The sequence below is a fragment of the Dipodomys merriami genome, unplaced genomic scaffold (genome assembly GCF_024711535.1).
Source record: "Dipodomys merriami isolate MVZ:Mamm:240054 unplaced genomic scaffold, mDipMer1.0.p SCAF_24, whole genome shotgun sequence".
NCBI classification, from domain to species: Eukaryota; Metazoa; Chordata; class Mammalia; order Rodentia; family Heteromyidae; genus Dipodomys; species Dipodomys merriami.
The window spans coordinates 18188009-18260097 of record NW_027203826.1 but is presented as its reverse complement, the minus strand read 5'-3'; the positions used below and the strand labels follow the sequence as shown (position 1 = coordinate 18260097).

The window sequence follows — 72089 nt, the reverse complement described above, 5'->3', positions numbered from 1 at the left end:
TGATTTTCTTTTCCAAGGATTCCTATCTGCACAATTTTGAGCTGCTTATTCAAATGAGTTCATAAACATGTACTTCTGATAGCAACTTTTTAATGTTTGAGTTTGGTTAAATGCTTGGATGATCAGAAGATACATTCCCAGGTCCCTGATATAACTGCTAGCTCCCCCTAAATGAGCATGAACTATGGTTTTTCCAAGAATAAATTATTTCATTCTCAGAGTAACCCACTGTCTTAGCTACTCTGTCCCCATTACGCAACTGGGGAAAACTGAGGCTCAGTGGTCATATAAGCTAAGATGACACCACTAATTATGGGTTGGAGAGTAAACGTCAGATGTGTTCCAAGCATCTCTTTCCAATCCATGGGAGAAACAAAGAGAGGCTACAGCCCTGACCTGACCCTTGCCAAGAGCCTTGCCTTGCAGGGAAACAGGGTAGAATGTTCTGTCCCCCATTGATTCCTATCAGCCCCCTACCTGGAAACCTAAGTAGTGAGCAAAGGAGCCTTGGGCACAGGTGCATGGGACAGTACATGGAGGAGCATAATGATCCTAGCACCTAGAAAGGAGTTATAGTACCTCCTCCTACCTTCTACACTCCTTTTACCCTCCCTCCCTCCCTTCCTTCCTCCCTTCCTTCCTTCCTTCCTTCCTGCCTTCCTTCCTTCCTTTCTTCCTTCCTTCCTCCTTTCCTCCCTTCCTCCCTTCTTCCTTCCCTCTTATTACTGGTATTGCCCTTTAGCTACAGTTTCTACCTTTCCTCTTTTTTTCAGCCGGCCGTGAGGCTTGAACTCTGGGCCTGGGTGCTATCCCTAAGCTCTTCAGCTCAAGGCTAGTACTCTACCACTTTGAGCCACAATGGCACTTCTGGTTTTCTGGTGGTTAATTGGAGATGAGTCTCACGGAGTGGAAGTTATTGAGAAATCTAAAAGTAAGGGGCTGGCTATGGGGAGATGAACAGAGGCAAGAGTCAGGGCTGTAATCTAAATGAGGGATGCAGCCAAAAAATTCAAGAGTAAGCAAACACTTGCATATCTTACCATGTACTGCTTAGGTGCTGGAACAGGCGTAAGATGTGCCATGGCCTATGGCCTAATGATGGGTTCTGGAGACTGGAGACTTAGTATTTGAGGGGGGTGGAAGGGTCTCGTTAGTATTGTGGTTATCTGAGATCAAACTTCTGACTTCTGATTGTTTTTGAGTGCTGATATTTTTCAAAACAATTTAAAAATATTTTTTAAAAAAAGCAGGAAGAAGGCTCTGAGGAGGGTTGAGTTTATAGTGAGAATTGTGGGCAAGGAGCAGAATGTAAGGCTTGAAAAACATGCTGTTTGACCAGAAAAGAAGCTCCTGCACATGTATGGCCAAGGAAAACAGGGCTGCTGAAGAGAGTGGGGCCATTAAAAAGAAGTCAAATATTTTACGTTGGGACAACAAGAAAGGTACCTTAATGCGTCTTAAAAATTGACCAGATATCACCTATCTCAGGCTCAACTATATAATTTTTAAGCTTCACTTGAAATACTTTGCTTTGGCAGAGGGCTCTAGGGTAACCTAGCAACCAGACTTTGGTTTGAGCTGGTTACAGACTTTGATGTCATTCTTGGAATGCTAGTTTTGATAGTATATAGAAAGCATGAGTTATGACATCATAAAGGCTTCCACCAGGATTTCAAAGGCAGACCTAAGAGGCCAGACAAGAGGCCAGAGTCTTCCTAGGCAGCAACTAAGAAAATACACGAAACTCAAAAACACAGTGAAAACACCAGGAAGTTAAGGATGCCAGGAAACTGTAGAATTTGTGTTGATGAGACCCACAGGCATTTCATGGATCTGGCCCAAGCAACAGGAAATGTAGGCTGCGAGTGACAAAGCCACAGAACGCTGCTACTCTCACCCTATGCTGCTTACTCCATAGCAATATGTTCCTACAAGATTTAATGCTTTCCCTGCCTCTCTTCTGTATGCTTTTGTCCCTCTCTCCCTACTGAACCTTGGTTTTCCCTACTTGGAATGGGAATATACTATATCTTAAAATCATGTAACTTGTGTGTGTGTGTGTGTGTGTGTGTGTGTGTGTGTGTGTGTGTGTGTGTGTGTGTGTGTGTGTGTGTGCAGGTATTCAAGCTTGAACTCAGCCTCCAAGTTCAAGTCTAAAGGGCTCTCAGAAGGCTGAGATCTGAGGACAGAAGTCAGAAATCAGCCAGGACAGATAAGTCTGTAAGACTCCTATCTCCAATTAACGAGCCAGAGCTTATATTCTTGCTTGCCTTTCTTGCTCAAGACTGGTGCTCTACCAATTGAGCCAAACCCATGGGTGATGAGTAAGGCACACGTCTGGAAAAGTGTGTGAGGATGTTTCTACAGAGGATTAACTAAGGCACAAGAACCATCTGAACGTGGGTGGTGCCATCCTGTAGGCTAGAGGCCCATGTAGAATAAAGGGGGAACAAGGAGAAAACTGAGTAGAGCAGGATTCTGTCTCTCTGCATCCTAGTCACCAAGCGGGTGAACTGCTCTGCTCTGCCCTACCCTTCTGCGATGGACTAAAACCAAGAGCCAAAATAAATATTTCTCAATTAAATATTTTCATCTGGTTTTTTGCTGTATAGATGCAAAGAATAATGAAGTCGCTCTGATTAATGTGTTTACTCTCTGTCTGCAGTATGTATTATAGTCTTAGGACTGGCTGTCCCCACCTGGCCTTGATAAAATGATTGATTATAGAAAACATCCTTGTGGACTCCAGTTCAGTTCATCTCTTTGTTTTCCTTGTGTTTCAATAACTGAGTTTTGCTGGCTTGGCGTGTGTGTGTGTGTGTGTGTGTGTGTGTGTGTGTGTGTGTGTGTGTGTGTGTGTGTGTGTCTGTACAGGCTTGAACTCAGGGCCTAAGAGCGCTCTCTCTCTCTCTCTCTCTCTCTCTCTCTCAAGAGTAGCACTCTACCACTTGAGCCACTTGGCTCTTTTTGCTAGTTAATTGGAGATCAGAGTCTCATGAACTTTCCTGCCTAGGCTGGCCTTGAACAGTGATCCTCAAAACTCAGCCACCTGAGTAGCTAGGATTACACGGGTAATTCACCATCAACACTTGACAAAATTTTGGTTTCCTTTAGACTTAGAATGTTATGCTCTCAGGTCTTACATTTCCAGGCTCATGTCCTTCATATGGTACTTACCACTTCTCTGTTGGGTTTTTGTTACAGTATCTCTTTGATATTTCTTCTAGATGATGGCTACTTGAGAACAGGGTCTATACATATTCTCTAATGACTTGCATCTGCTTAGGCACTTACATATTAATGAATGGGTATATATATAATATATCATATATATTATATATATGGTAATAGTTAACTTCCCTGGGATATTTCTATTTCTTCAAAACAAGATAATACCAATTGCTTTAAGAATCCAAGTGAGTTTATACAAGGTAAGGATCAAGGTTTATGCTTTCTATCTGAAAACCTTACTGAAACCTCTGATATTTAATTGGCTGCTGAAGATTGTAGAAACATGCCCAGGCTGCTGTGGCTTATACCTGTAAATGTAGCTACTCAGGAGGCTGAGATCTGAGGAAAGAGGTTAGAAGTCAGCCAGGACAGATAAGTCTGTGAGACTCTTTTTTTTTTTGTCGGTCGTGGGGCTTGAACTCTGGGCCTGGGAGCTGTCCCTCAGCTCTTCAGCTCAAGGCGAGCGCTCTACCACTTGAGCTACAGCGCCACTTCCGGTTTTCTGGTGGTTTATTGGAGATAGGAGTCTCACGGTCTCTCCTGCCCGGGCTGGCTTTGAACCGCGATCCTCAGATCTCAGCCTCCTGAGTAGCTAGGATTACAGGCGTGAGCCACCAGCGCCCGGCTTCTGTGAGACTCTTATCTCCAATTAACCAGCCAAAAGCCAGAAGTGGCTCAAGTGGTAGAATGGCAGCTTTAAGTGAAAAGCCAAGCAAGAGTGTGAGGTTCCAAGTTCAAGTCCCAGTTCTGGTACTTTGCAGGAGAACATGAAGTTTTCTCAGAAAGATCTTTTTCCTGGACCATAGCTAGATTTTTTTGGTAATGTGACTTATTTCAGAAGTGTGTTACTTTGCTTAACTTTAATATGAAAATATTCTTCTGCTTTCAGTATGAAGATTGCAGTTGGCATTCCTCCAAGCGTTTAGATTTTAATGAGATGTGGTCACCGCTTATAACATTACTATCAGCAAAATCTCAAAAATGGCAAGAGAAACTAGGCATTTATTTTTGCCCTGAATTTACAGACTACATGAGTTGGCCTGAATTTCTGGTCCGTACTGCATGCAGTGTAGATCTGCAAACCACAGCGGTTTAGGGGACATGGCTCAAGTGGTAGACCAACTCTCTAGCAAGCATCAGGTCCTGATTTCAAATTCCAGTATAGACAGGAACAAATAAATAAAACCTGTAAAGCACAGCAACCGTTATGATTAGTTCTGGCTGAGCATTCATTCCTTACAATGCATCCCAAGTATTTTGGCTAACATTAAAGTATGTTGCGCATCCACCTGCAGCAGGTGTTGTACAGAATGATAAAAGGCTCAATTTAAAGGGAATTCAAAGGCCTTAGAGCTGCCTTTCACATCTCAAATTGCTCTTTCTAGAGAGACCTGATGATGTACAAAGAAGATAGAGAAACCTTGGTTAGCCAATCGTAAAGGCTCACATCATATTTTGTTACGTGTGTGATTCATTTGATTACTTTCTTCAAGGACATAACAGGGTGTTTGTAATAAGGGCTTTTAGATCATTTTAATCTTTAGTCTTTCTTCCTACCATATTATGGAAATTGTCTCTGTGTCATATAGATCAGGACTCCAAAGCTATTCTAGGGGTGGCAAAGAGAAAAATGAATGTGAAAAGAATCACCCAAGGGAAGACAGGCATGGTGGCTCAGGCCTGTTATCCTCCTAACTATTCAGAAGACAGATGTCAAGAAGATTGCCTCCCAAAATAAAGTTGAGAAAGCAAGAGCTTTCTCAATCAACAAAGTTAGCTATGATGTCACATGTCTCTTATCCTAGCCACACAGGATGCATAAATAAAAAGTTCAATGTCCAAGTTGGCCAGGGGATAAATGTGAGCCCCTATCTTAAAAGTAACAAAAGCAAAATGAGCTGGAGGCATGGCTCAGTTAGTAGACTCTTGAATTTAAATCATGGTACTGTCAGGAAAAGAAAAGAAACAAGAAAGGAAGGAAGGAAGGAAGGAAGGAAGGAAGGAAGGAAGGAAGGAAGGAAGGAAGGAAGGAAGGAAGGAAGGAAGGAAGGAAGGAAGGGAGGGAGGGAGGGAGGGAGGGAGGGAGGGAGGGAGGGAGGGAGGAAGGAAGGGCTGAGAATGTGGCTTAGTGGTAGAGTGCTTGCCTAGCATGAGTAAAGCCTTGGGTTCAATTCCTCAGTACCACATAAACAGAAAAAGCTGGAAGGGGGACTGTGGCTCAAGTGGTAGAGTGCTAGCCTTGAGCAAAAGAAGCTCAGGGACAGTGCCCAGGCCCTGAGTTCAAGCCCCAGGACTGACAAAAAGAAAAGAAAAGAAAAAAGGACTACTTAAGGTACTTCTTTACAAATTATTGAGTCAGCCCACTGACTCTGTATATCGGACTGAGGCTGGCAGACACATCATATATATATATATATATATATATATATATATATATATATATATATATATATATATATATATGCTTATCTAGAACCCTTTTTATTAGCTCTGTGACCAAACTTTGAGGGAAAATATGGAAAGGCTAGAGAGAAAGATTACAAGGGGTTTATCCCAACAACCAGGCCTAGCAGAAATGTAAGTAGGTAGTTCCTAGGAAAGCAGGGCCCTGACTACTTATGGCTCACCATCATATCACTGCACCTGCACCTATGTGTTAGGATGCAAATGCCATAGACTGGTCTTGCCAGGCAGTTGTGAGATTTAGGGGAGAAGTTCCCCTCTTATAGCTGGGTCTGTGGAGCACCAAGATGCTTGGTGAGTCGATGAATTCATTCTGCAATGGCTGAGGGATGGCCACGAGGGCATCTCTGTTCAACAAGAGCAGAAGGCAGCTGTATACATAAGTGAAAACTTCCTAGTGGTCACATTACAAAGAAGAAAGAATTGGGTGGAATTAATCCTGTATTTAACTCAATCGATCGTTTCTTTCAACATATAATCAATGCAACATGATTGGATATTTTGGTAGTAAAACTTAGAAATGTTCATCTGTTTTATACATTTCCATTCAGACTAGTGACATTTCAAAGGGCTTCTGGCCCTTTGGCTTCTGGAAGTTACTCTCCTACAACATAGAAAATATGGTCTGCTGCCTGCTTTGACATCATCCACTTAGCTATGTACAGTCTAAGTATAGTTTTCATGTGTTTAAATTATCCAAAACATCAAAAGAATAATGCTTTATGATAAGTAACAATTGCATGAAATTTAAATTTCAGGTCAGTCAAATTTCATTGAAATATGGTCCTGCTGTTCAGGTCCATTTCTGTATAACACAGGCTAGAATAATTATAGCAAAGGCAGTATCCACAGCCATCCAACAAAGTATAATGATATCTGCTTTGCCCATTACACAAAAAGGGTATAGGCACCAGCTCCAGACATCCATAGAGAGGAAGAGGATGAGGTGACTCTGGAGGGCTGACTTCCTCTGTCATGTGCCTATAACTAAAGTTTGATTAATGCATAGCAAGGATGGCATAGTTAACATGAACTACAGAGATGCGGGGGGGGGGGGTACAGGAGTAGGGACTCAGCAACTGTGGAATACTGTTGGGATACCACAACAAAAGGAAAGGTAGGCAGGCCAAAATAAGAACTTGGGCAAACACGGGTGTCCTAGGTGGAAGGGCACCAGAAGAGAGCCCAAGCAGGAAGTGACACCCACCCACAGGGTATTGACTTACAAGTCTGACCCTTAACCAAATCCAAGGTCCTTGCTTTGGTCTTAAGTAAAATGAGTGTGAATAACAGCAGCTACCTGTCCTCACTTGCCACTGTTGTGGTCTTTCAAGACCTGTCTTACCTAGTTGAGAACATGTTTCAAGCTCTTTCCATTTTCTTTCAACCTATTCCCTTGACCTGTGTCTCTCTGACCCCCAACCCACAACGATCTCTTGGATCGCTGTGTGCTGTTTTATTGCTCAGTTAATTTTTCTGTCACTCTGTGACTACCTGATGGGCAGTGGAGCCCAGGCCGGGCCATCAGGGAATCTTTCCAGGACTTTAATTACCTAGGATTTAGTTTCATCAAAGGCTTGTTTTCATCTCTCACCCCATTGTCCTGGCCCACCCCTTCCAGTTCCTGTTAGATACCTTAGGGAAAAATAAAGATAACGCTAATTAATTTCTCTCACTCAAACAATTTGGAAAATACAATCAAGCGGGGCGCGGGGGTCCTTTGACCGCTTTTATCTAGTTCCTTGTGATTTATAAGTTCCTGACGGTATCTCTTCAATGTGGCAGCATTTCCCCTGTATTATTCCATGTCTCTTTCTGTTCTGAACCCTATTGAGCCAATCATTTGTCTATTCAACGCCCCCTTTTAGCCTTTCACCCAGATTTTCCTAATGTTAACATCCTACCTTACCAGGTACCTTTGCTGAGACTAAGAAGCCAATATTCATCCATTAATATTGACTAAACTTGACACCTTATTCTGATTCTAGTTTCCTGACCCAGGAAGCAATCTAGGATAACACATTGCATTCACAACAATTATTTTAAGTTAACACAACCAACATTACCAATCGACCAACTAATGAGTCCATGGTCAAAAGTGAAATGAAAGGTCTGAAAGATGTTGATTTTTCTCCTAATGATTATTTTTACAAATGTATTGATCAATTATTAGGCATTCTAAATTCTTTTTTTCTTTTCTTTTCTCTCTCTTTCTTTCTCAGTCTCCTGATTAGCTAGGATTACAGGTGTGAGCCATGAACACCCAGTCATAAATTCTTTATAAAAATAATGTCTCAAGGTAAAATGCACACAGCCAAAATTTATCATCTAAACTATTTTTTTTGTTGTTTGTTTGTTTGTTTTTTTTTTTTGGTCAGTCATGGGGCTTGAACTCTGGGCCTGGGCACTGAGCTCAATGCTAGCGCTCTACCACTTGAGCCACAGCGCCACATCCAGCTTTTTCTGCTTATGTTGTGCTGAGGAATTGAACCCAGGGCCTCATGCATGCAAGGTAAGCGCTCTACTACTTAGCCACCTTCCCAGCCCAATCTCAACTATTTTTTAAAAAGCAGGCTAATACTATTAAGTACACATGTAATGCTGTACAGCTGTTACTATCATCCATCTCCTAAACTCTTTACATCTTATAAAACTGTAACTCTGTCCTCATTAAACCAATAACTTCCAATTTCTTGCAACTAACATTTCATTTTCTCTGTCTGCGTCTATGATTTTGACTATTCTAACTATGTCATATAAGTGGAATCATACAGAACTTATATTTTCATGACGAGCCTAAAAGCTTTTCAAGTTTTTTCCCATGAATTTCTTTTTATTTTTTAATTTTTAATTTTTTTTGTCAGTTGTGGGGCCTGAACTTGGGCCTGGGCGCTGTCCCTCAGCTCTTCAGCTCAAGGCTAGCACTCTACCATTTGAGCCACAGCACCACTTCAGCTTTTTCTGCTTATGTGGTGCTGAGGAATCGAACCCAGGGCCTCATGCATGCAAGGCAAGCTCTCTACCATTGAGCCACCTTCCCAGCCCCATAAATTTCATTTTCATAAAAAATGCACACATACACATGCATACTTTTCCAGTCATCTATCAGTGGATGTTTGGGTTACTTTAAATTTTTACCCATTATGACTATTGATGCTTATGAAAATGAATAAATTTCTCTTCCCCAGTCCCTGTTTTCAGTGTTGAGGTATATACTCAAAAACAGGATTGACATATCATATGGTAATTCTGTTTTTAATTGTTTGAAGAATTTCACAGCTGTTGTAGTCTGTGTGTGTGCATACATGCACATGTTAATAATAGAGCTTGAATTCAAAGCCTCTCTTGCTTAGCTTTGTTCACTCAAAGCTAATGCTCTACCACTTGAGCCACACCTCCTCTTTCAACTTTTTGCTGGTTAATTGGGGATAAGAGTCTCATGAGATTTTTCTGCCCAGGCTGGCCTTGAACCTCAATCTTCAGACCTCAGTCTCCTGAGTAGCTGGGATTACAGGTATGAGCTACGAGCACCTAGCAAATGTACCACCCCCATACCCCATTCTTCACAATGACATACCAGGACTTTTATTTCTCTATCTTCTTACCAGTCCTTTTCTTTTTTGTTTTCTTGATAAGAGCCTTCCTAATGGCATAAGATCATAGCTCATTATAGGGTCCTCTACTGCCTCCCAATACTGGTACCGAGGACCAAGCCTTTAACCCAAAGACTTTGAGGGATATCCAGATCATTTCCAGACTTTGTGTTTCAGATGGGGGAAACCTGGATGTACAAAGGCCCCGAAGCAGCTCAACCTATTTTAAGAACCACAGAAAAGACCTGCGTGTCTAGAACCAGAGGAAGACAAGGAGAGACTGTGATGTGCTGCTAGAGAGAAAAGACAGGAAGATGCCTTCGAGCCTTACAGGGACGGAGGAAACGCAAACACTGGGTGGCAAAGACTTTCCAGACAGAGGGAAGAGTCTGTATAGAGGCCTAGAGGTGCAAAAGCAGTTGGCAGTTTAAGAACTTGGCCTATGGGATGGAGGCTGCAATGTTAGTATAGTCTGTATACCTACAGGCCTTAGGCATTCCCAACTAGAGTCTAAAACATACCTTTCAAATAGGCTCACCCTGTCTAATGTGTTCTTGGATCATTTGGACAGTGGTTATCCCAAGCATTCTAGTCAGCTGCTGTGGGAACATCTCAGAGGCGTGCTGGAGACAGCAGATCAGGCAGTCTGCAGAGCCGGGTGGAAGCAATCTCTGCAGTTCCTACCATGGAAATCGAAATTCAGATCGGAGAACAGCAAGGTCAGCTGACCAGCAGGAGACAGGCAAGTGGCCAAGTGTTCGTGTTTGGATGACAAGACAAGAAAGAATAAAATGCAAGAGGAAAACAAGAACTGTCTCTTCAAACAGTTGGGGAACACCCTCTGCTTCCCTTCATTTCCCAGCTGGGGAGGGGCGGCTGCCCCTGACAAGAGGTCAGGGGGAAGCATTCAATCCCGGATGCCCTGCCTGCTTCCAGGAGACATGTTGGGGTGCTTGCCACAGGGCCGGATGCTGGAAACAGGAGACATAGTGGATGCGGTGCCCAGTTCTTGCCAATGTCAGGGCCTGCCCTAAAGAATAGACGTCAGCGAACAGAAAGCCATTCAGACTCTGCTGCAGCAGGGTTCCCATGGTAACCAACGGTTTTCCCCCCAGCAGCTGCACATTCCCACTTTTTTTCCTCTAAGAAACTTTCCATTTGGGCCCAGCCTACATTTTGGATAAAGTGCAGGTTTGGTGAGAGGTCTTGGGAATGGTGGAAACTGAAGGATGTTCAGAAGTAGGATGAAGAAGCCTGGTTGTAATGCTATCTGGGAATTAAAAGCCAGTGGACCCCAATATAAATACGCAATCAGGATGTGGAGTTCGTATTGGATATTGTTTGATTTTGTTGGTGGTGGTAGTAGTTGTGGGGCTTGAACTCAGGGCCTGGGCACTGTCCCTGAGCTTTTCTGCTCAAGGCTAGTGCTTTATCACTTTGAACTATAGCTCCATTTCTGGTTTTCTGGTAGTTAATTGGAGAGAACAGTCTCATGGACTTTCCTGGCCAGACAGGCTTTGAACTGTGATCTCCAGATCTCAGCCTCCTGAGTAGCTAGGATTACAGCCATGAGCCACTAGAGCCTGGCTTGATTTTTCTTAAATTAGTTGTACAATGGGGTTTCAATTCCACAAATCAGACTACTAGTACAACGCATCTTGATCAATGTCACCCTACCATTATTCTCTGCCATCTTTCCCAATCTCATCCATACCCTCAAACAGAATTCAATGTTTACATAATGTATATTGAAGAAAGCTGTATTTGCTTACACATCCTCCCTCCATTTACCTGTCTCCCTTCTTCTTGCCCTCCCCCCATTGACAAAACATGTTTCAGCATCCTGAATTCATTCTGTTAAATGGTTTGTTCCTTGTTCACAGGTGTTACCTTTGGAGTCCTCCCTTGATCATTTGATTTTTGAGCTCATCTCTCCTTCCAGTCCTGGCATTTACCCAAGCTTAATAGCCAAAGCCACTAGTCACTTCTCCCTTCTGGTCCTTCCTAGTTATCATTCTGACCTGCTAGAAGGCAAGCACCGTTAGCCATCCTGTTCCCAAGGCCCAAATCCCAGCTGGCGCAGGTCCCCTGCCCTGTCAGCAGCTGACAGATTAAAGGAAAAGAAAAGACACTCTGGGAATGCTAAAGAATGTGGACCCTGGATTCCCTGTCCCCAACGCGAAGATCCCCAGTCATTAAGTCTTCAGCGGAGATCCTAAATCTGCATTTTCACCAGCGCTGTAGTTTATATAAGTTTTACTGGATGTTCTGGACAAGCTGTTCTCAGGGGTCACCTCCAGTGGAATGTAGTCAAGTCCACAGGGTACGCAGCAACGAGGTGGCTGGGATTCAAGCATAAACAGTAGATGGTTGGGAGAGTCTTTCCTGACCCCAAGGATGTGTGCTCCTCAGGTTTCTCAGAGCTGCCAAGTGCCCTTCGGCTTCTCACAGCTACCATGACAACGTTCCAAAGCAGGAAGGTCCTGCTCTCCTCCTAGGAAAGCCTGCGCTCCAGTTCCCCCTCCAGGGCAGCTCTGGGAACTCTAAGAAAAATGGAGTTCACTCAGTATTGACTCGCAGTAGGTTCATCGGTTATCATTTCTCATTCAAACCCAAATAAGACCCAGGGAAAGTTTCTTGAAATAAATCAGAAAAGAAACCGAAATAACCAAAACCAAAAAGCTGGGAGAAAAGTCTATCTTGTTGGCAAAGATAAGTGTTTGTGTTGACCCTGCTTTCCCCTCTGGCGTGGGTTATTGGAAGTGAGATTATATTTGTACATAAGGAATAGTCTTTACTCTCAACCTCATCTCATCTTGGCTATCCTAGTTAATGGCAAAGAATGTCAGGACATTTGTGAAGAATATGTTGATTCTTAAATGAATAGAGAGTTATACGTAGTAGCCCCTACCTGTGATCCTAGTACTTAGGAGGCAGAGAGAGGAGGAATGTGAGTTCAAGGTCAGTCTAGGCTATATAACAAAATCTAGTCACAGAGAGAGCGTGTGTAAAGGAGAGGAAAAAAAGAAAAGGAAGGAAGGAAGGAAGGGAGGGAGGGAGGGAGGGAGGGAGGGAGGGAGGGAGGGAGGGAGGGAGAGAAAGAAAAAATGAAAAGAAAAACAGAAAAAGAGATGAAGAAAAGAAATTTTTTTAAAAAAGAAATTGGGCAAAAGGACTCAATGAGAGGAATGCGGGAATTGCGTAGATCTCAACTGTAAAGACCAGTATAAATGACTATTTCTGGGGAAAGTGGGCTGCCACCACATAATAAATATATATGAATGTAGTGAGGTCCCTGAATGGACCACTATCAACTGTTCAAGACTGTTGTCCAAAAACTACTTTTACATGACCCTGTGTAGGTTCCCATGTCTGGTTTAGGGAAGGGTGACAATCTTGTCCTATTGCTTTGCATCCATCCTAATTTCTACCTTGGTGCTAGTCTTTTAAATAGACATTCAAAGTTAGCTGGTGAACTTGTCCTATGGCTGATCTTTTAAGCTCAAAGCTAGCATTCTCTCCCTTGAACCAAAACTCCATTTCTGGCTTTTTGGTGGTTAATCGGAGATAAGAGTCTTAAAAAAATTTCCTACCTCATCTGACTTCGAACCTTAATCAGCAGATCTCAACTTCCCAAGTAGCTAGGGAATACAGGCATGAGCTACAGGTGCTCAGCTTTAATTTGTGAATTTTATCAAAGAATTTTAATGGTTTTCATGTCTCAACGAGCTCTGTTTAAGCTGGCCTTACTTCATATTGTCCCCACAGAGAGGTGACAAAGACATCAGCCATGTTTCCTCAGTGGATCACCATGAATTGGCTATTTTTAAAAACTCTCCAGAGAGGCTCACTGGTAAAGGCCTTTGGAAGCAGTTGCAAGACTGAGCTGATCACCAGCCAATCACTACCTCAACTTCTGGGTTCAAGAGTTGAGTGAGGGGCAGGGAAATGAGTCCAGTTCCATCTGAGCTAGACCTTTGGCTCTGCATCTACTTGCTGTGTGACATCATATAAGTCATCTACCCTGTCTTCATCTATCAACAGGGATCCCAGTAGACCCTTCCATTGGGTTACTGTGAGGATTAAGTGAGGGAAGTGCAGGAAAGAGCCCAGCCCAACCAATGTGAGTGTGATTGTGTTATTGATTAGCCACCGGAAGTGGTCAGGCTCATAGCACCCCCATACATACTGAGATGGGTCCCAGTCCTGGGAGCATAAAGCATTGTCATGTCTTTTCCTCACCCAAAAGTGTCCCTTAGTCCTCAGAAACTGAAACACGAGAGCCCTTTGTTCAATTTCACTTCCAGTCTCATTTCTAACAATTCACTCTCTACAGATATGAAGATGGTCTTTCTGACCATCTCAGTCATCTTGTACCTGGGTAGTGAGGGAGAGATGAACAATATGTAGCAAAATGGCTGCCCTACTGGGCACTGGTACCTCATGTCTATAATCCCAGTTATTTAGGAGGTTGGGATCTGAGGATTATGATTTGAAGCCGGCCAGGGCAGGAAAGTCTGTGAGACTCTTATTTCCAATTAACCACTAAAAGGCCAGTGGTGGAGGTATGGCTCAAGTGGCAGAGTACTAGCCTTGAACAAAAAAGCTCAGGGACAGAGCCTAGGCCCTGAATATAAGCCCATGGACTGCCCCCACCCCAAAATTAATATGGAAAGCTTTATGCTCTGTACAATAAAAGTCTGTACATCATGGAAAAGGGTGTCCATGTGATGGGTGAAGTTTCTGCCCTCTCTCTGCACAAGCTGCTCTACTCCAGCTCTACTGAAGGATGGTGGTGCTTTGCAGCCAATGGGTACATTCACAGTACACCTTTTCAGTGAATTTCAGCACTGTGTGGAATCTGTTCTGCTTTTCCAATTTGTTTCCTCTGTCTCAATGTCCCAAGGCCTGCTCTTCTTGAGGGGTCCAAAGGGAGTTGGAAGGAACCACAGGAAAGGAAGGTGGCTGAATTCTGGGGCAGTTTCCAGGGTAGCCCACAACTGCTTTCTTAAGAGATACATGGGGTCTCAGAGCCAATGGGTTTATACGAATGACGAATAGCTTTTCTCTCCAGCTCCTAAATAAACAATACATACAATGGAGTGAATGGAATAAAACTCCAAATTAATATTTCAGTAGCTTTCCATTTCTTATTGGAAACAAGTTATTGCTGTGTAGCCCAAGCTGGCATTAAATTTCAGATCCTCTTCCTTTGCCTCCCAAGTGCTGACTATAGGCATGTACCACAACATCTAGTTCCGATCAATTTGAATGCAATCCACATTACTATGGGTACTTTACATTGTGACACCATGTTAGTATTTAAATTGATGAATTCATACAATCAAAGCAAAAACTGACATTTTCTCAAACATGCCCCTATTGTGTGCGATATTTTATCTTCTCTTTTCTACTTAAAATGTATATCTACTATGTCTCCACCTATACATTGAAAAATACTACAATGTACCTGATGCCCAGATTAAAACCTCCGGTAAAGCCAGGAGCCAGTGGCTCACACCTGTAATCCTCACTACTTAGAAGGCTGAGATCTGAAGGAACTTAGAAGGCTGAGATCTGAAGGATCTTGATTGAAAGCCAGCATTGGTAGAAAAGACTGAGAGCCTATGTCTCCAATTAATCAGCAAAATGTCAGTATGGCTCAAGTGGTAGCAAACAAGTTAAGTAAGTACCAAGCCCTGAGTTCAAACTTCAGTACTGGCCCCAAACAAAAACAAAACCCTAAGGTGAGCCTCTTTCTTCAGGTAAGTCAATTTCTCTTCCATCTCAGAGGCAAAGCCTGATGTGGCAACTTAGGAACAAACTGGGAACCATGTGGCCAGACATGGCAGGTGTGAGGGGAGAAGTTGGGATCCCTCCCTGCCTCAGAAGGATCACTGAACTCAGAAGTCAGCGAAGTTCATCCTTCTCTGATGCTACTCTGAAGAATTATAAAATGTGATCTGATGTAGGCAATTAGGCAAAAGGCAGTTACAGGAAACTCTAGGGTTCTGATAAACTTTCAGGAAGGAGTCCATTGAGTTTCCAAGAAAGAAAGTGAAAAAGGAATGTTTTAGCACACATGTGGTGTAAGTGCTTTTCAGAGCCCCCTCACATCCAATAATCCATCCTGCAGTGAATTCCATTTTTCTTCCTATGTTATCTAGGCAGTTGGAGAACAAAGCATGTTCTGCTTTCCCTGTTTGTGGCCAGAAGGCTGAAGGAAGATGCCCCTGGGTGTGCAGCGGGCAGTGCCTATAGCTGCTGGCGGTCAAACCTAGATGAAGGGAAATTGACAATCACTAGATCATCTGGGAAAGCACATGGTGACAAGAGAAAAAAAGTACCTATTGTTTCTGACAAATCATGTTGAACTAATTACATTTTCCAGGGTTCAGAATTGACTTTCAGAACAAAATGATACCCATCCAGGCAGACTCTAAGACATCCTCTAACATGGTCTAGATAACCAGACACACATCTGGTTATCCATCTCACTCAGATACATGGTTTCCAGAATAAATTATGGAAATTACCATTAGTGGAATCCATAGAATGCCAAACAGCTCACTTTGATTAAAATGCTAGAACTTAAGACCAGAACAAAGTTTAAAACTCATGTTTGCCGAATTCCTTTAATGCATCATCCCAAGTTACCTGGGGACAATCTTTACTTCCAAGCCCACCTACTAAAAAAACAACTCCAGCTCATGTTTTCCATTTTCCATTCCAATAAACAGATTGTCCTTACCACCACAGAGTTCAACAGTTCACATCTTGCGTGGTTTTTCCATGTGGTAAATCCTCTAAGTGCATTGCAACTTCTCTCTTGAGCTTTTTCTCCTTCATCACGAGGGACTGTATGCAAACTGCCTGATTGCAAAGTCTCTTGTGTAAGTTCAGTCAGCGAGAGAATGAAATTAAGGAAGTTGTCTCCTAGTGTCCTCATAAAACAGTTTTACCAGGAAGGGTAAAGTATATATTTCTGAAGATAAATGTGATCCTGTGATCCTGTGATTAGTGTTGTGTGTTAGTTATACTTGAGTTTTCTTTTGGTTTTTGGGCTGACAGTGGGGGCTTGAAATCAGGTCCTGGGTACAGTCCATTAGCTTTTTTGATCAAGGCTGGCACTTGAGCCACAGCTCCAATTCTGGCTTTTTAGTGGTGAATTGGAGATAAGAGTCTCATGGGCTTTTCTGTCTAGGCTGGCTTTAAACTCTGATCCTCAGACCTCAGCCTCATGACTAGGAGCATGAGCCACAAATGCCCGAACTGATCATAATATTTGAAACTGCCCAAAACAGAAAACTGTCCTAGAACAGCCTTAAGTCATATGAATCTATTGCATTACAAACTTGAAGTCCACGGAGAGCTAAGGTTCAGGGAGCACATGGTTCAGTGCTATTCATGTTCAAGGACATAGATTATTTCTATTCTTGTCTTCTGCTATTCTCACAGCTCTTCATGGAAAGGCTGGTTCTTCTCAATGTCACAGTGGCTCCCCCTGATAGACTATACAATTTTTCCCAGCAAGGAATAAAAGTAGTCACACCCAAAGCCCTCTTCTCTGTCTGGTTGAGTCAGAGTAGGTCAAATATCCATCACTGGCCCAATCACAGGTTTTAGAAGACTTCCTAACTAGATTGTGCTTTGTAGTCATGGTGGCTGTTCTGCTAATTATAGGATGTTTTCACAGATCCCAGACTTCATAACACATCACCATCACCACCAGTCATGCCAAGTAAAAACGCCCATTGAATTCCATGGAAGGCATTTGAATCCATGTAAAAGTTCAGCCAAATAATATTCTATAATTCCATTCCTGCAAAATTTTTCAAAAATTGGGAGTTTAATGAATTTGTGGGACTCTTTATTTCTTCATTTGAAGAATACATTGTATAGATAAACAGATATGGTATGACACAGATATACGTGATGTATAGATAGATATGTGTATAAAATTTTATGTGTTGTATAATATACGTGTATTCATGTATGCAAAAGCTAATGCCTTTCAGGATTTCTGTTGCCACTATAGAATGAAAAGGGTGAGCAACTGAGTTTCAAGGCTTCCAAAGGCCTTGCTGATTGATTGATTGATTGGTTAATTGATTGATGGATTTAAATCGTGGAAAGAATCTCCTCTATCTTGTATCCCAGAAACCAAGTCTGACAGCATTTCTTTATTGAATGTTATAGAGTTAGAAATGCAGTCCAAAACCCCGAGATGGTCAGTTATAACATAATTTACGTGTATGAATTTATCCACTTTGTTATTGTTGATAAGAATCATGATGTTTCTATTTGAATATTAACTCCCTACCATTCTAAAAATCATTTTTTTTGTCCGTAGTGGGGCCTGAACTCTGGGCATGGGCGCTGTCCCTTAGCTCTTCAGCTCAAGGCGAGCGCTCTACCACTTGAGCCACAGTGCCCACTTCCGGCTTTTTCTGTGTATGTGGTGCTGAGGAATCAAACTCAGGGCTTCATGCATGTAAAGTACGCCACCTTCTTGGCTCTAAAAATCACTTTTATGTACCTCTCTGAAATTTTGTTGAATTAAGGGGAGTGAATCCATCTCATAAGCTATTATATGTACAGAAATGGAGTTTATAGGGACCTGAATGAAAACTTTAACAGGCCATACAAACTGAATGGAATTCAAGGGCTAAAAACACAATGGTCACGAAGTAGTGATCACAAAGCCTTATACACAAGGCATAGGCATTCCTGCAAGGCTGTTTCTCAGGAAGCGAGCAGTATGACAATGAGATGGGGCAGACACTCTTACAGGTGCACTATGAACTGCAGGGTGTGGGGGCAAAGATGACCTTGAGTCTAAACTCCACTAAAAGGTCAGAGAAAAGATTTAAAAAATAAGCGCATTATACACAGATCTTTAAGGGAAAAAAAAACATGTGACAGGTAAAAAGTATAGGAATTGAGAAAATAAGATGAGATGTGTGTTCATGTCTGTCTGTATGTCTGTGTGTGTCTGTATGTCTGTGTGTCTGTGTTTTACAGGGAAAAGTTAAGGTATTTTCACAATAGGAAATTTGTGGTTAATATAAAAAGAAAAAAACTAAGAGTGAGAATGGGTAGATTGCCAAAGAGCTGAGGCAGTAAGTTTGTTTTTAAAATTTACTCTGTCTAGTGGTTCTATGTGCATTTTAAAATGTATTTATTAAAGTAGAACTTGAATACTGTTTATTGATAAGTATTATTATCTGCCTGTATAATGCAATTCCTCCATAAAGCATTGTTTGAGTGATTAAAGCTAGAAAGAAGAGGGATGGAGGGAGGGCCACATCATTTATCCAATCCCAGCACTTCTGTGGAGAAAAGGAAACATTGCTAGCAGCTCCCTGGGACAAGAGGTGAAGTGGAAGGTTCCCAGGAAAGTTGGAGTTCAGAGGTGGCATCCCTACCAGATAACGTAGGTCTGGCTTTATAGAATAACCCAGGAGTCAAGATCATTTCTATGCTGCAGGGCCAGCCTGTCACCCTTCCAACATTTGAAGGCAGACCAACAGATGATCTCAAGAGGCATCCACAAACTGAGTGGCCAGATCCAAGGCAGTGGTCCTGACCCCTCTGCCAGACACCCACCCTTAGTTGAATTTTGTGTTCTCTTGGGCTTCTTAACTGTCCTCTTGACACTGCTAAACTGCAACACCGAGATTGGATTCTTTGTCTCATTGTTGAAGAATGAATCTACAGACAAAGAAGGAGAAGCAAAATGGCAATGATTATTATAGAAAAAGGTAAGCAGAGCTCCCTCTAAGAAGGGGTGGTGAGGGAGGGTACCACCTAGGGATAGTAGGTATCTCTAGGAAAGAGCTACATGACTCTAGAGATCACTGGACAGCCCACAGCCACACAAGTTCCCTAGGCCCAATTAGCGGCTCCACCTTCTTGTGTGTAGTTCCTCCCACTCGGTACCTAATCCTGTGCACATGTGTGGAGTCCAGTCTGCTGCTTACGTGAAAGTCTTCTCCAGGCAATGGGCCAAGATGTGCTTACAAGATGCTTGAAAACACAGCTACTCAAATTCCATGGTGAGGATTGCAGACCAGCTATGGGATGGGCTGGGAACCTTTTCTCTCACTTTCTAGCCAGGCTCTTCAAACTCTTAGTACTTTTATTAAAGCATTTATTAACACAACATTAGCATAGTGATTTCAAAGCAAATGAAAATCCAGGAAAAATTATGTGCAAGCATATCAAACCAAACTTTTATATCTCTGGATTAACAAGTAAAAAGTGGAATTCCAGTTCAAACTTGGCAAAGAGCAAACAATTCACCAGAAAAGAAATACAGCCACCCAGGCCTATTAAAAATGTTTAGCTGGGAAGGTGGCTCAGTGGTAGAGCGCTTGCCTTGCATGCATGAGGCCCTGGCTTCGATTCCTCAGCACCACATAAGCAAAAAGAAAAAAGCCAGAAGTGGCGCTGTGGCTCAAGTGGTAGAGCACTAGCCTTGAGCTGAGGAGCTGAGGGACAGCGCCCAGGCCCAGAGTTCAGACCCCATGACCAGACCCCTCCCCCCAAAAAATGTTTAGCCTCATTAACAACAAAGAGCTTTCTTCCGATTCTGATCCTTTGAAGCTCTGTTTAAGGCACCGACTGTTAGTATGTAATACAGTTCAATAAGTAGGTGTGGAGCACTAACCGTTGTCCAAGCTCTAGTCTGGGTTTAGGGATATCAAATCAGACATTACAGGCCTATGACAGCTGTACAGATGGGAGCTTCTTGGTCCACTAAGACAGGTCCATCTTTTCTCTAAGAGTTGGTAATTTATAAAAAGGATAAACCTGTTAAAGCCTCAGGTGATCATAAGACAAAACATAACCAATTCACCTGCCTACAGGATATCATAGCTCAAAACATAATACAAGGCCAAGTGCCAGTGGCTCATGCCTATAATCCTAGCTACTCAGGAGGCTAAGTTCTGAGATAGTGGTTCAAAGCCAGCCCAGGCAGGATAGTAAGTAGGATTCTTGTCTCCAATTAACCAGCAAAAAGCCAGAAGCAGAGCTGTAGCTCAGGTGGTAGAGTACCAACCTTGAGCAAAAAAGCTAAGGGATGGCCCAAGCCCTGAGTTTAAGCTCCAGTATCAGTGTGTGACATGCACACGCACACACACACACACACACACACACACACACACACACACCATGATTTCCATTCCCTGTCATGCCACTGACTGAGATCTCTGACTCCACTGCCAAGCATTGCAAAAAAGTGTTATCCCTGCCTAGCACTAACCTAAGAATAGATACAGCAATATTCAAAATGTGAAGCACAGTTTCTACTGAATGCATTAGTACTTAAAACTTTTTGAGGGGGACAGTTGTGGGCCTTAAACTCAGAGCCTAGGCACTGTCCTTGAGCTTTTTTTGCTCAAGGCTAGTGTTCCACCACTTTAAGACACAGAGCCACTTCCAGTTTTCTGTTGGCTAATTGGAGATAAAAGTCTCACAAATTTTCCTGCCCAAACTGGCTTTGAACCATGATCCTCAGGTCTCAGCCTCCTGAGGAGCTAGGATTACAGGCATGAAACACTGGCACCTGGCTTTAAACATTATTATGAAGTTAAAAAAATGAAATTGAACCATCCTAAGTTGGAGATTATTTATATTTGCTTCTAGAACTCCTTCTTCCCACCCAGCTACTTCTGTCATTTTCTCCTCTTCCAGTGTCACCCAGCAAGCCACATATTCGTGTCACTGTGAAGATTCCCTGATGGCAAGTGGCCCTGAGAAAAGTCTGGGGCGCAGAATGAGTCCATGTTCACATCAGGCAAACTCTACTTAAAGGCTCTGCTCATTCACTGGTGACTGGAGTGCCTTGTGTCTGAAGCAAACCAATGGGCGAGATTAGCTTTGCTCCCAAACTTGCCAGCTCTGATCCCATCTCCTCACCCAATCTAAGACCATCAAACCCAGACAGGAAAATACAAGGCTGATGTAAAACTTAGGGGACCTCCTTTATCTTAACAATGTATCTTTGAGGAAGACAGTGCTCTTTCTACTTTCTTATAATCTTCTCGAGAGTTAAAATAGGAAGACTCATCTATGTATGATTGCCCCCATTTTGTAGGTGAAAGAATTAGAGAAATGAAGCCACCTGTCCACAATCCCAGTACTAGAAAATATGCAAGTCAGAATTTGGGTCCTTGGCAGTTTAGCCCCTAACAATGCTTCTTTGTCAATTAAAAAAAAAAAAAAAGAGTTGAAGTCACTAAGAACTAAGAAGTTGGACTGAAAGCTATAACTGGTAGGGCCAGATGGCAAGCTGGTAAGAGGTTACTGTTTGGGGACCTGGACCCTGAAACTACTACTGCTAAAAAGAGACCACAAACAGGATCCACAGGATGCATCTTCCATTCATATGTCTGACATGCCTTCCTTGGCTGACATGGCTTTGTGAAACTTTGTGGAACAGTCTCTATTCCCCAGTGCTGTGCATGCACTGGCTTTTCAGAGTCATGACTAATAGAACCCAGACCCCAAGTCATTTGTTCCTCAAACACCTGAGACTTCTAAAAGCAGGCTTCCCACATCCTTTGCATTTCACTCCCAACACTGATCAATTGCCTTCTGTTCATCCCAGAATTCTACAGATTCTAGGCTCCCGCCTATCTACTCCATGGGGACGTGAATCCTCTTATGAAAGAGGATGGACCTTTTTTAAGATTTGGCTCTGAGTGATTTTGGATTTCTACATGATGACCCAAAGGCCACAGCTTTTCTGTTGATTGGCAAGTATTTCTTTGTTTGCCTTGATTATTGTCTCTTGTTCAAGTGAATTTATTACTGCAGTTTAAACCAAGTACTTATCAATAAGCTACTTGCTATTCCAAAAAAAAAAAATCCTACAATAGACAAAATTAGCCTATAAAGAGAGAACGCAGATGAGTGATTTCTTGGGGCCTAAAATGGGGATAGGTTGCTGTAATAAGAAAATGCCAGGAAACATTTGGAGTGATTTAGATGTGTAGTATCTTGTTACCTGAGTGTATTCATTTGTGAAAATGTGCTTGATTCCACTCAATAAATAAAAGCATCATTATATATAAATCATATCTCAATAAAGACCAAGGGGATAATATATCACCTCTCTTTGTGAAGGCTAATTTGTCTTCATAGTTTCTTCCTGGCTAGCAACAAAGGCTCCGGTAGCCATTAGGTCCTAGTTCCTCTTTTCATCTTTTCCTCAATTGAGGTAAAGAATAGCTCTATGAAATCTATGTTTAAAAGAGGTTCATTGAAGCATTATTCATAACAGCTAAAATGTAGAAGCAACATAAGTATTATCCATCAGCAGATTAATGGATTAAGAAATGCGATATGGGGGCTGGGAAGATGGCTCAGTGGTAGAGTGCTTGCCTAGCATGCATGAGGCTGGAAGTGGCGCTGTGGCGCAAGTGGTAAGAGCGCTCGCCTTGAGCTGAAGTGCTGAGAGACAAGAGCCCAGGCCCAGAGTTCAAGCCCTACGACCGACCAAAAACAAACAAACAAAACAAGAAATGTGATATGTATAAACAATGGAATAATACACAGCCATAAAAAGGATGAGATTCAATAATTTTTGACAACACGGAGAGAACTAGAGATCATTATGCTAAATAAATAAGCCATGCACAGAAAGACTGTTGCTACATGATCTCACTCCTATAAGGAATCTAAACAGTTGAGCTCATAGAATGGTGGTTACTAGCAGCTGGGAGGAGAGTAATAGGGACATGTTGGGAAAAGCTTATGAAGTTTCCGTTAGACACAATCAGTACATTCTATTGCATGGTGTGATAGCTATAATTAACAATAATGCACTGAATACTTAACAATTGCTAAGAAAATAGATCTAATGTGTTCTCTCACACAGAAACAAAATGAAAAGCATGTGACAGACATACCAATTAGTTTGCATTAATTGTTTCATTATATATGATATATCTATATAGGTGTACACATTTGATATATATTTGATCTACTTTACCAAAACATTACACTATATGTTAAATATATAAAGTTTTGCCAATCATTCCTTAACCAAACTAGGAAAAAGAGGATAGCTCTTCTACAACTCTAAAGTACTATAGGGAACTCAACCAGATACACGTAACCTCAAAACCATCCCAGCAGGGGCTTCCCCCAAACGTTGAACTATCCTTCCCAATACACCCATTTTCTTAGTGCGAATACTGCTACGCTGTCCTCACTTGAAGAAATGCTTGACCAAGAAAAGAACTGAGTTTCATTCAGCATGATCACAGATTTGGAAGGAATCTGATAGACTATTTCAGTCTCGTTTGCTCTGCTTTCTCCAAGCTGGGCTCTGTTTCAATCCGACAATGGAAAATCATCTCTGAAGGGCCATGTACTGTGTCTTGAGCTAATTATACTAATAGTTCTCATTTATTCAGAGCTTACTATGTTCTAGGGGCTGTGCCAAGTACTTTGTGTGAATTGTATATAAATCAGTCATCATAACAATTGTGCAAGAAGGATCTATTGTCATCTTTAGTCTATGGAGTATAAGTTGAAGGTCAATATATTTAAGTCATTTCCCCAAGGACACAAGGTTGTACAACTGCAGAGCTCAATAACCCATTGTTATATACTGGTGATCCCAGTTTTCAACACAGTGGGATGATGATAAAGAAGCTTGAAACAAGCCACATGGGACAGGGCACAAGCCCACTGAGAAAGTCTGGAAAGACCAACCATCTTTTCTCTTACCTCAAAACCTGGGTCTTTGTCATTAACAAGATGCTTTCAGGATGCTGGGCTCTATGGCTCACCAAGTCCCTGGTTCCTGGTGTAGAGAAGACACACGAATGAGATGCTTTTGTACAGTTCTTAGAGCAGGAGGCAAGAATATGGCATGTATGCACTCACTCACTCAACATTCATTTTAACATTACAAAGCCATTCTGAGCCAAGTCATTAATGATGCTGGTGATGATGTGGGTTTAGATCATATTCTCAAAAGATCATATTCTAGTAATTACTTCCTAACTTCCCTGTCATTGGCCAAATTTCCAGTTTTCACTTCCCAATCTGCAACCAGCCTGTCTCTGAAATGACTTTCCTGGTACGGGGATGGATCTCTTGAGATAGTGGGATACGGGGAGTGTAATCGCTGTGAGCACTGCGGGCTGACCAAACAGTCATTCAGGAAAGTCGTCCCTTTCCTGTTATCCTGGGGGATAACATCTCAGTGAGATGTAAGGAAATGGCAAAATAATAGGTTGGGATTTGTCCCAGGGACCCTGCATAAATTGTCCCTATACAGCCCTTGTGCTATTTAATAGAAAAAAAATGGGTGGAGCAGATCTCTTACACAATTTCCAAACTGAATTGAGTTCAAGTCTATAAAGTAGATTCGAGGTTACATCATAAATAATGGTATGGGAACACAGATCTCTGAGCCAAAGAAACATGAACAGCCAGTTCCTAAAAGCCCTGGTGTGCACAAACACGTAAGCTATATAACTGAATTGCTGCATTTCCCGGAAGAGGAAGAGATACTGGAAAGCAGAGAGTTGGCTCAGACTTGGGATGATGGTGAGTCACTGACACACACTTGGATGGTTTTCAGTGTGAGTTGGACACATAGTAGGCACACACTGTGGATGGTTTTCAGCTGACCTACTTGGTGATACATGATTGTTACACAGGGGACACAGTACTCCTACATTCAGAATGACGCCAGGCTTAGAAAAGGCATTGCAAATTGCTTTTCTTTCTTTTTTTCATCATATTTGTTGTAAATATTTTATTCAGTCTTTGATTAAACAACTAAAAATAACCTGACTTAATTGGAAGGGTGTGTGTGATTCCATGTAAAGCAAAAGTAAGCCACAGGAGCAAATTTGTTTTTAATAAACAAAACATGTTTTAGAGACTGTTGCTCTCTCTTATTTGACTATTAAAAAGATATCCCATAGTCCCTTCTGGGGGGACACAATAAAACCATAGCTTTACTAAAATAAGTGAATACGTGAGCTTTTCTTGTACTCAGAGCACGTGGTATAGTAAAGGCATCTTGGAATAAAGAGTATCACCTGTTAGCCAAGCACCAGTGGCTCATGCCTGTAATCCTAGCTGTTTAGGAAGTTGAAATCTAAGAATCACTGTTGAAAGCCAACTCAGGTAGGAAAAATCTGTGAGTCTGTTAATCTCCAATTAACTACTACTAAAAAAATTAAAATTAAGAAAAACAAAAAATAAAAAAGCTAAATGTGGAGCTGTGGTTCAAGTGGCAGAGCACTAGCCTTGAGCAAAAATGTTCAGGGACAGTGCCAAGGCCCAGAGTTTAATTAAGCTCTAGGACCAGCACCCCCACAGGACCAAAAAAAAAAAAAAAGAGTAACACCTATTTTCTAAAAGCTACAGCTTACTGTGGGTGTGTTGAGTGTTGGGGGCAGGTAGAGAGGCTGTGGAGAGGGCAAGGGTGTTTTTTTTTTTTAATATACTTTTTAATAGTCAGCATTGAACTCACTGAAGCAGTAAAGCTCCCTCCTAGAGAGGCTCCCGATCACCATGTTCTACATAGCTGCCCATGGTTTAAATCCCTTAAAAAGAAATCTTAGGGGCTGGGAAGGTGGCTCAGTGGTAGAGTGCTTGCCTTGCATCCCTGAGGCCCTGGGTTCGATTCCCCAGCACCACATAAGCAAAAAGAAACAAGCTGGAAGTGGCGCTGTGGCTCAAGTGGTAGAGTGCTAGCCTTGAGCTGAAGAGCTGAGGGACAGCACCCAGGCCCAGAGTTCAAGCCCCACGACTGGACCCAAACAAACAAACAAACAAAAAAAAGAAATCTTAAACCACTACAAGTAGACATGCATCTATTTTTCTCTCCTAGTTAGTAGAATAATGTTTGCCCATGCTTTCTTTTGTGGAATCGGTGGGGTGACTTCAAGAAATTGATCTCAACACATCACTGAAAATGAACTTTTCACTGCTAAGGTCTCCCATACCTGCGTTTCCTTGTTGTAAAGTCTGTTACCAATGGGAGCTGCAGCTAGCCAGTAATGTTCCCTCTGCTACTTTGGGCTCAGGGTGTCTCAGTGGTAGCTTGACAAGAGTATACTACAGAAATTGGTAAGTGCTATGAATCAGGGTTTTACTTTTCTTTTTCTCTTTTTCAGAACCAGTTGTTATGCATTTTTGAGCACACCACTGACATATAAAGCACCCTCAATGTATGCAGGCATGCTGTATCTTATTGTGTTTTGCCTTTTGTGTGTTTCACAGATACTGCAGTATCTACAGATTGAAGGCAAGGCAGCATGGAACAAGTCTATTGGTGTCATTTTCCAAAAGCGTAAATGACTGTTTTTGTTTTCAGCAGTAAAATATTTTATTTTAGGTATGTACATTTCTGTATAAATAACAGTTATACAGTACAGCACAGATATCATACAATTGTATACATAACTTCTTGTTGTTCATTATAGTAGGAGCAAAGAATTCCATCTTGCCCTTGTGCTCGGCTTTCTTGCTCACTCAGTTGACACTCTATCACTTGAGTTTTTCTTCCAGTCTGGCTTTTTGCTGGTTGATTGAAAACAAAATCTTGAGGCTTTTTCTGCCAGGGTTAGCTTCAAACCCAAGATCCTCCAGATCCCAGCCTCCTGAATAGATAGGAGTACAGTTGTGAGCTACTAATACTAAGGTTAAACCTAACTTTTATATGCTGTAAATAACCAAGAAAGTCATGTGGCTCATATTGTGGTTTTTGTTTTATTGCAAGGGTATGGAGTTAAGATTACAGTATGTCTGGGGTGTGTTGTATTTTGGGGTGGGTCAGTAGTCAGACATACTGTTTGATACTACTGCTTAGAGTCGCTTCAGTATCAGGTGCTGGGGTGTCCTACAGTATTGAATAATCTGAACCACAAAAATCCAATTAGATTTACTTCTGTTAGGAAATACCTGTGTGTCGCTTTGCTGAAACACAAGGTGTTTCTCCTCTCTTATTCACTATGTATCACTAGAACCTAGCAGCACATAAGAGGTGCTCAATGAATATCTGTTAAGTAAATAAATAAAATTTTTCTGAAGCTAAAACCCATAGGCTTCCTGGTGGATAATACCAGGCTTTCTCAATCATTAGTATTGTGAATTTTTCACTGGGAAAACAAGCTAATCTCTTAATAATTCCTTCTGCATTCTCATAGCAATTGCAAATACCTATACTACAGAATGACAAGTATCAGTATTAGAATCATTTTTATTGTATATAGTGTATGTATCCACTCTTCTACATCAATGGGAGTTGCTAGAAACCAGAATACTTTTGTTCTGCTGTTACATCTGTTTCCTTTACTAAAAGTTATAGTAATTCGTCTCTTTAGTGCTTATTTTACTGAATGAATGAGCAAGGAGATCTAGGACTTTTGCTAATCCATCAAGTCCCTGATGGATTTGTTACTTACAAAGGACTTGCATGCCTGCCATGCTGAGCAAGCATATAAGCCTTTTGCAAGTAACGGGTGTCACAGACAAAGCCATGCTCAAGTCTTTCTCCCTCCTGTGACCTGGCCCTAAGGCGAGTTCAGTCTTAGTGCATGTTTATTGAAGGAGCTGGGCTGTTTTTGTTTTGTTTTGTTTCTCTGAAAAGCCCGGGAAGGACTTCAGCAGAACTCAAAGAAGGAAAATCTGAATTTCCTCCTAAACCATCCCCTGGTTTCTGCCTTCTACATGCATGTAATCACCTCTGATCCTCAACGTGGTACCAGGCATCTCTCAAATCCTTTAAAAGGTTTGAGCAGGAGGCCAGCTGAAGGCTTTAATTCTGATGGAAGCCACAGTGTAAGTGAGGTGAGAGAGGCTGACCATGGCCTTTGGCTATCCTCTCTTGTGATTCATAAATAACCTGAATACCCCTGGTGTAACAAACTTTGGGAAGTTCTGCCCAACTGATGGGCAGATCTTTCCCAGGGTATATTGAGATGGCAATGTGCAAGAAGCATATTGACCATAATGATCAAATTTAATACCTGTCACCACTGGAGGAAGTAATGTAGAAACCCTAGATCTGAGTAAAACATGTGCAGAACATACTTTGGTGGTTTTCTGGGACGTTCCATTTCTGGTGCACTCACAGGATTTAAGCTGCTGACGTGAGCATCAAGGCCACCACACTGCAACCAACTGTGAAATAAACAGCAAGCTAGGGTGTGAGATCCAGCATACCCTGACCAACTTTCTGTGGAAATTCCTAAGGGACCCAAGGTTGCATAAAATTCAATGGGAAAAGACAGCACAACACCCTCTTAAAGACTCTTTCCCCACCATAGGTTCTGTAATCTTTCAACTTGCCAATTGCTGCTTGCAAAATCAAAGCAGCCATGGGGACGCTTCACGGAGAGATGTTTTTATTGATATGTGGCTTGTGGGACAGCTTCTCCAGGGATAGATGGAGGTCACAGGATTGTGTGTTCCAGAACTTCCTGTTTGGCTGATCAGCCAAGACTCTAGGCAACATTCTCCCAATCAGTAAAGGTCAAAACTAAGGATGATTCTTCAGACTATGGCTATCTATCTGTCTGTCTGTCTGTCTGTCTGTCTGCCTGCCTGCCTGCCTGCCTGTCTGTCTGTCTGTCTGCCTGCCTGCCTGTCTATGTGCGTGTGAGGTGTAGTTGTTGATTTAGGGGAGCCCTTTGCATGAGGACAAAGGGAATACTGCTGCCTCCTAGTGGGAGAGACAGGAAAATGGAGCAAAATATAACCATTTAGAATAGACTGGAGGAATTGAGGATGATTTTTGACTCTACATTAAAACACAACGTCTACTCACCTTGAATTTTAGGAAACTGTATCTATCTAAGGTACCCACATCTCTCTTTATACAACTTCCCTTGGGAGCCCATGCAAACTTAAAACAACGTATTTGTGGCACTTTCCAATACATTTCCTTTATGTTTCCTATGCATTTGGGGTCATTCCAAACATCTGCCTGAAATCCCAGAGGATGGCAAAGAAATACTAGCAGAACTTTTGCTTTCAGGATATCTATGTATAATTCAGTTAGGACAGAACAGTTGGCGCCTTAAACCAATCAGGAGCAAGCAAGTCTCTGTAGCTCGGCGACTGTCAAGAATATAATGCACAGGACTGTTCTACCCACAGGAGCAAGTCCAACCTCCTTAATTTGGCATTTGAAGATCTTCTTAGTCTAGTTTCCCATTCCCACTCTGTTTAGCCACATTTCTTGTTCCTTATTGTTATTTCAGCCATGACTGGATGAGGTTAAGGGTAGGTTCCTCAGGGAGCCAATCTCAAAAGCTATCTAACACATGGCTTGAAAAACAAGCAAGAAAGTGTAGAGGATAAACTTGTTAGGAAGAGGTGTGCTTCTTGATAAACTACTAAGCGTAGGAAGAGCTATCCTTCATGCCCATGCCTGTCTCAGTAAAACATTTCTCAATGCTTTCTAAGAGGAATGGATCCACCTAACTATAAAACTTTCCTTGAATGAGCCAAGGAATTGGTTTTCTTAGGACAATTGAGAACACAGGCATGTGACTATGAGAGTCCTCCAGTGTAACACCCAGCTTGTCCTTCAACCACAATCAGAGAAGATGAGTTGAAAGCAACCTCTAATTATGAGCCCACCTACAGTGGGCTGGTTGTGGCCCATTGAACCACCTGTTGGATTTCTGATGTTCTCTCACACCTCTGTGCGCTTCACAGGTTTCCGCAGGATCAACTCACTGGTAATCTCCAATGTCAATCTCAAATTTACCCCAAAACTCAACAGAAGTTCTTCATAAAATCTACCATGCTTTGGCCTGGGATGACCTGTGTTAGGTACCAACTTCTGGGTTCCGTTATGGGCCATGAATATCTTACTGCAGACTTGCATTATATAAACTGTTGGTACCTTTGACCCCTTTCCTACGCAGGTTGTTAAGGGGCAGAGGGGAGGTCCTTCAAGAAACAATAAAGGACACAACCCCAACAAGGAGAGGCAAGACATTCCTCCACATGTTGGATACAAATCACTCTATCTTCTGTTTCTTTGTCCTTTCCAGAAAGCCAAACAGATGGGAATATGAGATAAATCTGCTCTAGCAATTGTGAGCAGACATTTTGGTTAATTGTACCTCTGAAACCAAGGCTTCTCAGAAATTCAGAGAAGATTCTGCCTCCCCCAAATCCCTTGAGAAGTTCTTAAACAGCAATGTCTTGTTCACAGTGTTCACAGCTTGAGGTGAGAACAGCAAGACTTTAGTCAGAACAGTCCTTGGCCTCTGTAATTATAGCTCTTACCCAAAGACTTCATCTTCCTGCTGGTGATCTGTTTCTTAAGCACTGGGTTGAAGATTATTTTGCATATAATTTAAGGATTAGATTCCAGAGTCGTAGTTAGGGTTAAGTAGTTATCTGGTTAAGTGGATAGAAAGTATTGAGCAATACCTCCATTTTTTGGATAGGATTATTCTGAAACAGAAGACTATAACACCATTAGCCAGACAAGTTTTCTGTGCCTTGAGATTTTGGAAGTAGGAGAGAAAGAATTGGGGAAAACAACAGGAGAGACATGCTTCCTCTTAGAAGAACAAAGTCAAGTGATTAAAAAAAATATGATGATGATACCATGAGAGATTCTGCCTAGAAAAACAATTTTTTTCTGGATGATTTCATGTTTATTTAGCAAACATGCCTTAAAAATTACAATTATTACTCTAATTGAATGGAGCTAAGTCAAATAAAGAAGAAAATGAATTAAAACCCAAATTATCATGATATTTCTACTTAAAGAAATCCACTTGGAAAAACAATTTTTACAACATGTTTCAAGATAGAAACAACATTATCTACACTCAAACTGTTTCACTTGGAAGTGCAGAGCAGATGAAAACATGTTTAGAAAGCCAACACTAAAGTCTACAAGAATCTTGATGTTTTTAAGTCAATTGAATGACTCATAGACCTAAATATAAAAGCTAATATAATTTGGAGAAGAAAACATAGGACAAAAATCTTTGTGAAGTTGGCTGGGCACCAGTGGCTCATGCCTGTAATCTTAGTTACTCAGGAGGCTAAAATCTGAGGATTGTGGTTCAAAGCCAGCCCAGGCAGTAAAGTTCGTGAGACACTTACCTACAATTAACCACCAGAAGTGGCATTGCAGCTCAAAGTGGTAGAGTGTTAGCCTTTAGCACACGTAGGCCCTGCATTAAAGTGCCACGACTGACAAAAAATACATTTTTTTAATAAATTTAATTTTTAAAAAAGCTAGAAGTGGGTCTCTGGCTCAAGTGATAGAATGCTAGTGTTGAGCAAAAGAAGGTCAGAGACGGTACCCAGGCCTTGAGTTCAAGCCTCAGGACAGGTACACACACACACATACAACAACAACAACAACAACAACAACAACAACTTTGTGATCTTTAGTAAAGCTGAAATTTCAAGATTTACTGATAGACCATAAAAGGAAAATTTAATCAACATAACTGCACCAAAATTAAAAAGTACTTTAAAAAATATCATGTACATGGATTAATTTATTCTAAATATTTATAGTTCATTAAGTATCAGTCCCCTTTTAGATGCCAGATTTTATGACAATGAATGGGATTTCCTCTATTATTGTGGGCTGAGAAGAGAACAACAAACATTTCACAAAGATTAGAACTAAGAAATAACACTAAACATAGAAAAAAATCAGAAGTTCCCTATTATATTTTAATGTTTTCCAGTTAAACTCATAGTCAGGATTGAATACCAAGGAATTTCATTGAAATGCTGCAAAACTAGAATGTGTACTATAAGTCTGTTAGTTGGTCTTTGTTGAATCTCATGCCATGTGAGCAAAAATCCAAACAGTGAATTCAGGGTAAAGATTTCAGCACTTTTGGAACATGGTCTCAAATTAGATTTTTAGTCCAAAATACTGCTCTTTGGGACTTTAGAGCTAGACAGGTACAGATTTGAAAAGTAGTTCTTTCCACCAGGTTTGAGAACACAGATTCTGATGAAAACTCTGTCTTGTAAAGTAATGATGAATGAGGTAATCAGTGTAGAATTCAAGATAAATAACTGGGCCTCAGTAAATTGGAATTATCATTGGGTAATGGGAATGATGATGATGATGATGATAATGGTGGTGGTGGTGGTGGTGGTGGTGGTGGTGGTGGTGATAAAATCCATCAGGTCAAAAAGGCATCCAGCAGTAGGCAGTTCACTTTTTATTGTTGAGAAATGTGCTTCCTCTCTCATGATAACTTTAGGGCCTAAGGGAGGGATGGGGGTCATTTCCATGTCCCTCCACTGGAAGCCTAAAACAGATAGCATTAACCAACATATCTCAAAACCCTTCAATGGCCCTGCACTGGGCTTTGAATCCTTCGAGTCCAGGAACCCACATTTATCTGTTTGAAGTTGGCACTAAAGATAAAGTATATTCCTGATTTACAGATACAGCACATAGCTCCTCCACAGTGGCTCTAGATTTTTTTGCTTCTTGTTTTCTTGGTGTTTTTTTGTTTTTGTTGTTTTTTTTGGGGGGGGGGGGCGTCCGGTCATGGGGCCTGAACTCTGGGCCTGGATGCTGTCCCTCAGCTCTTTAGCTCAAGGCTAGCGCTCTACCACTTCAGCCACAGCACCACTTCCGACTTTTTTCTTTTTGCTTATGTGGTGCTGAAGAATCGAACCCAGGGCCTCATGCATGCAAGGCAAGCGCTCTACCACTGAGCCACCTTCCCAGCCCCTTCTTGGTGTTTTTTAAACAAGCATAAATGCACAAATATAGCCTAAGGAAAGATAGCTTGGAGTTTAGAAGAGCTTAATATGAATATGAGTGTCTTCCCTAAAAAAGAAAAAAGAAATCACTGGCTGATTTATTTTTTATTTAATTGAACTTTCCTTCTATTTATTCTACATTTGCAAGTAAACTATACTCCTGTACTCAACTCATGGGATTTCTTGGACTGGATTTTTTACTTGTGAGAGCTTGAAGTCATGTACTGCCTGTCCTATCTTATAATCTAAGATTTTTCTTTGGCCCTAAAAAGGCCATTCTGACCAAGAAACAGCTCCATAAAAAAAAAAAGACAATTTGTCATCTCAAAAATTGATGTTCCCATTCAGATAAGGTTACCAAACAACTGAATAGCTTTGAAATAATTAAAAAAAAACACTAAGGATAACCTTGTGCCACTATTTGTAAATTAAAAGCTAATAAATTAAAGCAAACATACACCAGTGACCAGGAAGTGGCCCTGACCAATCACATCATAGACTTTACTGGTGACACCAATCAGAATTTCAGTTTAAGTTCCCTAGGTCAATTAAATGTGAAGCCAAGATTGAGGATCTTTAGCAAAGTATCCCTTAAGTCCAGTCATTGAAGTAGATGTGTCACTGGCATTTTCTTGGCACAGGTATGACATAAATGTCAATATAATGTTGTTCTATGCTTTGGTCAGTTCTGTTATACTAAAAAAATTATCTATGCTTTACGTGTCCTACTGGATATTGTATGCTTGAGAATCTTATTGTGCTGGAACTGAACTCTTTCTTTTTCTTTTCTTTTCTTTTTCTAGTCAGTCATGGGGCTTGAACTCTCTCTGAGCTCTCCAGCTCAAGGCGAGTGCTCTACCACTTCAGTCACAATGCCACTTCAGTTTTCTGTGGTTAATTGGAGATAAGAGTCTCACGGACTTTCCTGCCCAGGCTGGCTTTGAACCAGATCTCAGCCTCCTTAGTAACTAGGTATATAGGCATGAGCCACCGGCGCCTGGCTAACTCTTTCTTATATATAAATACATAGTGTTTTAGTGTGATTTGCATAGATAGGCATTGAGTTTCCCCAGAATGTAATCAACATGATAGAAATTGAACTGTATTCTGTCTAAAGTTTTGCCAGGAATGCCTTCCTCTCAGGTGGTCACCTCAGGCATTCAGCATCAATTATGGTATTTGTGGGTTTATATTTATACATATGCTTTTCATGGTGATGTTTTGTAGAAGGCACAAGCATCTGACAGTCCCATTATGCTTGGGTGTTTATTTATTGAACTGTACATTCCTTACGAAAAATATTCATTTCCTATTTTGTTATGACAAATTATTGACTTTCAAATATTGTATGTTCAGATGAGTTATATAATCTGTACATTTCACCTCAAGGAAATATAGGTTTGTAACACATTTTTTAAAATAATAAGGGACCTTGAAGTTGGCATAAAGTTAAGAATATCTCATCTAAGTGGATCAAGAAAATGTTGTACGAGGAGTATATATGAATTATATGCCTCCATCAGAATGAATGAGGTTGCCCCATTTGTTAGGAAGTGAAAAGTCTTGGAGAAAATTATACTAAGTGAAATAAACCAGGCCCAAAGCTACATAAGTCCCATGTTTCCCTTATTTGCAATAGCTAGTATATGTCTAGGATAAGCAGAAATTGTCAAAAGCTATGTTCATAGGATCATATAAGATGATGCTAAGAGAAATGAGCACAAGAAAGGGACAGAAGTGTTTTGTTGTTTTTTTTGTTTTTGTTTTTGTTTTCTTGCTTGCTATTGTTAACATCCTTATAATGCACTATGTGATTCTTTTGTTTCTGTTGTATGTTCTTCCTCATGGTAAAACACCTGTTTTCACTGGATCTGATTCCAGTGTCCTGCTTGTGTATACATTTTGATAATTTGTGGGAAGGGATATAATAAAATACTTAAATAAGGGGAAAAAAAAGAATATCTCATCTAAGACTAGGTAGGGAGGTTCATGCCTGTAATCTCAGCTACTCAGGAGATGGTGGCCTGAAGATCATCGTTCTAGGATGTGCTGAGCAAAAGTATGAGACCCTATCTAAAAATAAGTAAAGCAAAAAGGGCTGAAGCATGACTCAAATGGTAAAGCATTTGCCTAGTGCAAGGTCCTGAGTTCAAACTCCAGTACCACCTAAAAAAAAGAAAAAAATAATTTCCAATCTAGAGAGATTCCTTTCATGATCTGTAATATAGAAGTCTCGGTTTGCGTCACTGTTTATTGTTCATGAAGGTCCCAGCAAGCTCATCAGCAAGGGCGTTAACTGCCCAAGTTCCTTGATGTGTCTTTGCATGGTTTCCTACTAAAAGAGCTTAATAACAGCACTTACCTCACATCTGTCAAGAGAATTCAATGAGCTCAACCAGGAAAAACACTTTGCAGAGTTTCTGGCATGTAGGAAGTACTGAGTCAAGAGTACCTATTTGATGACAACGATGATGAAGAGGACAGTGACAAGATGGTGATGGTGGTAAATTAAGTGGTACAATTCAGAGAGAGACGGGGGAATCTTTAACCCTTTCTCCAACTAAGTACATCATGTCTAAGCTTTGCTTCTTTTAGTCCCAAGGGTGACTACAGCTCAAGACAGATCCTTGGACCACCCAGTCTCAACTGGAAACCTTTCCCAACCTCAACTTCTTCATTTCTATAGTATTGACCAATACCCATGAAGGAAATTTCAGCTTTGTTGTTGTTGTTATGGTGGTATTAATGGCTAAAATCCTGTTACAGGTTTCACAATGATGATGGCATTCTGGGAGTTCAGAGGCTTTATGACTAGAGATAGGCTATTAGAATTCTACATTCAGTATTTTCTGAGACGAAGCCTGGCACCACCGCTTTCTGTGTGCTCAGGGTTTGCCCCTTTCTCATTGTACTTGCTTTATTTTCTTTCCTTTCCTCACTCCCTCCATGTAAACTTTATGAGAGAATGGCCTTACTTTGGAAGAACCTACTCTAGATGTTCTGTGCTAGCATGTGGGAAGAGGAACTGCTTTCTTGTCTTCTCGGAATTCCATCCAACTCCATAGATGCAAGTGAAGAGACTAGCTTCTCATTCAGAATACACCCTGTCTTTTGTCCCAGAATTCATTCATCATCTATGCCATATAAATGGTTAAGTTGTATAGGGTCCCTGTCTAGGAACCATCCTCTGGATCTTAAGTATCATGGCAGAGTCCTAGACTCCATAGCCAGCTATAAGTTTCCAGATAGAGAAAATCTGTATAAACATTCGAGACCTTTGGACATGAAGATTCCACAATCTGTACTTAAGACAGTCTAGAAACAGCATTTCTTCTTATTTAACAAGAGTTAGTGTTGATTGGGTTATTATTAACAGCCAGGGACACTGTTATGCTATTTGCATTCACTTTTAGCTAATGATCATGAAAATCCTTTAAGAATTAAGACAACTCTTCATGAATACAAAAATAAAGTTTTGAGAGATTAATTGCTTAAGTTAGTGGCAAGACTCTGATTCAACCCTAGTTATAAGGCAGTCCAGAGGCCACAAGATGACCAGCATGTTTCATGCTATCTTGTCACAACTGAATGTTTACTCTATTCATTATTACACCTGTTTCCTGGTATTTACTCCTCAGATCACCACTAGTCCTGACCAAAACCACAGCCCCAAGCTAACCAATGCTGCCTAATGAAAACATAATGTGAGCAACAAATGCAAACTACACTTATAATTTTAGTTTTCCTAGCAATCACATTGTTAAATATTTAAAAATGCCTGAGCTGGTGGCTCATACCTGTAATCCTAGCTGCTCAGCAGGCTGAGATCCAAGGACCATGCTTTGAAGCCAGCCTTGGCAGGAAAGTTCATAAGACTCTTAGCTCTAATTAACCACCCAAAAGCCAGAAGTGAAGCTAAGTGTTAGAGAGTGAGCCTTGAGCAAAACAGGTAAGGGACTGGGCCCAAACACCGCATTCAAGTCCCAGTACCAGCACAAAAAAAAGAAAGGAAGGGAAAGGAAATAAGGGAGAGAGACAAAAAAAAAAGTTTAAAGGGAGGAAATAAGGAAAAGGGGAAGGGTAGAGGGAGAGAGGAAGGAAGGGAGAAAGAACTAAAATTTATTTTAATAATAGATTTTACTTAAAACAAATATATCCAAAGAGTTACCATTTCAACATGAACTCAATAGGAAAGAGATGGCTGAGGATTTTATAGGATTTTGTGATTCTGGCTGCCCTCATAGCTACTGCTCAATAACCACTCATGACCAGCAGTTACTGAATTTTCAACATGGCAAATTCAAATTCATATAAGTCAACCCCCTTAGTAATCTTGAAGGCTCTCTCTGAGTGTCTTTCAAAGAATAAAAAGGAAAGAATTGTCAAGGTGAAGAGTGTGGTTTTAGCTGTTTGCTTTATTACTCATGGAAAGGGGTCACAGAATAAAGGAATAGACTCTATCACCTCTATCTATAGCCAGGAGTCAATTAGTTTCCCCAAGCAGGTGAGAAGCACTAATGGGATCTGTATCAGTATGTAACCGATGGCAGAAGACCTCATGGTCTTCTGGGCACAATACAAACACTAGGCAGGTGCAGGTCCAGATCCCTGGCCAGTAAAACCAGCTCACTGGCAACAGCAGATTCCTCAAGTTCCCCTCCCTATCCTCATGCTCACCCTTTCTCCAGCTTGAAAGGTGAGTGGTAAGAGCCAGAGCTCACCAGTGTGGCACACACTTTGCACTCCTCACATCTGGAGGGCCAGGAAAACATGAACATTTCTCCTTTCTCCCAGGCCTGTGGAAAATCCTCTACTCTATGTCTCACACACAATCAGAATCACTTGGAGAGCTTGTTAACACATAAGACTGTTATGTGTTAACCAGCATCGGTGGCTCAGGCTTGTAATCTTAGCTACTGAGATCTGAGGACTGAGGTTCAAAACCAGCCTGGGCAGGCAGGTCTGAGAATTTCATCTCCAATTACCCAGACAAGGCCATCTTTGAGCCAAAAAGCTAAGGGACAGTGCTTAGGTCCTGAGTCAAGCTCCAATACTAACACACACACACACACACACACACACACACACACACACACACACACACACACACACACACACACACACACACACAGGGCACGCTGTGTTTTACCTCAAGAGTGTCTGATTCTGTATGTCTAGAAGGGCAAGGTGAGAAAACACATATTCTAATAAATTCCAAAAGATGTCAATGCTTCAATTTGAAGGATCACACTTTGAGAACCAAAACTTGTGCTTAAATTATCAACGTATCATTTAATCGCAAGAAAAGGCAAGGGGGAGGAATTCTGGAGGAAAATAGGAAATAGGCCGAATTTAGACGCTGGAGATCCAGCTAATTTGTGTTTAAGGAAGAAAAGGACAGCACAGCCTTCTCTTGTTGCTGGTATATTCTTAGCTGTGTCTTGATGCACAAGCTAGAGGCCAGTTTGCTCTTCATTCCTTCATTCTCTTCAACTGAGTCAGAAACACCTCTTATACAAAACTTCTTTTCCTATTTGCTTGTGTGTGTGTGTGCGCGCGCGCGTGCACGCGCATGTATACATGCTTATACTGGAACTTGAACTCAGGGCATGGGGGCTATCCCTTAACTTTCTCACTCAACATTAACACTCTACCACTTGAGCCATAGTTTCACTTCTGGCTTTCAGGTGGTTAATTAGAGATAACTTGCACAGATTTTCCTGCCTAGGCTGAACCATGATCCTCAGATCTCAGCGTTCTGAGTAGGATGACCAGCATGAGCGACTGGTGCTTTACTTCCTCTTTGCTTTGTTAAGAGGAGAAATGTTTGGTCAATTGTATGTGGCAGAGAGCAGTCAGTCGCAAGCCACAACTATCTCAGTTGCCTACCCCTCCCCCAGCTTCTGACCCTCCCTCCCTGCCTGTGTCCAGTCATTCTCACCTCTAACCTTTCAGGGTACCTGGATTTTTAAAAGGAGATGTATGAAAACTGCTGAGTTGCAAGCCGAGAATTTGGAATGCATCTCTGGAGATACACACTGAGCCTGGCTCAGTTTTCTGAAAAACTTGGTGGGAGGGAGGGAAAAACAGAGCGTGCAATGACATGATGCCTTGCTAGATGGTCCAGAGCTTGCATTCCAACTGCACTGCAGTGACCCAATGTTCCAGTAAACAAGGAGGGGAGGGGATGGACAGACCTCAGAGCAGCCTAGCCCAGAGCTTTTAAATAGACACAGAGGGCTGCGGGGGCAGGGAAGAGAGGCCAGGGAGGAGATTTGTACATTTCCTGGATCAGCAAGTCATTCCCACTACCCTTTCCCCACCCCACCCCCACACAGCCTTCTTCCAGGGCTGGGACAGACCCCCAAAGTCTCAGACGCTCTAGCTCACAAAGGTCAGAAGCTGGTGATCTCCTTCAGGACCTTTCAGAGAAATTTGGGAACATGCAACTGTGTGAAAGTTGAAGTAAGGAGACTGACGCAGAGCCAGGCCACTGACTAATGGTGTCTGCTCTCGAAGCAACACTTCTGCTTCCAGAAAGACAGATGGATGTGCAGCAGGCAAGCACAGTCATTCCATCCATTTGATTTCACAGCATCAAGTCACTGACTGACAATCTTGTGATTCTTCAAGCGTATTCTAGCCTCCCTGCTTCACCCCTGTACTCTTATTTTCTCCTCTGACCTCTTCCATTTGATCAGCTAGCAAATGAGCCTCAGAAATAATCAAACAGTACAAATAGAAGGAAAAGTGTGCTGGCTCAGGAAGCAGAATCCTAGGGCTTGCCTTTCTTCCTTCCCTCCTTTCCTTCCTTCCTTCTTTCCTTCTTTCCTTCCTTCCTTCCTTCCCTCCTTCCCTCCTTCCCTCCTTTCCGTCCCTTCCTTCCTTCCTTCTTTCTTTCCTTCCTTTCTTCCTTCCTTTCTTTTTTTCTTTCTTCCTTTCTCCCTTCCTTCCTTTCTTTTTTTTTTGTGCCAATACTAGTATTGAGCTTAAGGTCTAGGCACTGTTCCTTAGCTTTTTCGCTCAAGGCTGGTGCTCTACCACTTGAGCCACAGCTCTATTTCTGACTTTTTGGTAGTTCATTGGCAATAAGTCTCATAGATTTTCCTGTCCTGGCTTTGAAATACAACCCTCCTGAGTAGCTAGAATTAAAGGTGTAAGCCATTGGTGCCCTGCTAGAAGTTCTTTCTTAACAATATCCCTCTGCTTTGGGATAATTAGAGCCTAATAACCTAATTAGCACGTAGAGTTTCCTCTTCACCAATAAATGTGAATGGTAAGGCTGAGTGACTCAGGAGTTTGTCAGCCATTATTGAGACATCGCTGGCCAGGGTTCTATTGCAAACAATTCCAGGACAAAGCAATCAGCCAGGCCATTAGGCTCCCTGCAGGAACATGAGTCTGTGTAGCATCCTGCATGTCCCTCTTACTATCAAAGCCCAGCCTGCTTCACAAGTGACTTATTTTTGCTCTGACCAATTTATCTTTTACTTTCACTTGTCAGGGGCTATTATTCTTTTATTTTCTTGTACAGCAGTTAAAATTCAGGTAATAATTGCATCTCTATGCTGAAATAGGAATGGGGCAGTTTTTGAAAATTGCCCATATAAACAGCTGCAAGACTCTTCCATTAAGGCTCAGAATGGGGTGTTCCAACAGCCTCGGGAGCTGGTTTTCAATCACAGAGATTTGTTCAGTGCCTAGTGGGTACTGTCAGCATTGACTCACCAAGTGGTCACACCCCAGTTTTTGGAAAAGCAAAACAACATGAAAAATGGTGATGCTTGCGTGCTCAGGACAGGAAACCGCCTCAGTCTATTTCCTTAGTAACAACGATAATAGGACCCACCTCCTTTCTGTTTCTCCAGTGTGTTTAAAGGCCATGCGTAGTTTTCTAATGTGTAGAGCCACCCAACAAGAATCTTCCTTAGAGGCTGGGAAGGTGGCTCAGTGGTAGAGCGCTTGCCTTGCATGCATGAGGCCCTGGCTTCGATTCCTCAGCACCACATAAGCAAACAGAAAAAAAGCCAGAAGTGGTGCTGTGGCTCAAGTGGTAGAGCGCTACCCTTAAGCTGAAGAGCTGAGGGACAGTGCCCAGGCCCAGAGTTCAGGCCCCACGACCAGACCCCCCCCCCGCAAAAAAAAAAAGAATCTTCCTTAGTTTATTGACTGAAGTTGTCAGTTGAGGCCAGAAAGGGGAAGAAGCCAATATTGCCCAAACCTAAATCTGTCTGGTCCCAAAGACTGACTCTACCAGGCTACCCACTTTTCAAACCCAATTTGACCTTTGACTAATCTCTGGTAGACTCTTGCTTATCCCACAGAAACCCAGTTTTTCTTTCTCGCTGATTGCCTTTTCCATCTGGACTAGTGATAGATACCGTCACACTTGAGAAAGGCTTCTTTACTTCACACCAAGATTTTGGCCCAGAAAACCTGATCATACTAGAGTTTGGCAATTTCTAGAAGTCATCTAAGCTAAAGTTCAAAGAAGTCAGAAAACATGAGATAGGAGCAAAGGGTTTAGTAACTTGGGGACTAAACAGCTTCCACAAACACGACTAGGCACCAAGCCAGGCTCTTCAGAGCAAAGCTCCTTTCAGGGCAGAGTGCCATGGGTAGAAAAGTAAACAGCACATTTGCCTATAGAATTGGGAAGACAGACTAGGTGGCTGAGATCTGAGAATATTGGTTTGAAGGCAGCCAGGGCAGGAAAATCTGTGAGACTCATCTCCAGTTAACCACAACAAGCCAGAAATGGAGCTCAAATGGTAGAGTTCCAACCTTGAGGGAAAAAGTAAAGGACAGCAGTTAGGCACTGAGTTTAAGAAAGAGAGAGAGAAAGAGAAAAGAGAAAGAAAGAAAGAAAAGAAAGAAAGGAAGGAAGGAAGGAAGGGAAAGAAAGAAAGAAAGAAAGAAAGAAAGAAAGAAAGAAAGAAAGAAAGAAAGAAAGAAAGAAAGAAGAAAGAAAGAAAAAGAAAGAAAGAAAGAAAGAGAGAGAGAGAAAGGGAGAAAGGGAGAAAGGGAGAGAGAAGAAAGGTAGAGAGAAAGAAGAAAAAGAAAAAAAGGAAGGAGGGAGGGAGGGAAGAAATAGACATAGACATATAAGGACACAAAAATCATATAAAATCCTATTAATATATGCCATTTTCATGTTTTTATGTATCAGTTAAAAATCAATTCAATTAATAATAATAAAAATCAACCTGGGGTAAAAAGGAATGGTTACTTAGGGTCAGACAATCTGTAGACCTGACAGTCAGATTAAGTCAGTTGGGTTACAAAGTGGTGCTTGTAAGAAACAAGCAAAGGAAGGTAAAGAAACCTCCTCATCTTTCCTCACAACCATAGCACACAGTGGACACATGGGCCTGGACTTGGGAATCAGCTCATCCTCAGTTTATGCTCTAGATTCTGCGTGACTTAGAGTATGCTTCTGAATTTCTCTTCTCCTCAGTCTTAACAATATAAAAAAGAATAATAATCAGACATTCATAAACATGTTAGAAGGATTAAAGTTATAACCCACCTCATACAGAGCAGACACTCAATTAATGAGCATCACTGACTTTACTGCTGGTGCTGTTGCTAGAGATTGCTGCACATGCTACCTCAGAACAATAGGAACAGAGAATGTTAGAGGCAGAAGATCCTGGCATTCACTGCATTCTACCTAGCCATTTGGAAAAAAACTTGAGGTTCAGGGGAGGTTAATTGGCTAGCCCAAGGTTATATGCTTTACTAATTCCAACCTTCACATACAAAATTTAATCCGATGGAGCAGTAGAAAACTTTGGCTTTGAAGTCAGACATATGTGAACTGAAATTCCACCTGCCAGTTTGGTGGCCTTAGACAAGTGACTGGCCTGATTCTGCTTCATTTCCTCGTGTGCAACATTGGAATAATAAGAGCCGGCCTTGCAGGATGGAGAGGAGGAGGGGTAACTAACTGCATCAGTGTCTAGGAAGCCCTGGTCAGTTGTAGGGGCTCCTGCTGATTCCTTCCATCATTAAAACATTCCAGGCTGGTTAGGACAGGGAAAAGCCCAGGAGGAGGAAGTGAGTAGAGCTTAAACACGTAATGAGATTTGCCTACATGTTGAAATCAGAACATTTAGAAATGACTTAGTATGCTTACCAGTCCCCAAGGGCCAACTTTACAGCAGAGTTTGATATATCAAGGAAGAATCCTTAGTGGCAGGGCCAAAAATCAAAGGCTGGAAAGCTTACCTGTAGCTGACCTGAAGTCTAAATCAAGGAAGGTCAGTGTGGAAGGTTTGTTTTTTTTTTCTTTTTTTTGGGGGGGGCGGGGGGGTTGGGGAACAGTCAGGGAAGATCCTCAAGGTTCTATAACAATCTAGAACATCTTACATAACAATTTTGAAAGCACCCTAGTTTCTAGACACAAATCACATTTTGATCTGTCAGCACGAAGTAGGAGGTGGCTGGGAGGTGGGTGGCCGTTTTTTTTCAGACGCCGCCCCATAGTGGTTTTGAAATACAGAACATAGGGAAGATTTGTGATGAAAAGTGAGTCCCAGTGTCTGTTTATTCCAGGATGAATATAGATGAGAAGGCTGAGACACTCACTCCATGGTAAGGCTTGGCCCATGAAGGATCCAATTACAACTTTTGAAATGGATCCAGGGACATTATTTAGAAACCTAAAATGGAAAGTCAGGGAGAGTCATAACAAATGGACAAATGGTTGACTCCAAAATGTTCCCTAGAGGGAAGAAGGCTTGGAAAATGTGTGGGCTGTTTCCAAATACCTTGTGGGAGTCAGGGTCGACTTTTCTAGGGATAATTAGGGTGAGGTATAGTAGGGCTTATCTTAGCCTATTTGTACTGAGTGGGTAATTTATTTTAAAAAGAATAAACAAAAATTAGGCCAAGCATGAAACCTTATGCCTATAATCCCAGCTATTAAGGATGCAGAGATAGGAGAATCCTGGTTCAAGCCCATCTAGAGTAAAAAGTTAGCAAGACCCTCACCAAGTCTGGCACAGTGATACATATCTATAATCCTGCATACTCATCAGGCAGAGGCAGAAGGATTGTTTTCCAGGGCCAGTTAAGTAAAAGTACAAGTCTCTATCTAAAATAATAATAATAACTAAAGCAAAATGAGATAGAAGCATGGCTCAAGTGGTGAGTCCTTGCCTAGGAATAAACCTTCAAGTTTGAAAGCTCAGTACTGCCAAACATGTATGTGTTATCTTTGTCTATTATGTGTTTATTTCTCACACTTCTAAGGCTGGGAAGTCCAAGATCAAGGTGCTGGCAGTGCTGGCAGGGTTGGTGTCAGCGAGAAACTCATCTTTGCTGGTAAGGTGGCACCTTGAATACCGCATCTTTGGTAGGCCAAAGACCTTGTTCCTCACTTGGAAGAAGAGCAAAAGAGAGAATTTTCCCTACAAGCCCTATTTATGGTGGCATTCATACGTTCATGAGACCAGCTGGACCTAAACGTTAGGCCTCATCACCCTAGACCATTACACTGAGGTCTAAGCTTCCACCATAGGAAATTTGAAGGCAACACACATTCACACCACAGTAGTATATGAGAAGACTGCAGTATCACACTCTCAGTCCCCTCAGCAGCTGCAAAGCACGCAGCTTCACTTAACTGCCAAACTCAACAGCAGAGAAATGTGTTGAAGATGATGAAATTCTTAACAGTGGCCTATATTATTGTCACCTTGTATTCTTGAGACTGGCAGAGAGAATGTGTTCAACATATACTTAATTAGTAAATCAATAGTGTGGGTTGGTTTATAAAAAACGATTCAGTCAGGTGCCGGTGGCTCATGCCTGTAATCCTAGCTACTCAGGAGGCTGAGATCTGAGGATCACGATTCAAAGCCAGCCAGGTAGGAAAGTCCATGAGACTCTTATCTCCAATAAACCACCAGAAAACTGGAAGTGGTGCTATGGCTCAAGCAGTAGAGTGCTCATCTTGAACTGAAGAGCACAGGGACAGTGCCCAAGCCCAGAGTTCAAGCCCCACAACTGCCAAAAGACAAAAAAAAGTAAACTACTCCCCTGCATAAAAGATATTTAAGCAGTACTTCCTTGGCAGGAGCTGTGTAAAATTTTGAGTACCTTTGAATGCTGATTCCAGATTCTTAGCAAGCTCTATGATCATGGGAATCTATCTTGCACGTTATTTCTCTGAGATGGTCGGGTTGGGTAATCAAGCAATAGGACCAGGGAAAACAAATCAGAGATGGCCCCACGGGAAGACTAACCATCTTTAGACAAGATTTACTCTGTGCCCTCACTGTCTCATGGCTCTAGTGTCCTCCAGCATGTTCTACCAGGCCTTTCATGGGCACTATGGTTCATACAACTGGCTGACTGCACGCTGATTCCCTCTTCCTTCTCAGCAGATAATCCTTATCTTCCAGTCTCCTTTGAGTTAAATGGGGCCACAGGCCTGAAATCCAACCAACAGAATGTGAGAGAAGTGATGTGCGCTCCTTCCAGGCTTATAATAAAGCCTCCTGCTTGGAACTTCCCATCTTCACATTGGAAATTGATGCTCAGGGCAAATGGCGGCAGCTTGAAGTTAAAGATGAAGCTGTCTGACTTCACTAGCCCTTCCTACTTATTAGGCTTGAGAGGGAATAGAAACAACTATCATCACGTTAAGCAGCTGCAGCAGTTCATATACCTTAACTGATATATTTACTGCTTTTTGTCTTCTCCTGTTTTCTTTCTCTATTCTTCATTCTCAGAAGTAGCAAAGAGCCCATAGGATGAGGACTTGACCCATGATCACAGTTAGGAGAGACTTCTGGGTGGTAAAGACAGACCTCTCTTTCTGCCTGAGATGTTGGCCTTTGAGTGTCCTCATTGATGCAGGTGCAGCATGTCAAGGTCCAAAATTTTGTACAACATGAACAGCCATGTAAGCCTCAGAGCCTTCCTGCACTTCAGCTCGCTTCCCCTGCCACTTCCTAGCTCTCACCTTTTCTCCACTTTTGGAAGATGGGCCGGGAAAACCGGATGCCCTCTTTGAGCTACAATCATGACTGTATGTATTCAATGCATTCATCTGGTTTCCACGACATCTCTTATTTTGTATGAGTTGCCAGCAACCTCACACAGAAATACGAGGAACATGTGAACAACATGCAAGAGAGCAAACGGTAGACATCTGACTTTACTGGAGTTCTGTTCAGACCTCTTTAATTTCCCCTCCATCTTGTTCAGCTGGTTTGGGTTGAGTCTCCTCTGGTAAGTAGCTGGAATGTACTGTTTCCTAGCAGAATTTTCTGCTTTGTCCTGCCGGCTAAGTCTATCCAGAGAGCCTAGGTCTGTTTTCTCTTTCCTTGTTGACCATGCCTTTCCTTTTTTATACTGACCAAATCCCCTGCCTTTCTCTAAGATGCTGAGGAAGCTAGTTATTGTATTGCAATTTAACCAAATTATAAAACAGTCAGTTTACACCTGTTATCCCAGCTACTCAGGAGGCTGAGATCTGAGGTTCAAAGCCAGCATGAGCAGAAAAGTCCATGACACTCTTATCTCCAATTAACCACCAGAAAACCAGAAGTGGTGCTGTGGCTCAAGGGGTAGAGCACTCACCTTGAGTTGAAGAGCTCAGGGACAGGGCCTAGGCCCAGAGTTCAAACCCCACAACCGACAAACAAACAAACAAAAAACCAGGGAGACTTAGTGGTCTCAATTCCATTTTCTGCTAACTGTTCCTGTTTGGAAGGTACCTGAATGATGAAGGAGAAGTGAAGGACAGTATGTGTATAACTAGATACGAAGGAATTAGGTAGAGGTTGAGCTTCTGGGCAGCAGGAACAGTTGGAGTGAAAGGCTTTTGGAAGGAAAGACAGTGAGAAAGTCTAGTGAAGCAAACTGGGATAGGAGATAGAAGACAGAGCTGGCTGGGCCCTGCACACGCTCTCTCTCTCTCTCTCTCTCTCTCTCTCTCTCTCTCTCTCTCTCTCTCTCTCTCTCTCTCTCTCTCTCTCTCTCTCTTTCTCTCTCTCTTTTTCTCTCTCTTTCTCTCTCTCTCTCGCCTTCCATGATACCCCACCCTTTCTGCTGAGCTAAGAAGCTGCCGCCCTGAATCTCATTCTAGCTCCAATGGCTCCTTCTCCAACAATGAGCAACCCTTCTTCCTTCCACTGCTCCTGGGAGATGGTATTTTCTTAACCAGCCTACATCGCATAGTGGAAAGAATGCTTGGAAGGAAAGAATATTTGCTGTAAGTAATCATTAGAAACTTACCTTAGTGAAAAAAATTAAATCTCAGGAGGCTGAGGGCCATAGCTCAAAGCCAACCCAGACAGAAAAGTCTGTAAGACTCTTATCTCCAACTAACTACCAAAAAACCAGAAGTGGAACTGTAGCTCAAGGGGCAGAGCCCTAGCCTTGAGCACAAAACCTCAGGGACAGCACCCAGGCCCAGAGTTTAAACCCCATGACCAGCAAAATAGATAAATAAATAAATATTCAAAAGCTGTCCTGATGGGACAGCCACACTCATGGGAATCAATCAATGCTGTAAACCTTCACTTATTCAACAAACAACTACTGAACTCCTGTCACAGGGCATTAACTTCTGAGTAAAATTAATAGGGCTCTGCCTTCTGCAATTGGTCATCCACTATTGATCTATAATTACTCAAATACATGTCAGAATTAAAAGCCGTGGCAAAGGCCTCAAAGGAAATGTGCATGGCACATTTGTATGAGTGAGTATAACTAGAATAGAAGGAATTAGGTAGATGCTGAGCGTCTGGGCAGCAGGAACAACTGGGTGAAAGCCTTTTGGTAGGAAAGCCAGTGAGAAAGTCTAGTGAAGCAAACAGGGATAGTAGGAGATGAAGACAGAGATGGATCAACACGCCTAAGGGCCATCTTGCGGAATTCAGATTTCACCTAGGGGTGATTAAAGGCATGAACACTTTTTGTTGCAATTTTTTACTGGTTTTATATCAGTTATATGGGAAGAGGCAATGTCAATGTTACATCTCCACACGTTTACATGGTATTCTAATGAACTTTACCTCGTCTGTCATACCCTTCCTTCTAAGAAATAATATCCCCAATAGGTTTCCTTTTTCTGTTTTCATGGTTGCAAATAATCTATTTCAACACTGTTGAGTCTTCCTTATTCACCGCCCAACCACACATAAAAATGTTTTGATTAAACATTTACTTATTGCGATTTATAGTGTAAAAGAAATATTTCCCTGGGACCAAATGTTTCTGAAAGGGAACCCTCTAATTAACACAATCAAGCAACCAATCAATCAAAAATACCCTTTAAAATATTTTACCAGTCTAAGTAATTGGAAGAATAAATCCCTTTGGTATGGCTTGGATATGTGTTCTCCTCCAAAGCTCATATATCACACGACTGGTCCCCAACTGGTGCTCTCTTTGGAAGTTCTAGAAACTTTAGAAGTAGGGCCCAGATGGAAGAAGTAGGCCACTGATTTATGTTTAGTGTTTGTTTGTAATTTGTGTGTATGATGGTACTGGGGCTTGAAGTCAGGGCCTGGATTTTGTCTCTTAGGAATATATTTTATTTTATTTATTTTTGTTGTTGGTGGTGGTGGTTGTGGGGCCTGAACTCTGGGCCTGGGCACTGTCCCTCAGCTCTTCAGCTCAAGGCTAGCGCTCTACCACCTGAGCCACAGCACCACTTCCAGTTTTTTCTGCTTATGTGGTGCTGAGGAATCGAACCCAGACTCTCATGCATGCAAGGCAAGCGCTCTACCACTGAGCCACTTTCCCAGCTCCCTTAGGAATTTTTTTTTTCAAAAAAGGATGGCACTCTACTACTTGAACTATACCTCCACTTCCCACTTCTTTGCTAAAAAATTGGAAATAAGAGTCGCATGGTCATTTTTCCCTCGGGGTGGCTTCAAAATGTTATGCTCGGGTCTACAGGAATACATTTGAAAGACACCAGTAGCTGGCTTTCACTTATTTTTTGTAATTGAGTTTTAGCTAGAGCATCTCACGTTTGAGTTTTTGTTGTTGCAATTTTATCTTTGTCAATCAGTTCCTCTCCTCTTTCAAGCTCATTATTCTAAAAAGTTGTGTGGGAGCCAAGAAGACAACATAGCTATACACCTTGCCATCTGTGCATGAACTGAATAACAGATATGTGGTGACTAATCACTGACAGACTTTAAAAGAAGTAACACAACTGGTCACCCATTCAGATGCGTATCTGTTATTCACACAGTGATTTATAGAATGAGTTACTGGTGATGAAGTTTGTACTTTATGCAACAACTTGGAACTAACACATCATGGTAACTGTTGCTAGAACCTTATTTGGGGTGAGGCCTTACTCTAACAGAACTAAAGATCAGTAACTGACATCCACAACCCCCAAGGTCTTACAGAGTTCCTTCCCTGGATGTAATAGTCCAAATTGAAATATTTACAATGCTGTCTCCGGGAGAATTTGAAGTCTCCATGAAGCACAAATTCAAATGGGCCACTTTTTTTTTTAGAAATGTGTGTGTATGTGTGTGTGTGTGTGTGCGTGCGTGTTCATAGGATGAGAAAGGTCATTACTAAGACAAATTCTCATTGTCATAATCACCAACAAATATTACTTTGGAATTACTGGGATACTGAGGATGAAAATATGAAGTTTGAAAAACTCTATATGATAATCAGAGAAGTATAAATCTACATGAACTTGTGAAAGGCAAGGCAAGCAAACAAGCAGCAAAGTCTTTGAAAAAAAAAAAAAAACACACCAGAGGTTAGTTACTTCTTAAACATTATTTCTAAAATTAACTCACATTGTTGTATGAGTTGAAGTTCTTATTTTTTATGCTATATTATAGTCCTATGTGTTACTATATGGCAGTTTATTCATTTTTGAGCGTTTTGGCTATCTCAAATGATATTTCTGTGAGTATTCCTATACCATGGCCCCTGGTACAAAAGTGCCAGTTTGGAAAGCATTCAGTTAGCAGTGGGATTATTGAGTCACAGGGTGTGGGAAATCATTGTTAAGTACTTTTACCCATTTACACACCCACAACAGTGTCTAAACTGTCTCATTGTTCCTCATTCCTGTCAACACTTGGCATTGACACTTACCTTAAATTTTGCCAATCTAGTAGGTGTATACAAATAGTATTTTATTGTATTCTTACTTTGCATTTCCTTATTTGCTAATGAGGTTGAACATGTCTTAGTTGAAAAATGTTTTCTTTAAAGGAAACACCTATCATGGTTAACTCCTATTTCTAATTGAATTATACTTTTAAAATATTGATTTGTTTTATGAATTATAGATTCCTTCTTATTTTTACCTTTTTTTTTTTTTTTTTTTTTTTTTTTTTTTGCCAGTCCTGGTGCTTGAATTCTAGGCCTGTCTCATAGTTTCTTTTGTTTGAGATAAGCATTCTACCACTTGGGTCAGAGCACCACTTCCAGCTTTTTAAAGTAGTTCCAGTTTTTTTTTAAATTTAGATAAGAGTCTCATGGATTTTCCTGCTCAGGTTGGCTTCAAACCACAATCCTCAGATCTCAGCCTCCTGAGTCGCTAGGACTACAGGTGTGAGCCATTGGCTCTGGTTTCTTATTTTTCCTTTTAATTTTATTTAAGTAGTTGTACAAAGGATTTCAGTTCAATTCAGTGCGTCAGTATGGATCATGGACACCCCTTTCATACTTCTCCCCATTTCTCCCAACAGCATTTATCCTCTAACTTTACCTGCTTCCATGTTGGTATATGAACATCGAATATTACGATTGCATTGGTGTTTGTCAATACAGTGTGCTGTGACTATCTCCTCTCAGGTTGTCATTTGCCTTTTCCTGGGTTGTGACCACTTTTTTTTTTTAATTTTAAGGTAATTAAACTTAGAAATCCTTTCTATTCTAGTTGACATATTATGTTTTGTTCCCATTGGTAGGACGGTAGGAAGAGACCTTAACCCTTTGTCATGATCATATGAAGAAAAATAATGAAAGATGCTTGTATTTTCCTTTTTATATTTAACCTAGTATCCTATTATGTAGCTACTATTCTATTTGTGTAACTATTTCTGAAAGGAAAAAAGTTTAATAAAAGTTTTAAAAGATTGTTGCCTTCTCCTTTGTTTCCCCTTCCCATCCCTTCCCATCTCCACTCTCCCCCACCCCCCCGCCGCTGACCACCCTCTCCCATCCTCCCCCTCTGCCCCCCTGTGCCAAAAATGTATAGTTCATTTTCAACATAACATCTTGTACATCTCATTGGTGCAATGGGTCCACCTGTATCCCTATTTAAACAATTTGTTTTTTTTCCCTTCCCCTCCACAAATTATACCAACATCAAATATAGTGAAAGCAGGGGTTATACTGTGGGGGAGGGACATACAAAGCAACAAAGAAATCATCTTATAAATATGTTAGACACAATATCAAGAAAGAGAAAACATTTGAGTCCTTAACTTGGGGTTCATTTCGCTTAACATCAACTTATCTGACCATTTCTGCTTGTCTCTGACATATACTAGTTATTGCAAATAAGGGAAACCATGTTTCTTTAGGCCTGGCTTACTTCACTTAATATAATGCACTCATTATCTTGCCCATGTAATTGTAACCCCTCTGTACGGTATTTTCACAATAAAAAAGTTTAAAAAGATTAAAAAAAGATATCTTCCCTTTCCATAAAGATTCTTTTATCATCTAAAGATTCTGTGCTGCAACTTTTCACATCTAAGGCTTTTTTTTTTGTATGTATGCCAGTCCTGGGGCTTGAACTCAGGGCCTAGGCACTGTCCTTGAGCTTTTTTGCTCAAAGCTAAAGCTCTATCGCCTGAACCACAGCCCTGCTTCTGTTTTTTTAGTGTTTAACTGATGTAAGAGTCTCTAGGACTTTTCTTTCCAAGCTGGCTTTGAACCATGATCCTCAGATCTCAGTCTCCTGAGAAGATATGATTACAGATATAAGTCACCAGTGCCTAGCCCACATCTAAATTTCAAGTGTATTCATATTTAAGTATTAAACATGCTAAGAAGCAGCGCTTTGTGTATAGTATAAGATAGTGCCCCATTTTCATTATGCTTCCACATGGATACCCATGGATACCCAATTTCCCCAACTCTATTATATAACTCACCACGTTCCCTATGATGATCATTGCATACTCTCTCTCTCTCTCCTTCTCCCTCTCCCTCTCCCTCTCTCTCTCTCTCTCTCTCTCTCTCTCTCTCTCTCTCTCTCTCTCTCTCTCTCTCTCTCTCTCTCTCTCTCTCTCTCTCTCTCTCTCTCTCTCTCCCCTCTCTCTTTTCTTTAACTCAGGGACTGGGCACTGTCCCTGAGCTCTTTTGCTCAAGGCATGCTTTACCACTTTGAGTCACAGCACAACTTCTAGCTTTTGAGTGGTTAATTAGAGATAAGAGTCTCATGGGGACTTTGCTGCCCAGGCTGGCTTCGAACCACGATCCTCCCATTTCAGCCTCCTGAGTAGCTAGGAATACAGGTATGAGACTCTGGCACCCGGCTTCGCATATTCTTTTATAAATCAGATTCCATATATTTCTGACTCTTTCTTTGAGTTCTAGTCTATTTCTTTGACTAATGTCTCTAATCCTTATACAAAGCTTACTGTTTTAGTATATACTCTGAAGTAAGGACTAATATTTTAAGGACAAGTCCATCTACGTATAATACTTTTCACTAGGATGTCAGCTATTCTGTATCTTTATTTCATATAAATTTTAGAAACAATCTTTCAAATCACAAATACATTCTCGACATCTTTCATTTTCCTTGGTCATATAAAGGAATCTAAACAGAATCATCCAGGGCTGACTTTCTTCTATAATATACAAACAAGACACTTCCATCCTCAAGGTCAATTCAAAGTCCAAGATGACCACTAGAGCATCAAGCTTATGACTGCTTTAGCATAGTCCCCTCCCCTGAAACACTTCTACTTGCCTGTAATGAATCAGAGTATAGTAACACGAGTCACATCTCGCATCAGTGTATAATCCTTCAATTAAGACTAGAATGAAATTATAGTCTGTGATTAAGAAAGATGAGAAGAGAAAAACAAATGTCTTTTAAGTGGTAATTAAAATATAGTCATTAAAAAGTATGACCTTACAGAAGTTTCTTAGTGGATATAAACAAGTCCTCCAGAGACCTCATGAACAGCTGAGGGGTAGAATTTAGATGAGCAGCTAAGGGATACAATTTAGATTAGGTTCTTCTTCATTAAGAGAGTACAGGTTGGGCTGGGAATGTGGCTTAGTGGTAGAGCGCTTGCCTATGATGCATGAAGCCCTGGGTTCAATTCCTCAGTACCACATAAATGAAAAAAAGCTGGAAGTGGTGCTGTGGCTCAAGTGGTAGAGTGATAGTCTTCAGCAAAAAAAAAAAAAACCCTCAGGAACAATGCCCAGGCCCTGAGTTCAAGGACCAGGATTGGAGAAGGGGAGAGAGAGAGAGAGAGAGAGAGAGAGAGAGAGAGAGAGAGACAGAGACAGAGACAGAGACAGAGACAGAGACAGAGACAGAGACAGAGACAGAGAGAGAGAGAGAATATGGAGTGACATCACCTCACTCTCAGAGCACACAGGCCATCAAGGGAACAGTTGAGGGAAAGACACATTCAGAATTATCACAAACTCTATGGACAGTATTATTTCAACCCCGCTTCATTAGGCACCAACACACATCCAAATATATATAGTCTAAAAGACTGGGAGAAAACAATGGTCATGAATTTTGTGGTTTTGTTGTTGCTCTGTTTTGGACACAAGTACTTGAAATGTAAAACAGTTTGACATGTATCTCCATACCTGATGACCATACCCACTGTTGCTAATCCAATCCAATACAGAGAACTTTAGGTGTGCAACTCAGATGGTTGTGCAATCATGAACAAAATGTCCCCCACTGAAGATTATTTTGTCTTACATCCCAATTGAATGTCCTGACCTTGGAAGAGAAACAGAGATGGTGGAAACAAATTGAAAAACAGATTTTTTTTCTTGGACTATGGCTTACAACAATAAAGAGCAATGGGATCTTCCCAAGAGACAGAGCAGGACAGGATCAGTGTGGCAGGAGGTTCTGTAGCTGATCAAGGGAGCTTTAAGTGAACATTTCATAAGGAGAGAGGAGACTCAGATACAATGGAAAACTACTTAGGATGGAAAACCTCAGGTAATTAAATAGAAAAAAACATCAATAATGATAATTAGTCTCAGTTGTTTTTAGGAAGGGAGAAAGTTTTCTTTTTTTTTTCTAGCCAAACATACAATTTAAGATACATGCTACCATTTGGATTGTTTTTGTTTTTTGTTTTCTTTAATTTGCTGTGTTTGTGTATAAGGGTTTTGAAGTCAAGGCCTTGTACTTACTACACAGATGTATTCTCTGTTATTTTTGGAATAGGGTCTCATAGCATAGACCATGCTAGAACATGATCCACCTATGTTGGGCTTTCCACTGTAGAAGGGATTGCGGGTGCATGCCATTGTGTCCAGCTTCCCTCTCAGACATTTTTGCCCAGTCTGTGTTTGAACTGTAATACTCCCAATCTCAACCACATATATCGCTTGGATAACAGGAATGTATCACATACATAGCTATAGGTTGTGAAAAGGGGGAATCTCAGGAACTTTTCTGCCTAGGATGGCTTCAAATCATGATCCTTCCATTCTTTTTTTTTGGGGGGGAGGGTCTAGTCGTGGGGTCTGAACTCTGGGCCTGGGCGCTGTCCCTCAGCTCTTCAGCTCAAGGCTAGCACTCTACCACTTGAGCCACAGCGCCACTTCTGGCTTTTTTCTTTTTGCTTATGTGGTGCTGAGGAATCAAACCCAGGGCCTCATGCATGCAAGGCAAGCACTCTACCACTGAGCCACCATCCCAGCCCCTATCCTTCCATTCTTAGCCTCCCAAATACCTAACATTACAAGCGTGAGCTATCAACTATGATTTAGCATTTTTTCAATGTTCCTCCAAGAGCTAATTCATGTGTTAAAGTTTTTTGTTTTTTTGTTTTTTGTTTTTTGGGTCCAGTCGTGGGGCCTGAACTCCAGGCCTGGGTGCTGTCCCTCAGCTCTTCAGCTCAAGGCTAGCACTCTACCACTTGAGCCACAGCGCCACTTCTGGCTTTTTTCTTTTTGCTTATGTGGTGCTGAGGAATCGAACCCAGGGCCTCAGGCATGCAAGGCAAGCGCTCTACCACTGAGCCATCTTCCCAGCCCTATGTGTTAAAGTTTTGATCTCTAACTGGCAGAATTATTGGTAGGGTTGGGGGGGGGGGGGGGTGGGAGGAAACTTTAAGACATGGAGCCTACTTAGAAAATGTTAGATCACTGGAAGTATCTTCTCGAAAGAGATAAACCCCACTCATAGCTCTTCAGCATTTCTCACCTGCTTGTAGCCATCGGTTGGCTTAATTGTATCCTCTCTGAATTGCGAACTATTCTACAGAATGAACAGTCCAGTGGAGTGGCTAGACACTCATACTTGTAGCAGAAAACCTAAGTTTACCCTCATTAGGACTCTTAAGAGTTGTAAGATTTTCTGGGAAGATAGAATTAAATACCATGGGTAAAAAAAAAACAAAACTAGATTTATGGAATAACCAGTAAATATGTGGTAGAGGCTATTATTTTCATTTGTTCTTTTATATACAAATAATAATTGTTTTTCTATCAGTATTCAGCGCAGAAACCAAATTTCTTTATCTATGTGAAGTAGGGAAGGAATTTATCAAGAAATAAAATGTTTGCAAAATCATTTAAAGGGCCAAAGGAGCAGCAGGTTCTAGACAATACAGAAGATACCAGTATAGAAATGGCTCACCAAGCTGGCAAAATTGGTTAACTACTTGTAGAAAACTAAAGCTAGATCCTTATATATCATCCTGCACCAGAATCAACTCCAAATGGATCAAAGACCTTGAACTCAAAGCAGACACTCTGAAAACATTACAGGATGGAATAGGAGAAACCCTAGGTCTCCTTGGCTCAGGCCGAAATTTTCTGAATAGAGACCCGGAAACACAACAAATCAAAGAAAGGTTGGACAAATGGGATTGCATAAGATTGCAGAGCTTCTGCAGGGCAAATGACATAGCTAGCAAGATCAATAGAAAGCCCACAGATTGGGAGAAGATCTTCACTAGCCATACAACAGACAAGGGTCTCATATCTAAAATATACTTGGAACTCAAAAAATTAAATCCCCCAACAACAAATCCTCAAAGAAACAACTGCCCAATGAATAAGTGGGCTAAAGACTTAAAGAGAAACTTCTCTGAAGAAGAAAGAAGGATGGCCAATAGACACATGAAGAAATGCTCAACATCCCTATCCATAAAAGAAATGCAAATCAAAACAACATTGAGATACCACCTCACTCCAGTTAGAATGGCAAAAATCAAGAACTCTAACAACAACAGATGCTGGAGGGGATGTGGACAGAAGGGAACCTTACTTCATTGTTGGTGGGAATGTAAACTTGTTCAACCACTTTGGAAAACAGTATCGAGGTTCCTCAAAAGACTTCACATAGAGCTCCCCTATGACCCAGCAATCCCACTTTTGGGCATTTACCCAAATGTTTACAAACAAAACCACACTAAAGCTACCAGCACAACTATGTTTATTGCAGCATTATTTACCATAGCTAAGATCTGAAACCAACCCAGATGCCCCTCAGTAGATGAGTGGATCAAGAAAATGTGGTATATATACACAATGGAATTCTATGCCTCCATCAGAAAGAATGACATTGCCCCATTTGTTAGCAAATGGAAAGACTTGGAAAAAATTATATTAAGTGAAGTAAGCTAGGCCCAAAGAAACATAGGTCCCATGGTTTCCCTTATTTGCAATATCTAGTATATGTATGAGTCAAGCAGAAAAGGTCAGATAATGTGATGTTAGGAAAATGAACCCTTAGATATGTATTTTAATGTTTTTTTCTTTCATGCATTTGTTTCTAACACATTTATAAGATTATCTCTTTGTTGCTTTGTATGTCCCTCCCCCACAGTATAACCCCTGCTTTCACTATATTTGTTGTCGTTATAATTTGTGGAGGAGATGGGGGAAAAACAAGTCGTTTAAGGATACAGGTGGACCTGTTGCAACAATGAGAAGTACAAGTTGTCATGTCAAAAACGAGCTTTACAACATTGGTGCGGGGGGGGGGGGATGGGGGGGGAGGCTGGGAAGGGATGTGAAGGGTAAACAAAGGAGGAGGCTGCAATGCTTGATAAGAAATGTACGCATTATCCTGCCCATGTAATTGTAACCCCTCTGTAAAGTGTGTTCACCAAAGAAAAATTAAATTAAATTAAAAAAAAAGAAATGGCTCACCAAGGGAGTTCCCACTTCTGGACACCACTGCAGACACGCTCACATGTCTACAACTTCCTGCCAACAGAAAGAGCTCAAAAAGGCACTGCACAGCCTATGTGAAGCACAGAAGATACTCTGCTTCTAGAATGCTAATGCAACGAAGTTTGGGAAGTATGGTACTCAGCTTCCCAACTTCTAACTAGCTGCAGGTGGAGGCTGGAATGAAGACTGAGTGAGTCAGTTCCTACATTGAATTGAATCCCATATTCTAGCTACTGTCCCTCTGTCAGGTTAGTCACAAATAACCCAGCAAGGCGAGTATTTATTGCACAAATAAGATCATAGAATCTTAAGAAAGTTACTTTGTCAGTCCTGAGCCACAGAGTCTGGAGTGAGGATGGGATATAAATGGGTCCATCGTATTCTAAGCCATGATCTTAACCACAGGTCAACAACTCCTCATAACTAGCCCAGTATAAGGTGACATCTAACTTGCTGAATGGTAGGGGAGTTCATCCATCATGGAACTAAACAGAAAAATATTCCTAGAATGCTGTGGCCCCTAAGCTCATGGTCTGAGTAACATCCAGGTTAGGACATGGTGAGGGTAAGACAGAACTGTGTATACATTAGGGCCAGATCATGTTGCGGATTTGCACAGGTGGCACCTCTTCCTGTGTCTGATGGTGCTGCTACCCAACAGACCAACTGACAGTGAACTGCAGAGATATTTTGCTCTCTTTTTTTTTTTCTTTTAGTAGAAAATGGATATATCTTAGAGCAAAAACACATACCCCAGAAAGTCCAGCACTCTGGTGCCTGTGATAATAGCTGTTTAGGGTGCTGACTGTGTTGATAAGTGCAGACATGATCTTCTGCAGAAGCTGCTGCACGTCACATCCCCAGGCACGGTGACGCTGCAGGTTCTCAGATGTCTGCTGTGGAAGGCACTTGCCCAATTCTGTCATTGACAGTCAGTACTGGCTGCCGTGGGAAGTACCATTCCCACTCTGGCATAGAAGCTCAGAAGAATTCTCTCAGCAATGCCTGGAAAAATCTCATTTCCTGGCATAGGAGCTGAGGGCTGAGAGCTTCTGCAGCATCTGTGAGGTGCTGAGCTTGCTGTCTACTCCTTTTAGCCCTTTCAACCCCTTCCCTCCATAAGTCTCTCACTGCGTGTCCAGAGCACAGACAGGGAAGTTTGTGGATTTGGTACTGACCTTAAATATCAACTTCCAGAGCCTTGGGTTTTTCCAAGACTGTCACTGCACAGAAGATCTGAGCATAGGGGGCGCTCAGGCCCAGGAATTGAACATCTCAGATGTCCTGTAAATTAGTTCTAAGATCCCTTAGGGAAAGGCTGAAAATTAAACCTCAAAGACCTAACAGGTGGGGATGTTGGTGTTTGACCAAGAATGAGAGGATAGACGAGTTATGAATATGAGTCTTTCTGGACTTCAAAGCTAGAAGGGATCACCACAAACCATAAGGTAGAACTCTTTTTCCCAAATGTTGAATCAAACATTTGAAGATTAAAGTGATATATTTAGTCTAAATTAATTAGATACAAATAAGTGTAGACTTCCTTCTGGTAGAACAACGGTTACCAATTTTTTGTGTGCATGTGCCATTACTGGGACTTGAACCCAGGACTTGGTATCTCTTGGCTTTTTCATTTAAGGATGGCATTCTACTACTTGAACCATAGCTCCACTTCTGGCTTTTGGGTAGTTAGAGCAAGGAATCTCATGGACTGTCCCTCCTGGGCTGGCTTCAAATCTCCATCCCACATCTTAGAATCTTGAGTAGCTAGGATTACAGAATTACATGTACCTGGCATTACTACTTTCTAGCTTCCTATTTGCATGGTATTGTTTCACTGGTTCAAGGTATGAACTAAGATATTATTCTGGATATGAGATTTTATTAGCAAAACCAATCAATGTAATATACACTATAGTTTATCAGATTAATATAGAATATCATATAAAAGACATAAGTAGTTGTTAGCGATAGCACGCTCTAAGAGAACTCAAAATACAAAAATCTAAATTTAAAAAATACATTACAGCCAGGCACTGGTGACTCATATCTGTAATCCTAGATACTCAGGAGGCTGAGATTTGAGGATCACAATTTGAAACCAGCCCAGGAAGGAAAGTCTGTGAGACTTATTTTGAATTAACCAACAAAAAACTGGAAGTGGCTCAAGTGGTAGGGCACAAAAACAAACAAACAAATTGAGGGACTGTGTCCAAGGCCTTGAGTTCAAACTGCAGGAATGGCAAATGTATATATATATCTATATATATCTATATATCTATATATCTATATATATATAATTACAATATTATTGCTCATCAGAAAATATATCATTTAATAGAATTTTGCCATATTTTGTTTTGTACAATAGTCCTTACTATATAGTTCAACACTGAAGTTTTCATAGAGAAATAAAAAGGATGAAACTTAAGAAAAATGAGGAGGTTGGACACTGATGTCTCATACCTATAATCCTAGCAACTCAGGAGGCTAAAATTTGAGGATTGCGATTTGAAATCAGCCTGGGCAGACAAATCCTCAAGAAACTTCGCCCAGATTAATCAGCAAAAAGCCAGAAACAGAGACATGGGTCAAGTGGTAGAGCATAAACCTTGAGCAAACAAAGCTGTATGACAGTAGGAGGCCCTGGGCTCAAGTCTCAGTACTTACAGAATAAGAGAAAGAGGAGGAGGGGGAGGTAAGAAGAGGGGTAGGAGGAGGACTTTGTGACATCTGTCTCAGGTACCATTTCCACTATGCTGGGTGGAAGACTTGACATTGGCTTCCACAAAGGCCAATAGCCCGGCAATAGCAATAATGGGCGCATAAGACAGTATAGGTGGAAAGGCCCTGCACTTGCTGCTGCCACAATTGGTGGCTTGACAGAGCAGATCTCTACCCTGCTGTGGTTTGGTTGTGGGTTTTTTTTGCCTTTTATCACTTTAGTTATGCTCACTTGCTCTTAACTGCTGGTTTCATTTCTTTTGAGACTTCCTTTTGCACCTGTCTTTTCCCCCCTCACTCCTGCTATTATTTCCTGCTTCCATTGTTTCCCCCAGCTCCCTTCCCCTATGTCTGGCTAATCCCTCTGGGCTCAGATTTCTTCATGGAAAGTTTCTGACCCTTCACTGCTCTTGCTATTTGTGTTCACAGCACCTTTGTTTCTCCTTCCTAGACTTGCAAGCACTTTGCGTATTTACCGTTACATAAGTGAGTTGGCTCCTATTCGTCTGATTCCTTTACCAGGCTATCAGCTCCAAGGAAGCGGTGAGTTCACCCATCTATCTTCAACATTCAAAACCTTCACAAGCAATAGGACCACTCTGGATGTACATTGAATCAATGAATCAATAAGACAGAATAGAAAAATGAATACATAGACAATTCCCAGAAGCTGCTGCCATTCATATGAGTTGACTTGCTCAGCTGTCCTTTTCTCACTTCGTACTTAGCTGTGCCTTCTCTTTTCCCCTTTAGGAGCTTCTCCTGCAAAATTTAAATAAACAAACAAAAAAAAAACAAGCAGAATTGATTTACAAGTAATATTTAAAAAAAAACTCAACGAGGGGCTGGGAAGGTGGCTCAGTGGTAGAGCGCTTGCCTTGCATGCTCGAGGCCCTGGGTTCGATTCCTCAGCACCACATAAGCAAAAAGAAAAAAGCCGGAAGTGGCACTGTGGCTCAAGTGGTAGAGCGCTAGCCTTGAGCTGAAGAGCTGAGGGACAGCGCCCAGGCCCAGAGTTCAGGCCCCACGACCGGACCCAAAAAAAAAAAAAAAAAAACTCAACGAGAGAATCCTGAAAGACCGTGATTCTAGAGAAATTGAGTATTGCCAAAATGGTAGTTTAAATAAACCGTTGTAATCCCCTCTGTGACCTCTAATTGCACACTGAAACCTACTTGGGGACACTCCATGTGATTAGCAAGAGAAGCAGAAGAGCCAAAGGATCTTATTGGTGAGAGACACGTTTTAGATGCCACCTGAGTCTCTGTGGTCCAATAATCCAATAAGATTGGATTAGGTCACCCTCATATCTGGGATTTCATTGGAAATCTAGTTAATCAAATAAGCAGGTAACCAGATGAAAAGTCTAGTAGCAAGGTTGATGTTTAAGGAGCTTTAAAGAGCATTAAAATAGTATTTGCTCCATTAGAGAACATGCTAGTTAGTAAGGTTTTATCTTATTTTGTTTTGTATCGTAAGAAGCCCTTACTACATAATTCAATATTGAAGTTTTCATGAAAAAATAAAAGAAACTCAAGAAAAATGAGGAGGAATTCTGCATGCTTTTGGACATCCTCATCATACAAAAGTGTTTGTATGGGGCTGGGAAGGTGGCTCAGTGGTAGAGTGCTTGCCTTGCATGCATGAGGCCCTGGGTTCGATTCCTCAGCACCACATAAGCAAAAAGAAAAAAGCCAGAAGTGACGCTGTGACTCAAGTGGTAGAGCGCTAGCCTTGAGCTGAAGAGCTGAGAGACAGTGCCCAGGCCCAGAGTTCAGGCCCCACAACCAGACCCCCCCCAAAAAAAAGGTGTTTGTACTTTTACTATGGTATTAGAAATATCAAGAAACAGAGAAGATGTATGAGTTAGCAATGGAAAGCCAGAGGTCTACTCCTATATTTGCCACTAATTCCTAGAGATTGGATGATAGCTGCTTATATCACAGAATGAAAAGATTCTTAAGTTGGTGCTAGTGGCTCACACTGCAATCCTAGCTACTCAGGAGGCTGAGATCTAAGGATCACAGTTTGAAGCCAGTCTATGCAGGCAAGTCTGAGACTGTTATCTCCAATTAACCACCAAAAAAAATCCAGAAGTGGAGCTATGGTTCAAGTGGTAGAGCACTAACCTTGAGCAAAAAACTCAGTGACAATGCCCAGACTCTGAGTTCAAGCCCCAGAATGGATGAACACACCCCCCCCCCCGACACACACACACAACTTCTTGACCCTGTGAAAGAGAAGTTGGGGATAGAGAAGAGTGGAGGCACACCAGTGGTCTCTTCTGAGTTGTAGTTCACACATCTTTGCCCTTACTTGTGATTCCCTCCCTATTAGAAGTGGCTTTCTTCTTCTAGTCCAATCTTCAAGTTGAAGAACCACAGGCAGCTATGTAGGAAATACTTTCCAGAATAACCTTCTGTAGCTGGGCTGTGTTTGAGTCAGCCCTCAGGTTTCCCGACAATGTTGCTTTCTTCTCCTTTCCCCCTGATACCTGATAGGCACTTGCATTGTGTTAAGCAGAGACACGCTCCCTTCCAAAACCCCATTATGAAGGAACAATAGCCCAGGCTCATGTGTGGAGAGTATATATTCCAGGATACTGTGTTTAATTCCCCAGCTTCCATGAATAGTCCTCAAGATGAATAGCTTCAAAATGCCTGTGATTTTTTTGTTTCTTTCTTTAAATAGCATAGGAAGGTCTTCCCCCACCCATCCCCACACCAAGGTCTGGGTGTATGTGAGGAAAAGTGGGTCAAAAGTCATTTTGGAAGGAGATTCTAGTAGCAAGGATGTTGACCCTGGTGCTGAGTGGAATTGGGTTTCTCCGACATCAGCATACTCGTCTATACAGGCAAAGAGGAGCTAGAAACTGAAGGTTACAATGCCAGTTTTCAGAAGCTGCAGGAGAAGTAAACAGCATACCTGAGGTGGCAGGTGACTGAAAATGTAAAGGAACACATTTCTGTATTGATGTGGCATTTGCGGGTATTGAGTTTTTCCGGAGACTATCAGCTTGGTTGTCAGTAGTTTTGGCAAGACCGAGGCCAGCAGCATTGGTGGACATCAGCCTGGTCAGAAGGAGTGGGGACTCTGTAGCGTCTTCCAAGGAAGTAAATATCAATAAACAGGACATGGCAAGTGAGGAAGCCCATAGCAGGTGCCAGGTGAGACCATAAGAGCACACGCATCTGTGGGGACTCATGGAACTCAACTGGGAGGAGAGATGTCACAGAAAGGGAGGTGGGCACTGGGCAGGATCTTTGGAATCGTAATTACTATTGTTAAGAAGACCTCATTTGAACCTAAGTCAGCAGTAGCCAGGAAAGTCCAGGTTACAGTCAAACTTTGAGATTAGATATCCACAACTTCCTCATGAAGCTACCTGTCCCTGTTTCACAACCAGTTAAAAACATTGCCAGGGTAGGACCTGCTTCTCCCAGTCAGCTCCTGGCTTCCTGAAATGTGTGTAGGCCTCTGAGGCTGGAAAGAAAGGCCTACGCAGTGTCTATTACTTGGTGGAAAATCCTGGATGTCTTATGTCAGATAGAACTTTGTAGTGGCTGGCTGTAGGGAGCAGAACACTTTTGAACAGTACCTATTGGGTAGAGCTCTGGTGGCATTTATTGCCACCAGCTTCAACCCTGGCTTGCTAATTTTAAAAAATGCATTGAATAAAAACCAAGCATTAGGTAGCTCTCAGGGCAAATGGATCTGTTCACTGACATCCATGCCATCACAGACTGATGCTTTCCCCCATCCGACACTACATAGGGTTTATCAGGACCAGAGTACCAAGGACACACTTCCACCACCCCCCCTCCACCCCACCTCCACCCCCGCTCCCTCCTACCATACCCAGGAGTTTTTGGGTTTTGGTTTGTTTGTTTTTTGGGGGTCCAGTCGTGGGGCCTGAACTCTGGGCCTGGGCGCTGTCCCTCAGCTCTTCAGCTCAAGGTTAGCGCTCTACCACTTGAGCCACAGTACCACTTCCGGCCTTTTTCTTTTTGCTTATGTGGTGCTGAGGAATTGAACCCAGGGCCTCATGTATGCAAGGCAAGCGCTCTACCACTGAGCCACCTTCCCAGCCCAGTTTTTGTTTTTCTAAATCAAAATTCTCTCCTTGCTGCTTTAGTTTATTCATTCTTGATTTCATCTAAGCAAATCTGAAGCTGTCTTAGTACTATTTAACATTTCTCCATGAAATCTGTTTATTCTCCACCTCTTCAAGGTGACATAGCCCAACTCCCTTGCTCATTACACTTAAGAAACTACAACCAACATGGCCTTATCTTAGGGAATATTCCAAAAGAAGCCATGATTTTCCAAATGCATACTATTTCAGCTATTCATTTACAGTGCTAACTTCAGTCTACCATGGAACACTTGGGAAATGTCTCTGGGTTTGACCAAGATGCATATTGCTTTGTTGTCTAATTTACAGTTTTTTTTTTCAAAATGCACACATATGCTTTTAACAGAAAATATGCAAAATATTTCAAAAATAAAAAACATTTTAAAATATGCATATGCAAAATATTTTTAAAATACACCCTCCATTAAAATATGATCCCTTCTCACTGTATATGTAGGGAAATTTTGACTAGAAGAAACAAATGGCTATTGAGTCCATTCTTAGTTTGTCTATCTTCACATCTTCTCAATAGTCTTTTTTATTTTTCCTGTTGATCCTGGCCCTTGAACTCAGGGCCTGGGGACCATCCCTGAGCTTTTTTTGCTCAAGGCTAGCACTCTACCACTTTGAGCCACAGCATCACTTTCAGTTTTCTCATGGCTAATTGGAGGGGAGTCCCATGGTGCTTCCTTCCTGGGCTGGCTTTGAACCACGATGCTCATATCTCAGTCTCCTGAGTAGCTAAGATTATAGGCATGAGCCAGCAGTACCCTTCTCAATATTTTTTGTCAAGTGGCCTAAACACTGCCTGGTGAGCATACCTTCTATCCTCTCCTCCCTTCCTCCTTCCACTTTTGACCCTTTCACTTGGCTTATTGTTTTCACTTCACAAGTAATTATAACAATAAATGAAAATTTGTTTAGAATTGTTTCTGGTGACTCACTCCCTCATGGCCAAACATGAAGGCCTGCATCTACAAACCCCGGGTCCCCTGGGACTCTTCAAAGCCAAGATTCTGCAGTGAGCCAGCAGCAGGGCTGAGGGAGGGGCCAAGCGTTCCGCAGGTTTCTGGTGGAACATTCTCCCCTACCCCAATACAGCCATGATACTCCAGGAAAGTCAAGTGCTACCGAGTATTCTATTAAAATTCAATATGATGAATGTCTTTCCACCTCAAAACCCTTGTGAGAAATTCTGCTGTGGTAGAAGTAGAAGCAGACACACTGTCCTTACTGTCCTAGCCGCCAGCCTTCATTCTTCCTGAGAAGAATGCCCAAAAGGAGTCACAGGAACATCATGGTGAAGAAAAAGAATGCAGAACTTTGGGCAACATCTGGAGAGACAGACAGACAGACAGACAGACAGACAGACAGACAGACAGACAGACAGACAGACAGACAGACAGACAAACAGACAGACAGACAGACAGAGGAGAGAGAGAGTGCGTCAGGGCACTTTCAGGTAGATGAAAGAACTGAAGACCATCGTTTACTAAAAAGAGCATTCACTGGTCTAGAAATTGTTACTCTATGTCTTGACCTCCTATGTCATTTGTATTATTTTGATACCATATTTCCCCATATTTGAAATATGGAAATGGGCAGCGGGACAGCAGCTGGAGCGCAGAAGAGGCGGGGCGGAGGGTGCTGTCCTGGCCATGAGGCCGCAGCAGGCGCCAGGTTCCGGGAAGCTATTCATTCTGCAAGACTACAGCAGTGGCTCACACTGTAGTCCAAGTTCCCCGCAGAGTTGGAGAACAGGATTGATAGCAGTTTGAAGAAACACTTCGAACTCTAAATCATCTTTATGCAGAAGCAGAGAAGCTTGGGGGCCAGTCATATCTTGAAAGCTGTCTAGCTTGTTTAATTAACAGCATATGCCATTTTCTTGTGCATAGAAACCCATTATGAGAAGGTTCTGAAGAAAGTCTCCAAATATATTCAAGAATAGAATGAGAAGATATATGCTCCCCAAGGCCTCCTCCTGACAGACCCCATTGAGAGAGGACTTCGAGTTACTGAAATTACCACTTACGAAGACAGAGGTTTGAGCAATGGAGGATAAGCCATAGAATTAAAGATTGCACCTCTACTTGGAACCCTGTCCATGGGCCAATTGCAGAGTGTCCCTTGCTCCTCTCCAGAGTATCATTCCTTTGTATCTGCTGCCAGAGCCATGGTGCCATTTATGCCAAGGACTTTCTGAAGTTCCACACCTGACGTGACTTTTAGTCACTCAACATCCACTCTGTATCTCCAAATTGTGTAGGACTCTGTCATCTTTTGATTAGCTTCTGAGAAAATACAATGAAGCATTTCACTGAATTTTTAAATTCAGTCATCTAACAAAGTATGCAGTTAGAGGGCCTAATACAAAATTTCTTACCTGCTACCAGGTAAGAAATTGTCATTGGTTCTCTTCATTCCTTGAGCCAGTTTCCCTGGTAGCTTTAAACTTCAAGAAGTCATATCTTAGCCAAAATTCAGATTAAAAAAAGCTTTTCTCTAGGTGAGGGGAGTATCATGTCTGTGGTTTTGCCAATGTATCGCCCAGATTTCAGAGAATTATCATTTCTGTCATGATTCAAATCTTAAGGTTTATTTCTGCTGTTCAGTTTCTCAACCTGAAGCTCAATGAAAAAAAAAAAGAAGTATAATGTTTGTTTTATTACAGCAATTATTTCTAATTAAATCAGTATTAATGCAATGTTCATTCTTTTTGGGGGAGATTTAGGTTGATTTGTATTACCTTTGAATATGGGGAGATGTGGTTTGTGTTGCTTATTTATTTACACAAATAAGCACAATGAAGTGGATGCTAAATTGTCAAACACATAAATGTCCCTGCTCTGTTCCTGAATGTGTAATACACAGTGTAATAAATACTTTAATTATAGTTTTGTTATAAATATAACTTATGAGAAAAAGTTTGATAGAAATAGTACTGTATACTGCTAATTTTTAATCCTACTGACAAACTTTCTGATCCATATTCTCCTCATATACAGTATTCAGTACACAGAAACTTTAGGTTTGGTTCAAGTAAAGTGAGCTAAGTGACCCATGTGAAACTCTCAAGTCTTCAGTTGAGATTTCTAGTTCTTTCATCTGTACATTCTTAGTACTGGAGTTTCTTATGTTCTCCATTTTTTTTCAGGATTTGACAGCACTGTATTTGGGAGAAAGTTAAGGAATGTATTAGATAATGAAGCAGAGATAATGTAGGTACTAATACTGGATTTAGTCTTACAAATTTAATTTCTGTCTGGTAGTTAATATGTCCCATCTCTCTGTGTAATATTTAATTGTATAAAACATATTCATGACTTTATAGCCTGTAATAGTGTGTCTGCCTTTTAAACATGTTGCAATAACTTTAACTTTGCTGAAATATTAACACATTAGTAAAACTTTTCTTAAAAAACAAAAAGAAGTATGGAAATGATACTTTTTTCTTCTATTAAGTGAGTATCTTCAGAATAATAATAAATCTTGGTTTATTCTTTTTTTTTTTTTTTTTTTTTTGCCAGTCATGAGGCTTGAACTCAGGGCCTGGGCACTGTCCCTGAGCTCTTCTTTTGCCCAAGGCTAGCACTTAAGTCAAAATGCCACTTTTGGCTTTTTCTGTTTATGTGGTATAGAGGAATCAAACCTGGGGCTTCATGCATGCTAGGCAAACACGGTACCACTGAGCCACATTCCCAGCCCATTTTGGTTTATTTTTAAACCATATATATTTTTTTCAGTTTTTCTCTGCCTGTTCCTCCATGAAGTTTTTTTTAATTTTCCAACCAAAATGGACTTGTAGAAGCCAATTCTGAGCACCTGGGGTACCTGGATTACTTTTTAAACACTTTACTATCTTTCTTTCTACCAAAGTAGAAACTCCTTCAACAATACAGGACATCTCATTCAGGACTTGGAACCTACTAAGCAGTGAAATACTAAAGGAATGAATGAATCCCTGGGCATTCCATCAGTTACTTCATTGTAACCCCTCACTAAGTTTTTTTAGTTAAATTAATCCTTTAAGGGAAACAAAAGACTGATATTGTGTCCCAGTATATCCCCTATTTAGAACATGAGTTTAGCCAGGTGTCAGTGACTCATGCCTGTAATCCTAGCTACTCAGGAGGCTGAGATCTGAGGAGCACAGTTCAAAGCCAGCCTGGGCAGGAAAGTCTGCAAGACTTTTATCTCCAATAAACCACCAGAAAACTGGAAGTGGCACTGTGGCTCAAGTGGTAGAGCTGAAGAGCTGAGGGACAGCGTCCAGGCCCAGAGTTCAAGCCCCATGACAGACAATAAAGAAAGAAAGAAACAAACAAACAAATAGCTAAAATAAAATGTGAATTTACAGAAACAAAAAATTCTTAAAACACAGGTGTAAATTAAATTGAAGCCTGAAGACCTCTAGAGTTGATATCCTGAGAATGGATCACTTATAATGAACTCTCACACTTACTGGGCAGTATCAGAAACAAAACAAGGACCTGTGTCACATAGCTTCTGGACAAATGTGACATCCACTGTGGTAGCTCATTAACAGCTTGCTGTGTGTTAGGGACCTTGTGCAAATATCCACAGAAGAATGGAATTTTTTTCATTTAACACACCCAGGAAGGAATTTTCTTGCCCATTTACAGAATTCAAATCAAAAATGGTAAAATACTAAACTTACATTCATAGCCTCATTATTAACAAAAAAAAATTTCACATCAGCACTACTGGGATTTGAACTCTGGGCCTTGATCGTTCTAGGCTGGTGTCTACAAATGTGGATTTCTATATATCATGTTTTGCAAGAGTCACAGGATCATGGTTGATGACTGCGAGATGTCTTAAAAAATAGTTATAGGCTGGGAATGTGGCTTAGCGGTAGAGTGCTTGCCTAGCATGCATGAAGCCCTGGGTTCGATTCCTCTGTACTACATAAACAGAAAAAGCTGGAAGTGGTACTGTGGCACAGATAGTAGAGTGCTAGCCTTGAACAAAAGAAGCTCAGGGATAGTGGTGCCCAGGCCCTGAGTTCAAGCCCCAGGACTGGCAAAAACAAAATAGTTACAGTTTACCTGGTATCCATAGAGCCTTTTTAAATGGTTCCCTTATCTCTCTCTCTCTCTCTCTCTCTCTCTCTCTCTCTCTCTCTCTCTCTCTCTCTCTCTATCTATCTATCTATCTATCTCACACACACACACACACACACACACACACACACACACACACACACCATGGATAGTCTTGTGTAGGCATCTGATAGTGGATCAAAGTCTAGTTGAATAACTGGACATTAAATTTAAAAACACATTTTATTAAAAAGAACCTTGGGGAAGGGAGGGAGGGAGGGGATGGTAGGGGGAAAACAATGGAGGGGGTAACAATGTTCAAGAGGAAGTGGAAGTGTACTCATTACCTCACTCATGTAACTGTAACCCTCTGTATAGTATCTCTACAATAAAAAAATAAAAAATAAAAAAAACACATTTTATTTATTTATTTATTTATTCATTCATTCATTTATTTATTGTCAGTCATGGGGCTTGAACTCTGGGCCTGGGTGCTGTCCCTCAGCTCTTCAGCTTAAGGCTAGCCCTCTACTGCCACGCCACCTCCTGCGGAGTCTGCTTGAGAGATCGCATTAGACAAAGAGCTTCAAGGAAGCATGCCTGCAGGAAGGGGGTGTTGGTTCAAGGCTTCCCATACACTTGGCTGCACCTTTATAGCCTCCACTTTTATTCTACTATATTCTTGGCTGTACATTCGTTGTCTTTATTCTTGTTTTGGCTATTTTTCTATTGATCCGCGAACAAAGCATGTTGTATCTTTCCAGTCCAATAGAGACGGCTTCTCTAAGTAATAAAGACTAAGACCAAAGATTAAATGTGGGCAATGCCCCAATCAATCTATCATCTGATGTGACGTTGTCTCCAGAAACTCCTACAACTTCACAAGCGGTTTTGTGGCTCACACATAGTAAATATAGAGACTTAAAATTTCCAGATATGTCACAACAGACAAAGTCAATGAATTAAACTGAGTTAGAAAGAGTTATCCCAGTAGTTCAGAGAGTTCTAAAAAAAAAAATGGACCTCTGATTATAAAAGAAAAAGAAAAAGATTCTCCCAACAGTTATGATTAAGTTTAATCCAATTTACGTTATAGGGAATAGATGGTGGTTTCACACAAAATATAAAGTTAGTAACATCGTATTTCCTGAACCAACCGATGAACCATTTCCTTATACAGGAGCTTATAAAGATGAAAATAGTTGGATAAACATAAAAGGAAAAAGAGTATTTTGAAACTCATTAGATTTTGTACAAAGATTAGGTAGATCTAGATTATTATGGTGTTTATTATTTAAACAACAATAAGATAGTTTAAAACAACAATTAGAAATTTATGTGTATGAATATTGGGATTAAAGTCATAGGAAATAAAGAATGCCTGACTTAACATGAAAGTGGTTTTTAGGATGGTTTCAAAGGGACTTAAAATATATAAAAAAAAATAAAAAGAGTACAATATAAGTACAGCCCTGTCTTAGGTTTAATTATTAAACATAAAAAGGCTGAATAGATGACGTATTCTATTAAACAATATGCTAGACTTGTTTCGCACCACTTAGCTTAAACAGTTGGTGGGACAGTCATCAATTTTCATGTAATTCATCAATGCTTTGCCTTTAAAAAAATTGATTACGTGCTTAAATAAACAAAGAATCTATGCCACAATCACGCACTGTATAAAAATGTTAATTCTCCTCAATAAAGATACACTCAGATGCAACTCTTTTGAGTCTGTGTCTGTTTGTCACTTCGCCGACTCCTTGCCCACCTATCCTGAGATCCCTGTCCCGTCGGTTCCAGTGCTCCGGCTGAGCAGGTCCGTCACACTCTACCACTTGAGCCACAGTGCCACTTCCAGTTTCCTGGTGGTTTATTGGAGATAAGAGTGTGTTTAGCCTTTTTCTCAGATCTATTAAGTATGAATCCCAGGTGTATTCTAAATCTTTTCAAGTGTCTATATAAAGAAAAGTTTATGAATCAGAGATAGTGGCTTTATCATTTTTATTATGTGCCAATTTAACTCTGTAAGAATTTCATGTCACAGGCTGGGAATATAGCTTAGTGGTAGAGTGCTCACCCAGCATGCATGAAGCCCTGGGTTCATTCCTTAGTACCACATAAACAGAAAAAGCCAGAAATGGTGCTGTGGCTCAAGTGGTAGAGTACTAGCCTTGAACAAAAGAAGCTCAGGGACAATGCCCAGGCCCTGAGCTCAACCCCCAAGATTGGCAAAAAAAAAAAAAGAATTTTATGTTACATTCTAAATATATACAATTATTTGCCAACAATATCTTAATAAAATGAAAGAATTTATGGCAATAGATACAATCCACTAGATCTCAGCCTTTCCTAACTCTGTTTTCATGGGTACTTGGAGATCCTGAGGTGGCTGAAGAATCAAAGGAGGAAAGGGGTCATGCTCTTTATGGAATTCTTTCTGTGATCAAGAAATGACTCTTGCGGGGCACCAGTGGCTCACGCCTGTAATCCTAGTTACTCAGGAGGCTGAGATCTGAAGATCACAGTACAAGACAACCCAGGCAGCAAAGTCTGTGAGACTCTTATTGCCAATTAACCACCAGAAAACCAGAAGTGGCCCTGTGGCTCAAGTGGTAGAGTGCTTGCCTTGAGCTGAAGAGCTGAGGGACAGCACCCAGGCCCAGAGTTCAAGCCCCATGACCAACAAAAAAAAAAAGAAAGAAAGAAAGAAAAAAGAAAAAGAAATGACACTTGTTGTTAAATAAATTTCTT

At 41.4% G+C, this 72089-nt stretch overlaps 2 long non-coding RNA genes across 2 annotated transcripts in view; both read right to left on the bottom strand.

The window, feature by feature from the left end:
* LOC138835646 (uncharacterized) overlaps nt 1-1418 on the bottom strand; it is a 16638-nt gene extending 15220 nt beyond the window's left edge. The window contains exon 1 of the long non-coding RNA XR_011374677.1: nt 1041-1418. This is a non-coding gene — a long non-coding RNA (uncharacterized lncRNA). The remainder of the gene's footprint in view (nt 1-1040) is intronic.
* A 25317-nt stretch (nt 1419-26735) lies between these two features.
* LOC138835645 (uncharacterized) lies at nt 26736-42627 on the bottom strand. Its single transcript, XR_011374676.1, has 3 exons — nt 42577-42627; nt 28362-28451; nt 26736-26929 (listed from the first exon to the last, which is right to left on the bottom strand). It is a non-coding gene; the product is annotated as an uncharacterized lncRNA (long non-coding RNA).
* Between the last annotated feature and the right edge of the window lie 29462 nt (nt 42628-72089).